Source organism: Zea mays, chromosome 5, assembly GCF_902167145.1.
Source record: "Zea mays cultivar B73 chromosome 5, Zm-B73-REFERENCE-NAM-5.0, whole genome shotgun sequence".
Lineage (NCBI taxonomy): Eukaryota > Viridiplantae > Streptophyta > Magnoliopsida > Poales > Poaceae > Zea > Zea mays.
Window position 1 is genome coordinate 204,043,263 of NC_050100.1, and position 71,937 is coordinate 204,115,199.

General features: G+C 46.3%; 2 protein-coding genes across 3 annotated transcripts; one reads left to right on the top strand and one right to left on the bottom strand.

Moving 5' to 3' along the window:
- Positions 1-49: 49 nt before the first annotated feature.
- Positions 50-2,756, bottom strand: LOC103627548 (pentatricopeptide repeat-containing protein At1g74900, mitochondrial). Of its 2 annotated transcripts, none has more exons than XM_008647833.3 (2): positions 1,037-2,756; positions 50-652 (listed from the first exon to the last, which is right to left on the bottom strand). In XM_008647833.3, the coding sequence occupies exon 1, from the start codon at positions 2,712-2,714 to the stop codon at positions 1,209-1,211; it is 1,506 nt and encodes a 501-aa protein (XP_008646055.1). In that variant the 5' UTR covers positions 2,715-2,756; the 3' UTR covers positions 50-652; positions 1,037-1,208. The 2 variants fall into 2 exon arrangements, with proteins under 2 accessions (XP_008646055.1, XP_008646056.1); XM_008647834.3 differs by having other exon boundaries at positions 50-370; positions 1,037-2,738.
- Positions 2,757-31,000: 28,244 nt separating this feature from the next.
- On the top strand, positions 31,001-34,134 carry LOC100284449 (uncharacterized). The gene is made up of 5 exons (NM_001371996.1): positions 31,001-31,558; positions 32,498-32,618; positions 32,697-32,816; positions 33,091-33,321; positions 33,414-34,134. Exons 1-5 carry the CDS (start codon positions 31,104-31,106, stop codon positions 33,939-33,941), a joined length of 1,455 nt encoding a protein of 484 aa, NP_001358925.1. The 5' UTR covers positions 31,001-31,103; the 3' UTR covers positions 33,942-34,134.
- The last annotated feature ends 37,803 nt before the right edge of the window (positions 34,135-71,937 follow it).

The window sequence follows — 71,937 nt, forward strand, 5'->3', positions numbered from 1 at the left end:
GAACATCTCGTGCTACATGCTAGTGAGCCAGCGTAGACACAAACCCTGGTTTGCTACAAAATAAAGTGAAAGACTTAGGGATTTATGATATGTGTTCTCAACTGTAATACACATCAGGCTATCTCAGTAGCTACAGAAATCTACCAACGCGCAAGACCTAGACAGCTAGACTGCACACTAGCATACGCCAAAGTTCAGCATCAAAGGGAACTATGGGGAAAACATCAAAAACAAGTGCAGGTGTCATGAGTAGAGATCCTGTCTTATTGATGTTCGTCAGCAAGCCAGCCCACACTACTCATCGGATGATCCGAATGCTTGGCAAATGGCAATCCATCTGCTACATGCCTATATATCCATCACCATAAATCTGCAGAAAAAAAAAAACAAGTGTACAAATCGAAACATACAAACTGCAGTAATCCCATCACCCACAAAAGGCAATGCTTCACACATATCCAGTAACATGAAAGGAAATCAATACACCGCGAACCTGCTGCCCAAAATAAACATATTACGTACCTATTTACTGCAAGTGTTAAATGATACATACCATTCCTTGAAGTAAAAGATGACAGAGAGAATTTACAGTGTGCTTGATATCTTAGGTAGCGTTTGATTTGGGGGTTGGACATGGAAGTACTGTAAGAGCCTGTTCAGATCACCGGACCAAAGTTAGTCCGTCACTGAATAATAGGCTAAGCATGGACTAATTATTTTTTTAATGAGTACTAATCCTCTACTAGTTTTTGTTAGACCATGATCAGTTTATGTTTAGGCCTTCTATTTGGCATCCAAAACATGGACTAAAGTAACTTTAGTCCATCCAAAAGGCTCATCTATTTCCTGACAAGCTAGTAGCATCATGCCATTCTAGAGTACTAGTAAGTCTAGATCACATGAGCAGAAGACATTACACTAAACAATCTACACATAGCACTTTGAACAATAGCAAAGCTATTGAAAGAACCTCCAAAGTTGCCTCAAACATCCGGTTAAACTATTAAGATACACAAGTCTCAGAATATATACTTACAATGATGTTTCAGCTCCATATCAGACAGATCAGTAATCACTGGACAGTAGGAGGCTAGGAGTGCTAACTGACTAGGTTATCCTGGTGCTGCATCTAGATTTTGATCTTCTGTAGGCTGTACCCAGGGCAAAAGATGTTGAATGTATATATCATCCAAAAAATCCAATGCCAATCACAATCTTATTTCTCGTCGCAAGCGCGTATATTTCTCCTGCATTCTCAAGAGCTCTCTAGAAAGCTCTTGATTTCCAGTCAACATTAATCCATTCAGTACACGATTGAACATAAACTTTCTTGGCAAGTAGCCCCTATCCACCATTTCCACCACCATTCTGGCAGCCACCGCCATGTCCTCTGCCCTCTTACGCACAAACATTGCACTTATTATAATATTATATGTATCTTGGTTGGGCAAGCATTCCTCTCCCTTGCTCATTGTCTCGAACAAATCCAAGCCTTTCTCAATCTCCCCTTCCTCAAGTGAATACCTGATAAGAACGTTGTATGTCTGAACATTAGGCTCACAACCTTCACTCTTCATCCTATCCAAAAGCTTCATAGCTCGAACAACCTTCCCAGCATGGCAGAGGCCTCGGATCAAGACAGTATAGGTAACCACATTTGGAATGTAACCCTTTCTGACCATATCATCAAACACTGCCACGGCATCCTCCAAGTTGCCCTTCTTACAGGTTACCTGAATTAATGCGTTATAAGTCGCAGTCGATGGCTTGCATCCTTCTATAGACATTTCGTCAAACACTTTGCGGGCTTTGTCCAGCTGCCCGGCAACACCGAGCCCGTGCAGTACGGTGGTGTACGATACGACGTCAGGCTTACAGTTCTCGTCATTGCTGCCTCTCCTCTTCATCTGGAGGAAGAAGTCCCATGCGTGCTGCAACTGTCCAGAACGGAAGAAACCTTTGAGGATGATGTTATAGGTTGCTTTCGTTGGGGCAATCCCTGACTCGACCATCTGCCGCAAGATGTCGAGCGCACGGGAGGTGTCCTTGACGCGGCACCATCCGTCAGCCAGGGTGTTGTACGTGACCGCGTCAGGAGGGAACCGCTGCTCGAGGGCACGGACGAGGGAGGCCGCCTTGCTCGCGCGCCGCGACTTGACGAGCGCGTCGAGGAGGGAATTGAACAACGGGAGGTCCTGCGCGATGCCGTGGGAGCGGTGGAGAGAGAGGAAGAGCCGGATGGCGAGGTCGGGGCGGCGGTGGGACATCGCAAACCGCTCGAACAGGATGGGGAACGTGCGCGGGGTGAAGGCGAGGCCGTGGCGCGGGAAGAGCGCGAGGATGGAGCTCGTGAGCTGACGTGGGTGGCGCAGGCGCGCGGCGAGGTCGAGCGCGAGGTCGACCGTGCACGGGGAGAGGTCGCGCGAGCGCTCTGGGAGGCGGAGGAGAGCGTGGAAGAAGAGGAGCGCGCGTGGGGCGTGGTGCCACAGGAGTTTGATGACGGCGTTGGCCACGGGGGTCGGGATCGGGAACGCGGACGCGGGGCCGGCGGCCAGGAGGGACGCCGAGAGGGAGCGCGCCGACGCGGCGGTGAGCGTGGAGGACGGATGGCTCAGCACTAGCGCTGCGATTTGGCGCGGGGACGGGATCGGCTTTTTTGGGGATGCCGGGATCATGGGTGCAGCGGTGATTGGTGGTGGCGGCGGCGGCGGCATCGGTGTTGTGTGTGTTTTGAAGTAGCTCGAGGAATTTCGGTGACGGGAATAGAGAAGTGGTCGAGTAACGGACTAATGGTTTCTTGGACAGCCCAATTGGTCAGTCCCCAGGTGCCGAGGAAAAAGGCCTGCTCCTTCACCAGCGAGCCCAGTTGGGCGCAGCCCATGGACTGCAAACTGATTTTCCCCCACTTGGCAATTATGGTGGCCTCGCGGCTCGCGCTATGACAAATTGTCACTTTGACATGGTGATTACACTGTTTTTTTGACACGTTGTGCTTACACCGTTACGGAACGATGATGCGTGAATTCCTTTTTCCATCATAAAATAAAAAAACTCATAGTATGTGTGGTCTCTAGAAATTGGAAGAAGTAAAAAACGTAATAATAAAACAGAAAATACTTCCAAGATACCCTCTATAAAATTGTTTTACCTTTTTAGTTGATTCATATAACAATTAATATAGTTGTTTGACATATGTGTCTATATTCATTATTATCCATTTGAACCTAGACATAAATAAAAATCAAAAGCTAAAATGACTAGTATTTTTGGAACGGAGGGGTACTAATTTCAATCTACAAAGTTTAAACAGATATGTAAAATCCAAAGAAAGCTATGAGAATATGAGATGACCTGTACTATTACACAGGTTATTCTGATCATAGATCTCACAACATTTCCTTCGGTCTTTGTACAAATTAAAGACCGTGGAATTACCATGAGACAAATTACAAGGTAAAACATATTTTATTGGTTACTTGTTAAGTTCCCTAGCACATGGCGCTGCATAAAGGCAACACTAATATATTTGTTCACAAAGCATAAAATGCAAACGCCAACGATCATAACACACATATGCAAACTCATCGATCAATGCATCACTATGTATAACGATTATTACATCCCTTCTTAAATATTTGACCGTTGGATAGTTCATTTTTAAACTAAAAATGTTAAATAAATAAAACGGAGGGAGTACTGTTAGAAGTACTGCATCGTTAAATTCTCAAATAGATTCAGTAAAATATTTGTATCATGTTAAATCGAATATTTTTTTGAAAACCCAAGTCAATATAATAGTTTAAGTGTTTTGGAGAAGACAATTGGCTCGATCTAAGCAGTCAAGACACCCATAACAGTAACCACTCAGCACGGAGTAGCCTCTTTCTTTTTGTTGGTATGAGTTGAGGATTCATGAGAGCGCGGCTGTTCTGAATTTCGATGCTGGCCGGCCAAAGAGCATATGTGCTTTATCCCATCAAGTACTCAACCAAAAGACCACAAAAGTGTCGTGCTGTCGTCCCTGGCAGAAAGGACAACGTGAATCTAGCAAGTAGCAAGTGCTCGAGTGTTTCGTCACTTCGCCATGACGACGCCCCACCTATCGTTTCACGTCAGGTCCGTGAACTTGAGCCCGTACAGGCATGCCGGAAAGGTGATCTAGTTTGCTAGTTTAGACAAAAAAAAAAACAAAAGGACACTTATCCGTATTAATTTTCTTTGAATATATCGTTTCACTTTCTTCTATGCAAATAAGGACAGTCAACTATATTACTCCCTCATTTGACTTTTTTGACATCAAGTTTGATCGACTTGTTTTATTTAAAATATTTATAAAAACATAGAAAAAATATGTTGCTAGTTAAAGTAAATTGTATGATAAACTAATCAGAATAAAAATAAATAATAATTATATACTTTTTAATAAGACATCCTTTTTTTGAGACGGAGGGAGTAATGTATATGAATGTTACACATCGAAATATAAAATATAGTTCATAAAATGACTGTTGGGACGAAGGCGAACACGTCCCCCTCGCTCGACAATTCTCACATCAACGTATCAAAGATCGAAGGCCCCGAAGATAAGCCCCGCAAGACGGGCCCGAGGACGACGCCCATGCGAAAACTCAAGCGCTCCCTTCGCTTCCGAAGCGAAGACCATCGAAGGCTTCGGGGCTCGGATGACCAAGACTTCGAAGATCCTGCGTCTTGTCCTCCCTCGATGTAAAAAGAGGTCTGTGTACAATCCGGCCCATATCGTAGGGCCCCGCCCGCAGGTCGTCGTGTGGGCTGAGCGAGTCGGGCCACGTCTGTAATAAAAGCATGTTGTAATGACACGTTGTAACCCTCGTGGGGGAATATTCTGGGGATAAACTAGGTAACTGAGGGTGAAAGGGAATTAGGCTTACACCTAGTTCCTAAATAATTTTGGTGGTTGAATTGCCCAACACAAATAATTGGACTAACTAGTTTGCTCTAGTGCATAAATTATATAAGTGCCAAAGGTTCACACTTAGCCAATAAAAAGATTAAGTATTGGGTTCAACAAAAGAGCAAAGGGACAACCGAAGGCACCTCTGGTCTGGCGCACCGGACTGTCCGGTGTGCCACCGGACATGTCCGGTGCACCAAAGGACTCCAGCGCGAACTCGTCGCCTTCGGGAAATTCCAGAGGCAACTCCGTTATAATTCACCGGACTGTCCGGTGTACACCGGACAGTGTCCGGTGCTCCAAGGAAGAGCGGCCTCCGGAACTCGCCAGCTTCGGGAATTCGCAACGGCTGCTCCGCTATAATTCACCGGACATGTTCGGTGTACACCGGACTGTCTAGTGTAACTGCGGGGCAACGGCTACTTCGCGCCAACGGTCACCTGCAACGGCAATTAATGCGCGCCAGAGCGCGCAGAAGTCAGGCACGCGCGTAGTGGCGCACCGGACACTCTACAGTACATGTCTGGTGCGCCACCGGACATCCAGGCGGGCCCAGAAGACAGAGCTCCAACGGTCGGAACCCAACGGTTTTGGTGACGTGGCTGGCGCACCGGACATGTCTGATGTGCACCGGACTGTCCGGTGCACCATGCGATAGTCAGCCCCACCAAACGGCTAGTTTGGTGGTTGGGGCTATAAATATCCCCAACCACCCACCATTCATGGCATCCAAGTTTTCCACTTCTCAACCACTTACAAGAGCTAGGCATTCAATTCTAGACACACCAAAGAGATCAAATCCTCTCCCATTCCACACAAGACTTTAATGATTAGCGAGAGAGATTTGCCGTGTTCTTTTGAGCTCTTGCGCTTGGATTGCTTCTTTTCTTTCTCACTTGTTCTTGTGATCAAAACTCCATTGTAATCAAGGCAATAGGCACCAATTGTGTGGTGGCCCTTGCGGGGAAGTTTTGTTCCCGGTTTTGATTTGAGAAGAGAAGCTCACTCGGTCCGAGGGACCGTTTGAGAGAGGGTAAGGGTTGAAAGAGACCCGACCTTTGTGGCCTCCTCAACGGGGAGTAGGTTTGCAAGAACCGAACCTCGGTAAAACAAATCTGCGTGTCACACTCTTCATTTGCTTGCAATTTGTTTTGTGCCCTCTCTCTCGGACTCGTTATTATTTCTAACGCTAACCCAGCTTGTAGTTGTGATTAATTTTGTAAATTTCAGTTTCGCCCTATTCACCCCCCCCTCTAGGTGACTATCAATTGGTATCAGAGCCCGGTGCTTCATTAGAGCCTAACCGCTCGAAGTGATGTCGGGAGATCACGCCAAGAAGGAGATGGAGACCGGTGAAAAGCCCACTACAAGCCACGAGAGCACTTCATCGGAAGAGTCCCGCACCAAGAGGAAGGAGAAGAAGAAGGATTCCTCCAAAGGGAAGGAGAAGAAATCTTCTTCACACCACAAAGAGAAGAAGGAGAAATCCTCTTCCCACAAGCCGCATCGGAGTGGGGACAAGAAAAAGAGGATGAGGAAGGTGGTCTACTACGAGACCGATTCTTCATTGGCATCCACCTCCGGCTCCGACGCGGCGTCCGTCACTTCTAAACGCCAAGAGTGTAAGAAGTATAGTAAGATTCCCCTACGCTACCCTCGCATTTCTAAACATACACCTTTACTTTCCGTCCCATTAGGCAAACCACCAACATTTGATGGTGAAGATTATGCTAGGTGGAGTGATTTAATGCGTTTTCATCTAACCTCACTCCACAAAAGTATATGAGATGTTGTTGAGTTTGGTGCACAGGTACCATCCGTAGGGGATAAAGACTATGATGTGGATGAAGTGGCCCAAATCGAGCACTTCAACTCCCAAGCCACAACCATACTCCTTGCCTCTCTAAGTAGAGAGGAATATAACAAGGTGCAAGGGTTGAAGAGTGCAAAGGAGATTTGGGACTTACTCAAGACCGCGCACGAGGGTGATGAACTCACCAAGATCACCAAGCGGGAAACGATCGAGGGGGAGCTCGGTCGCTTCCGTCTTCGCCAAGGGGAGGAGCCACAAGACATGTACAACCGGCTCAAAACCTTGGTGAACCAAGTGCGCAACCTCGGGAGCAAAAAGTGGGATGACCACGAGGTGGTTAAGGTTATTCTAAGATCTCTTATTTTCCTTAACCCTACTCAAGTTCAATTAATTCGTGGCAACCCAAGATATACACTAATGACTCCCGAGGAAGTAATCAGGAATTTTGTGAGCTTTGAGTATATGATCAAGGGCTCGAAGAAGATCAACGAGCTAGATGATCCCTCCACATCCGCGGCACAACCGGTCGCATTTAAGGCGACGGAGGAGAAGGAAGAGTCTACATCGAGTACACAACCAATCGACGCCTCAAAGCTCGACAACAAGGAGATGGCACTTGTCATCAAAAGCTTTCGGCAAATCCTCAAGCAAAGGAGGGGGAAGGATTACAAGCCCCACTCCAAGAAGGTTTGCTACAAGTATGGTAAGCCCGGTCACTTTATAGCTAAATGCCCTATTTCTAGTGACAGTGACAGGGGCGATGACAAGAAGGGAAGAAGAAAGGAGAATAAGAGATACTACAAGAAGAAGGGCGGCGATGCCCATGTTTGTCGGGAGTGGGACTCCGACGAGAGCTCCACCGACTCCTCCGACGACGAGGACGCCGCCAACATCGCCGTCACCAAGGGACTCCTCTTCCCCAACGTCGGCCACAAGTGCCTCATGGCAAAGGACGACAAAAGGAAGAAGGTTAAATCTAAATTCTCCACTAGATATGAATCCTCTAGTGATGATAATGCTAGTGATGAGGAAGATAATTTGCGTACCCTTTTTGCCAACCTTAACATGGAACAAAAAGAAAAACTAAATGAGCTAATTAGTGCCATCCATGAGAAGGATGATCTCTTGGAATCCCAAGAGGACTTCCTAATCAAGGAAAATAAAAAGAATGTTAAGGTTAAGAATGCTTATGCTCTAGAGGTAGAAAAATGTGAAAAATTAACTAGTGAGCTAAGCATATGCCATGACACTATTGCCAACCTTAGAAATGAAAATGCTAATTTGTTAGCTAAGGTTGATTCTCATATTTGTAATATTTCAACTTCCAATCCTAGAGATGATAATGTTGATTTACTTGCTAGGATTGATGAGTTGAATGTTTCTCTTGGTAGCCTTAGAATTGAGAATGAAAAATTGCTTGCTAAGGCTAAAGATTTTGATGTTTGCAATGCTACTATTTTCGACCTTAGAACTAAGAATGATATATTGCATGCTAAGGTTGTAGAATTAACATCTTGCAAAACCTCTACATCTACCATTGAGCACACTTCCATTTGTACCAGATGTAGAGATGTTGATGTTAATGCTATTCATGATCACATGGCTTTAATTAAACAACAAAATGATCATATAGCAAAATTAGATGCTAAAATTGCCGAGCATAACTTAGAAAATGAAAATTTTAAATTTGCTAGAAGTATGCTCTATAGTGGGAGACACCCTGGCATTAAGGATGGCATCGGCTTCCAAAGGGGAGACAGTGTCAAAATTAGTGCCCCTCCTAAAAGATTGTCTAATTTTGTTAAGGGCAAGGCTCCCATGCCTCAGGATAACGAGGATTACATTTTATACCCTGCCGGTTATCCCGAGGACAAAATTAGGAGAATTCATTCTAGGAAATCTCACTCCGGCCCTAACCATGCTTTCATGTATAAGGGTGAGACATCTAGCTCTAGGCAACCAACCCGTGCTAAGTTGCCTAAGAAGAAAATTCCTAATGCATCAAATGATCATGGCTTTTCATTTAAAACCTTTGATGCATCATATGTTTTGACTAACAAATCCGGCAAGATAGTTGCCAAGTTTGTTGGGGGCAAACACAAGGGCTCCAAGACTTGTGTTTGGGTACCCAAAGTTCTTGTTTCTAATGCCAAAGGACCCAAAACCGTTTGGGTACCTAAAGTCAAGAACTAAACCTGTTTTGTAGGTTTATGCATCCGGGGGCTCAAGTTGGATCATCGATAGCGGGTGCACAAACCACATGACTAGGGAGAAGAGAATGTTCTCCTCCTACGAGAAAAACCAAGATCCCCAACGAGCTATCACATTCGGGGATGGAAATCAAGGTTTGATCAAAGGATTGGGTAAAATTGCTATATCACCTGACCATTCTATTTCCAATGTTTTTCTTGTAGATTCATTAGATTACAACTTGCTTTCTGTATCTCAATTATGCAAAATGGGCTACAACTGTCTCTTTACTGATGTAGGTGTCACTGTCTTTAGAAGAAGTGATGACTCAATAGCATTTAAGGGTGTGTTAGAGGGTCAGCTATACTTAGTAGATTTTGATAGAGCTGAACTCGACACATGCTTAATTGCTAAGACTAACATGGGTTGGCTCTGGCACCATCGACTAGCCCATGTTGGGATGAAGAATCTTCATAAGCTTCTAAAGGGAGAGCACATTTTAGGACCAACCAATGTTCATTTTGAGAAAGACAAGGTTTGTAGCGCATGCCAAGCAGGAAAGCAAGTTGGTGCCCATCATCCACACAAGAACATCATGACGACCAACAGGCCGCTTGAGCTACTCCACATGGATCTATTCGGCCCGATTGCTTACATAAGCATCGGCGAGAGTAAGTATTGTCTTGTAATAGTGGATGATTATTCTCGCTTCACTTGGGTATTCTTTTTGCAGGAAAAATCTCAAACCCAAGAAACCTTAAAGGGATTCTTGAGACGAGCTCAAAATGAGTTCGGCTTGAGGATCAAGAAAATTAGAAGCGACAACGGGACGGAGTTCAAGAACTCTCAAATCGAGGGCTTCCTTGAGGAGGAGGGCATCAAGCATGAATTCTCCTCTCCCTACACGCCACAACAAAATGGTGTAGTAGAGAGGAAGAATCAAACTCTATTGGACATGGCAAGAACCATGCTTGATGAATACAAGACTTCGGATCGGTTTTGGGCCGAGGCGGTCAACACCGCCTGCTACGCCATCAACCAGTTATATCTACACCGAATCCTCAAGAAGACATCTTATGAACTCCTAACCGGTAAAAAGCCCAATGTTTCATATTTTAGAGTCTTTGGTAGCAAATGTTTTATACTAGTTAAAAGAGGTAGAAAATCTAAATTTGCTCCTAAGACTGTAGAAGGCTTTTTACTAGGATATGATTCAAACACAAGGGCATATAGAGTCTTTAACAAGTCCTCTGGACAAGTTGAAGTTTCTTGTGACATTGTGTTTGATGAGACTAACGGCTCTCAAGTAGAGCAAGTTGATCTTGATGAGATAGGTATTGAAGAGGCACCGTGCATCACGCTAAGGAACATGTCCATTGGGGATGTTTGTCCTAAGGAATCCGAAGAGCCTCCAAATGCACAAGATCAACCATCCTCCTCCATGCAAGCATCTCCACCAACTCAAAATGAGGATGAGGCTCAAAATAATGAAGAAGAAGATCAAAGAGATGAGCCACCTCAAGATGACGACAATGATCAAGGGGGAGATGCAAATGATCAAGACAAGGAGGATGAAGAACCAAAACAGCCACACCCAAGAGTCCACCAAGCAATCCAACGAGATCACCCTGTCGACACCATCCTCGGCGACATTCATAAGGGGGTAACTACTAGATCTCGTGTTGCACATTTTTGTGAGCATTACTCTTTTGTTTCCTCTATTGAGCCACAAAGGGTAGAGGAAGCACTACAAGATCCGGATTGGGTGGTGGCGATGCAAGAGGAGCTCAACAACTTCACTAGGAATAAGGTATGGCATTTAGTTCCACGTCCTAATCAAAATGTTGTAGGAACCAAATGGGTCTTCCGCAACAAGCAAGATGAGCATGGTGTGGTGACAAGGAACAAAGCTCGACTTGTGGCCAAGGGATACTCTCAAGTCGAAGGTTTGGATTTCGGTGAAACCTATGCACCCATAGCTAGGCTTGAGTCAATTCGCATATTATTGACCTATGCTACTTACCATGGCTTTAAGCTTTATCAAATGGACGTGAAAAGTGCCTTCCTCAATGGACCAATCAAGGAAGAGGTCTATGTTGAGCAACCTCCCGGCTTTGAAGATAGTGAGTACCCTAACCATGTCTATAAACTCTCTAAGGCGCTTTATGGGCTCAAGCAAGCCCCAAGAGCATGGTATGAATGCCTTAGGGATTTCCTTATCACTAATGGCTTCAAAGTTGGAAAGGTTGATCCTACTCTATTCACTAAAACTCTTGAAAATGACTTGTTTGTATACCAAATTTATGTTGATGATATTATATTTGGGTCTACTAACGAGTCTACATGTGAAGAATTTAGTAGGATCATGACACAAAAGTTCGAGATGTCTATGATGGGGGGGTTGAAGTACTTCTTGGGATTTCAAGTGAAGCAACTCCAAGAGGGCACCTTCATTAGTCAAACAAAGTATACTCAAGACATTCTAAACAAGTTTGGGATGAAGGATGCCAAGCCCATCAAGACACCCATGGGAACTAATGGGCATCTCGACCTCGACACGGGAGGTAAATCCGTCGATCAAAAGGTATACCGGTCGATGATAGGTTCATTACTCTATTTATGTGCATCTCGACCGGACATTATGCTTTCCGTTTGCATGTGTGCAAGATTCCAAGCCGACCCTGAAAGGATCACGATGCCCAAGAGGGGGGGGGTGAATTGGGCTTTTCTAAAAATCAACACTAATTAAAACCTAAGCAAGAGCTAAACAAGAGCCCAACTTCACCCCAACAAGTAGCACTAAGAATATAATACTAGAAATGTAACAAAGCTAAGATAATACTTCAAATACTTGCTAAACAAATACACAATGTAAAGTGCTTGAATTAAGTGCGGAATGTAAAGCAAAGTTTAGAAGACTCCTCCAATTTTTCCCGAGGTATTGAAGAGTCGGCACTCTCCACTAGTCCTCGTTGGAGCACCCGCGCAAGGGTATCGCTCCCCCTTGGTCCTCGCAAGAACCAAGTGCTCACTACGAGATGATCCTTTGCCACTCCGGCGCGGTGGATCCCTCGAGACCGCTTACAAACTTGAGTCGGGTCACCAACAAGATCTTCACGGTGATCACCGAGCTCCCAACGCCACCAAGCCGTCTAGGTGATGCCGATCACCAAGAGTAACAAGCCGTAGACTTTCGCTTGACCAAGAGAAGCCTAATGCAAGTGGTGTGTGCTCTAGGTGGCTCTCACTAGCGCTAATGAGGAACAAGCGCGGATTATGATTCTCTAATCTCCTCACTAGGCTTTTGGTGCTTGCAATGCTCTACCAATGTGCTGGAATAAATGTGGAGTGCAAGACATTGAATATGGTGGGTGGAGGGGGTATAAATAGCCCTCACCCACCAACTAGCCGTTACAGGCAATTTGCTGCGCGATGACGCACCGGACAGTCCGGTGCGCCACCGGTGCGCCAACGGTGCGCCACCGGTGCGCCAACGGTCACTTCCAACGGCTAGTTCTGACAGGGAGCCGTTGGACTCATGGCGCACCGGACAGTGAACAGTCCACTGTCCGGTGCACACCGGACAGTCCGGTGCGGTGTCCGGTGTGCCACTAAAATTCAACTCTGAACGCTGCGCTCTCGGGTTTCTGCGGAGGGAAAACACTCTGCCGTGGACCAGCCTGGCCCCATTTGGCAGAGGGTGCACCGGACAGTCCGGTGCACACCGGACAGTCCGGTGCCCCTAAGCCAGAAACACTCAGTCTTGTTTTTCAGCTGATTTTCAAATCGGTTTTCGCTCTAACTTGTGTGTGAGTTCTCGAGTGACACCTAGCACTGTATATGAGTGTGATTGTGCACCAACACTACACTAGAACTCTCTTGGTCAAACTACTCATCGACAACCCCTCTTTATAGTACGGCTAAAAGAGAATAAAAGACCTAACTAAATCGCGAGTGTCCACATCTCCTTGACACTCGGACTCCGTAGACCTTCACCTTTTGTTCCGTCGTTTTAGCCGTCGCTTCGAGTTCTTATTTCCGGGATTGTTTTCACCGTTGTAGTACTTCTACCTGTCATACGACCTAACTTACCATTTGTCTCTGCAAAACACACGTTAGTCACATATAATATTACGTTGTCATTAATCACTAAAACCAACCAGGGGCCTAGATGCTTTCAATCTCCCCCTTTTTGGTGATTGATGACAACCCTACAAGTTTTGTGAGAGTAGTTTGTTTTGAAGATTCTGTCAATAGAAAGAATGGTTAGATATACTCAGTAATCTTTGACAGAAAGAATGTGTACCATAGTAATAAGAGTGAGCGCATACACATCATAAGATTCTTGTTCATATAAAAGTGAAGTTAAATTAATGAAACAAGAGCTAGAAGACTGGTGATAAAATATAAGGTGAAAACATAATACACACAGTCAATCATACGCAACGAGAGTATATGACGAGTTTGTGAGCCAAAAACATCAAGCTAGTACAGAGAGTAGCAAGCACATATATTACATCAAAATGACTCTGACTCTCTACTAACTCTCTAACTCCCCCTAGCTCTCACAACTCATATCTCTCCCCCTTTGGCGTCAAACACCAAAAGGGACCTGAACCTAAACATCTGAAGCAGGAGGAGGCGGCGGGGGCGCATCCGGTCGAGGTCGAGGTAGCAGAGCGAACACCGACGGAGGGTCAGAGTCAGTCTCGGATCCAGGATCTGCGGTAGAAGCTGGAGCTGGTACTGACTCGGACTGCGGCCGCGCAGCAGGAGCTACCGGAACAAAAGCGGTCACAGATACTGCCACAGCGGTAGTGGTAACAGCAGATGCTGGTGGCACTGGCGGCTGCGGACAGACAGAGCTGAGAACCGGAGAGGTGAACGCCAAAGTGACCGGCCGGAGCGGAGAGGTACCAACAGGGGGTCCTGACAAAATCGATGGCACCACTGGAGCGTGAAGCGGAGGAGGTGGAGCAGACTGAACCGGAGGTGCTGAGATACCAGAATGCTGAAGCATGAGAGCCATGAATGCCCTATTCTCTGCCCGATCCTGAAGTAGCTGCTGCTGAAGTGCATCCTGCCTGTCCTGCATGCTCTGAAACATCGAGAGCATCGTCTCGGATAACCGGGCCTGCTCGGCTGCCAGGTTGGCCAGAATTGCCGCAAGAGCAGGGTCCATAGCCGGAGGAGGAGCAGGGGCAGCACGAGAACTCCCAGCCTCATGATCATGTGAGCGTGGAGGCATAGGAGGCGGAGGCGGAGGAGGAAGCCCAAAATCATCATCATCATCATCATCATCAGCCGCTGTACCCTGAGTGTCAAACTGTCGAAGAGCTGCATCCTCAGCCTGAGAGTCAAACACAGAAGCAGAAGCTGGCACTGGAATCTCAGGAGCAGGACGGTAAGATCCAAAAACAAGGCGTGAGGCCTCAAGGGTGCTCTGAAATCGAGGAGGCTGGATCAGCTGCGCAAAGATGTGGCACAAGTAGTGAGCATAAGGTAACTGCCGACGAGCACGAATCCCTTCCAGAACAGTGTCCTCGATCTCACAGATCAGGAAGTCCACAACGTCAAACTCAGAGTGGGATACCAGGGCACCAAGGAGCCAAAGCTGAATATGAGTGGTAGCCTCCCTGTATCCCATCCTCGGCAGGAGTGTCCGTCTGATGAGCTCATATAAGTACTTCGCTGCTGTAGTAAAGTCTGCTGGTGAACGTCGCGACCCATCTGAGAAAGGTGGGCGGAACAGAGCCGCAACGTGAGCTGTCCCTGGAGCCACACCGCCGTGAGGGCGACGAGGAGGGTCTGAAGAGCCGTAGCAGAGACTGTGAAGGCGAGTCGTCGACTCTGGGAATCCAAAGAGCTGTCGGATCTGACTGGCAGTGATCGTGACATCCTCTCGCTCAAAGCGGAACCTCATCCAGTGATGATCCGGGTCAATCCAAACAGAGGCGTAGAAGACGCGGACCCACTCCTCAACATATCTGCCGCTGATAGTCAGAAGGGTCAGGAGGCTAGGCAGATAGGTGAGATGCGCCTCAGACTCAGCACCGGCTGCAAGCAGAAAAGCTGGAAGATCCAAAAGGCGGTGCACTCGCAGCGCAATCTGAGCTCTGAAGAATGACTCCTGAATCCGTGTGCTGAAAAGAACACCTGCTGTTGGGTCTCTCTGAGCTGGTAGCCAAGACTCCACGGGTACGTACCTGAACCGACGTACCCGTGCCGCAGTAGCACGCTGAAGATCAAACAGACGAGGATCCGAAACCAGAGGACGGACCTCAGTCTCATCACGCTCCCGGAAGCGAGGTGGAGGGACAGGAGGAGCTGAAGCGGGAGCGGGAGCAGGGGAAGCAGTGGAAGCTGGCGTAGAGGAGGTAGTGGGTATGGCTGTGGAGGTGGATGGAGCAATAGGAGTGATGGGAGCAGGCAGAGTGGGTGGCGGAGTGGAAGCGGAGGTGTGAGAAGAGGAGCGAGGACGGGAGGTGAGACGACGAGCACGGAATGCAATCTGATCGGATGGAATCTGCGGCTGATCTCCAAGTGCGGCCTGCGCAGCGGCTGCGGCAGCTGCTGCCGCTGCACGGGCCTCTCTGTCCGTACGCCGCTTCTTGCGGCCTTCCTGCTGCTCCAAATAGACAGTCTTGCCCTTCACCTGCCTGAAGGGGCGACGAGGGTCCTCATCATCGCCACCCCCTGACGCCGACGCATTCTTCGTGCGCGGCATCCTGATCTGATGTCTGCATATTAGAGAGAGTGACTAAGCACAGAGCAAAAGTGACCGATAGATTTAGCAAAGAATGAGATGTCTACCTGGAAAGCTCACACGAGAGGTGACGATCCAGGTAGGACGGGAGACGCCACACGGTCAACCAAGGTCACTGAAATGACAGAAGAGATGAGCACGTATTAGTCACATAGTCATAAGCATATGAAATGTGAATAAATACATACACAGAGAGATATGGCACGAGACGGGACGATCAAGAAGTCAAATGACGTGAAAACGACGTTTGACGGATAAATAGTGTCATAGGATGTTTGGAAATCGAATTGAGGCACGAAACGATATGGAATTGAGCCGATACTTCACGAATAGGTTTATATAGATGAATATGAGTGAAGTGTGTGCTTGGTTTGAATTTAGGCGAAGAAAAAGAGATTTGGGCACTCGGCTCGGAAACGATCGCTCAAAACGGGAAATTTGGTGAAATTTAAGCCTGGGATCTCGGATTGGCGTGAAATTTGGCAAGTAGGTTACTGGAAGTGTTGTGAAGGTGCCTGAAAAATTTGGGTTCAATTGGAGCAAGTTTGGCTGGTTTGGGCATTTCACCGAGCATGTGGCGTGCGGGGAGCTAGGGTTTTGGTGAAACGCCCATTTGAGGTGGGAATACCCTCCCGAAGGAGCTAAAAGCTTGCAGGGATACACAATAGAGACATTTGAACTCATTCCACCAATTGGATTCACAGGAATTGACAAGAATTCAAAAGGGTTTGGAATTGGTGCAAAGGGTGGTGCACTGCCTAAGAGACAGAGAGAAAGAGAGACAGGGGAGAAAACAAATCTGCTCACCGAGGGGGAAGAAGAGGGGAGCCCAAAGTCATCGGAGCACCGCCGGAGATGGTGGCCGCCGGTGAGGGGAGATCGCCGGGAGGGGAGAAATCGCCAAGAACAGAGAGCAGCTGGCGGCTGGCTGGGAAATAAAAGAAGTCTCTGGCCCGGTCGGGCTGGAGGCCTTTTTTTAAAACACGATATGGGCGCACCGGACAGTCTACAGTGCCTGTCCGGTGCACACCGGACAGCGCACAGTAGCTGTCCGGTGAACCACCGGACAGCGCACAGGAAAATTAAATTTTAGCGTGCGGCTGCCGGTGCACCGGACATTGCACAGTGCAGTGTCCGGTGCACACCGGACTGTCCGGTGAGCCCAGACAGAGGGGAGTTTGGAAAATTTTGAATTTTTCTATCTAACTCCTAACCAAACCAAATCCCAACTTATAATCATACAAAATAACACTTGTTGGGACAGGTATTGACACCCTCATATACTTTTCAAAATATTTTGCCATAGGCTAGATAATGTTTAGAGGAAATTGGCAAATGGTGAAATTTGCATTTTGGTTTGCACTAGGGGTTTTCAAGAGATTGAGTTTTGAATACTCCCCCTAAGTGCAGTACCTCATGCATATTTCAAGAACCAATAATTGCATAAAAAAATAAGAATTTAAGTGCAAAAAGCTTAAAACTAAGACTTGTCAGGTTTGACCCGAGTTAAGCTTTTTCACTCGCTTTGTTGGCGGTTATCTCAACTAGGTTAGACAAGTCCTAGATGCAATACAAGGAATTTAAATATGCAATGCAAGCTTGACAACACCATTTGACATTTCACATAAAATTTCTGAGATCAAGAATATTTAGTTCATTTCTCAACATGCAAAAGCGGGTCTTATCAAGTGGCTTAGTGAAAATATCCGCTAATTGATCTTCCGACCTCACTCCTTCTAAAATGATATCTCCTTTAGCAACATGATCTCTAAGGAAGTGATGACGGATATCAATGTGCTTGGTGCGAGAGTGTTGTACAGGATTATTAGCAATTTTAACAGCACTCTCATTATCACACAACAAAGGTACTTTTTCTAGAACTACGCCATAGTCTAGAAGAGTTTGTTTCATATATAAAATCTGTGTGCAACAAGCACCTGCGGCAATGTATTCCGCTTCGGCAGTTGACAAGGCAACACTATTTTGCTTTTTGGATGTCCATGAAACTAGTGATCTACCAAGCAGATGGCATCCCCCAGAAGTACTTTTCCTATCAATTTTGCAACCGGCATAATCCGAATCGGAATAGCCAATTAAATCAAAAGTAGCTCCTTTGGGATACCACAGACCAACGCTTGTGGTGTGCCTGAGATACCTAAGAATTCTCTTAACAGCGCGAAGATGAGCTTTCTTAGGATTAGATTGAAATCTAGCACACATGCAGACACTAAACATAATATCGGGCCTAGATGCGGTAAGGTATAATAAACTACCAATCATAGAACGGTAGAGAGTTTGATTAACCGGGTTACCTCCCTCATCTAAGTCGAGATGTCCATTTGTAGGCATGGGGGTCTTGATTGGTTTGCACTTCTCCATGTTGAATCTTTTCAACAAGTCTTTGGTATACTTCTCTTGTGAGAGAAAGTTACCATCTTTCATTTGCTTGACTTGAAAGCCGAGGAAGTATGTTAGCTCACCAATCATTGACATCTCGAACTCCTTCGACATCAACTCACCAAATTCCTTGCAATGATAGTCATTTGTCGAGCCAAAGATTATATCATCAACATATACTTGACAAATGAAAATATCACTGTTATATTTCTTTGTGAAGAGAGTTGTGTCGACGGTCCCGATCTTGAAGCCCTTTTCGATGAGGAAGTCGCGAAGACGCTCATACCAGGCCCTTGGAGCTTGCTTTAGCACATAAAGCGCCTTGGACAACCTGTAAGCATGGTTAGGATATCTAGGGTCTTCAAATCCAGGTGGTTGCTCAACATATACAAGTTCATTTATGAAGCCATTTAAAAATGCACTTTTTACATCCATTTGATAAAGTTTTATATCATAGCATGATGCATATGCAAGTAGGATACGGATGGCTTCCAGTCGAGCAACCGGTGCAAAGGTCTCTCCAAAATCTAAGCCTTCAACTTGAGAGAATCCCTTTGCGACAAGTCTTGCCTTGTTTCTTACAATCACACCTTGATCATCTTGCTTGTTTCTGAACACCCACTTTGTTCCAATGATTCTTGCATCTTGTGGGGGCTTCTCCAGGGTCCAAACTTCGTTACGGGTGAAGTTGTTAAGTTCTTCATGCATGGCATTCACCCAGTCCGGATCCTGTAGCGCCTCATCTATACAAGTAGGCTCAACACAAGAAACAAAAGAGTGATGTTCAATAAAATTAGCATGTCTATGTGATCGAGTAATAACCCCTTGTGAAGGACTCCCGATGATTTGGTTTTGAGGATGAGCTTGAAGTAATGATGAGTTTCTCCTGTCAACCACTTGGGAAGAAGATCCTGGAGCATCAACTTCTTCGGCTTGTACCCTTGCTTGTTCATGAGAGACAAATGTATCTTCATTTGCATGCCTCTCATCTTTTTCATCATCTTGTGGTACATTTGATGAAGAAGGCCTGTCAATGATTTGCACCTCTTCTTCATCTTCTTTTGGTTTGATAGCTCCAATAGGCATGTTCTTCATTGCTTCCCTAAGTGGCTCATCACCTACATCATCAAGATTTTCAAGTGCTCCTTGGGAGCCATTAGTCTCATCAAATTCCACATCATATGTTTCTTCTACCACGCCGGTGGCATGGTTGAATACTCGATATGCTTTGGACTTTAATGAATAACCCAAAAGAAAACCAATATCACAACGTCTTTGAAACTTCCCTAGATGATGGCGTTTTTTGTAGATGTAGCATTTGCACCCAAACACCCGGAAGAAAGAGACGTCTGGCTTTTTCCCATTTAGCAGTTCATAAGGAGTCTTCGCAAGTAGCCGGTGAGGAAATAGCCTGTTTGATGCATAACAAGCAGTGTTGACAGCTTCGGCCCAAAACCTCTCCGGTGTGTTATACTCATCAATCATTGTTCTTGCAAGGGTGATCAAGGTCCTATTTTTCCTTTCAACAACTCCATTTTGTTGAGGTGTATATGTGGCAGATACTTCATGCTTGATCCCAATTTCATCACAGTACTCATGAATGTTGGTGTTGTCAAATTCTTTGCCATTGTCACTTCTAATCTTCTTAATCTTGCAATCAAATTCATTTTGTGCTTTCTTGGCAAACTTCTTGAATATAGATGCAACTTCAGATTTGTCATGGAGAAAGAACACCCAAGTGTATCTTGAGAAGTCATCAACAATCACTAGACAGTAGAGGTTGCCACCGGCACTGACATAATTTGTAGGTCCAAATAAATCCATATGAAGTAGTTCCAGTGGCCTTGATGTTGACATGAAAGCTTTAGTAGGATGTGTATTTGCAACTTGCTTTCCAGCTTGACATGCACTGCATGGCTTGTCTTTTTCAAACACCACATCCTTTAATCCTCTAACCATATCTTTCTTTAATACCTTGTTGAGTGTGCTCATCCCAACATGTGCAAGCCTCCTATGCCAAAGCCATCCAAGAGAAGCTTTGGTGAAGAGGCAAGTTCTTAAGTCTGCATCTTCTGAAGTGAAATCCACTAAGTAGAGGTTGTTGTATCTAAATCCCTTGAATACCATTGATTCATCATCCATTTTTGTTACAATAACCTCTGATGGAGTGAATAAGCATTGAAGTCCAAGATCACAGAGTTGTCCCACTGATAATAAATTGAAGCTCAAGGGTGCAACTAAGAGAACATTTGATATTGATAAGTCATTTGAGATTGCCACCTTGTCAAGTCCTTGCACTTTTCCTTTTGAGTTGTCTCCAAATGTGATTTTATCTTGACCATCAACATTCTCATCTAGTGAGGTGAACATCTGTGGGTTGTCTGTCATATGTTGTGTGCATCCACTGTCAATAACCCAATGGCTCCCACCGGTCTTGTAGTTCACCTACATTCACAGACAATTCAAGCTTGAGTTTTGAGGGCCCTATATTGCATAGGACCAGTGACTCTCTCAATTAAGGACTTTGCCACCCAGATTTGTCTAGGTCTATTCTTATTTGGTGGACCTAGGAATGTAACCTTAATCTTTCTATTTGCAACCTTTCTTAGAACATAGTGAGCATTGAAAGCAAATGGTCTTGAGTGCTTAGGCAAGGGAGTTGGTGGTTTAGCTTTGCAGTTGTGGGCAAAATGACCTTCATTTCCACACTCAAAGCATTTGATTGGCTTGTGAGTCTGCTTTGGCTTGTATTGAGTGTAGCTTTCTTTTGCACAAAAGCATTGTATCCAATACCACTCTTGTTATTTTTCATAACAGTGTTCATAAGCAGCTCATTTTGGAGGTATTGACCCTTGTTGAACTTTTGCACACTTGTTGCAAGATGTTCATTTTCACTTTTTAGTTTATTGACCTCATTCTTAAGCCTTTGATTATCCACTGCCAACTCATTGTTGAAATCATTGTTCTCAATAGCAACTTTTCCTCTAGTAGTTGCATCAGTCAAGTAATTCTTCAATTTTTGGTTGTCTAAAGTCAGGACTTCAACTTTTTCAGTCAATTCAGCATGTAGACTAGTTTGCTCTTCTTGAATCAAGTCATCACATGAGGTTGCTACATCAAGCTTAACAACAGGGTTAATAGCCTCATGTGTTTTGCAAGATAAAAGTTCATTTTCAACAAGAAGATTGTCATGATCAAATTTAATTTGAGTATAGTCTTCCTTGATCTTTACTAGTCTATTTTGCAACTCCCTATTAGCTTCATTTAATTTGTCATATTTTTCCTTAGCATCTTTTAGGGAGTTTGTGAGCTCATTTACAGTTGATGACATAGTTTTATTTTCTTCTTTTATTTCATCACTAGCCTTTATAACTATGTCATACTTGGCATTTAAAGATTCATTTTCATTTTTCAACCTATCACATTTAGCTTTTGACTTTCTAATGATTTGAGTATATTCTTTAAGTAAGTCAGCTAACTCATCATATGAAGGTGAAGCAAATTCTTCATCACTATCACTATCACTATCATCATCAATATTAATATCATTTTGTACCTTCCGTTCACCCCTAGCCATGAGGCATAGGTGAGAAGTGGATGATGGCGATGGTGGTGGTGAAGAGAAGTCCCCGGCGATGGCCGCAACTTTTTCATCATTCTCTTCTTCACTTGAAGAAGACCCACTTGATGATTCGATGTCGGTGAGCCAGTCGCCAACAATATAGGCCTTTCCATTCTTCTTCTTGTGGAACCTCTTTTGCTTCCCATCCTTCCTCTTGAAGAATTTCTTTTCCTTCTTTTCATCATCGCTGTCATCTTCCTTCTTGCCCTTGAACTTGTTCTTCTTGGGCTTGTTGCATTGATGAGCAAGATGACCAAACTCACCACAGTTGTAGCAGTCCATCTCAGAAATGGGCTTTCTTTTGTTGGAAAAGAACTTCTTCTTTCTTGAATCAAATTTGATGCCTTCTCTATTTAGCTTCTTCAACATCTTGGTGGTCTTTCTTACCATCAAGGCAATGTTTGCATCAAGGTCATCATCACTTGAGGATTCTTCCTCAACTTGTATTTTTGCTTTTCCTTTTCTTTCATGATTTGCTTTGAGAGCCAAATCCTTTCTTTTGGAAGATGATTCTTCTTTGTCGTTGATGTGCATGTACATTTCATGGGCATTGATCTTTCCCAAAATTTGTGTAGGTGTGGTAACTGAAAGATCCATTTGATGTAGCACAGTGACAATGTGTCCATATTTGTCTATTGGGAGGACACTGAGAATCTTCCTCACAACATCCGGTTGTGAGATTTGAGTAAGCCCCAATCCATTGACTTCCTCTACAAGAATATTCAGTCGTGAGTACATAACATTTGCATTTTCATTAGTAAGCATTTCAAAGGAATTTAACTTTCGCATGGCTATGTGATATCTTTCCTCACGTTCACTTCTAGTTCCTTCATGTAGAGCACAAATGTCCATCCACAAATCATGAGCATTTTTATGATTCCTTACTCTATTGAACACATCTTTGCAAAGGCCTCTAAAAAGGGTGTTTTTGGCCTTAGCATTCCATTTCTCATAATTGAACTCATCACCTACAAGATTTGTGGGATCTCTAGGTTCGGGAACCCGTGTGTGGCGGATTTATAGACACCAATGTCTATAGCCTCTAAGTATGCTTCCATACGAATTTTCCAATAAGGAAAATCGTCACCATCAAAAACGGGAGGAGGTCCATCCCCACCGGACATCGTAACTCTAGCGGTTAAGCTAATCTATGAGCAACAAGGCTCTGATACCAATTGAAAGGATCACGATGCCCAAGAGGGGGGGTGAATTGGGCTTTTCTAAAAATCAACACTAATTAAAACCTAAGCAAGAGCTAAACAAGAGCCCAACTTCACCCCAACAAGTAGCACTAAGAATATAATACTAGAAATGTAACAAAGCTAAGATAATACTTCAAATACTTGCTAAACAAATACACAATGTAAAGTGCTTGAATTAAGTGCGGAATGTAAAGCAAAGTTTAGAAGACTCCTCCAATTTTTCCCGAGGTATCGAAGAGTCGGCACTCTCCACTAGTCCTCGTTGGAGCACCCGCGCAAGGGTATCGCTCCCCCTTGGTCCTCGCAAGAACCAAGTGCTCACTACGAGATGATCCTTTGCCACTCCGGCGCGGTGGATCCCTCGAGACCGCTTACAAACTTGAGTCGGGTCACCAACAAGATCTTCACGGTGATCACCGAGCTCCCAACGCCACCAAGCCGTCTAGGTGATGCCGATCACCAAGAGTAACAAGCCGTAGACTTTCGCTTGACCAAGAGAAGCCTAATGCAAGTGGTGTGTGCTCTAGGTGGCTCTCACTAGCGCTAATGAGGAACAAGCGCGGATTATGATTCTCTAATCTCCTCACTAGGCTTTTGGTGCTTGCAATGCTCTACCAATGTGCTGGAATAAATGTGGAGTGCAAGACATTGAATATGGTGGGTGGAGGGGGTATAAATAGCCCTCACCCACCAACTAGCCGTTACAGGCAATTTGCTGCGCGATGGCGCACCGGACAGTCCGGTGCGCCACCGGTGCGCCAACGGTGCGCCACCGGTGCGCCAACGGTCACTTCCAACGGCTAGTTCTGACAGGGAGCCGTTGGACTCATGGCGCACCGGACAGTGAACAGTCCACTGTCCGGTGCACACCGGACAGTCCGGTGCGGTGTCCGGTGTGCCACTAAAATTCAACTCTGAACGCTGCGCTCTCGGGTTTCTGCGGAGGGAAAACACTCTGCCGTGGACCAGCCCGGCCCCATCTGGCAGAGGGTGCACCGGACAGTCCGGTGCACACCGGACAGTCCGGTGCCCCTAAGCCAGAAACACTCAGTCTTGTTTTCAGCTGATTTTCAAATCGGTTTTCGCTCTAACTTGTGTGTGAGTTCTCGAGTGACACCTAGCACTGTATATGAGTGTGATTGTGCACCAACACTACACTAGAACTCTCTTGGTCAAACTACTCATCGACAACCCCTCTTTATAGTACGGCTAAAAGAGAATAAAAGTCCTAACTAAATCGCGAGTGTCCACATCTCCTTGACACTCGGACTCCGTAGACCTTCACCTTTTGTTCCGTCGTTTTAGCCGTCGCTTCGAGTTCTTATTTCCGGGATTGTTTTCACCATTGTAGTACTTCTACCTGTCATGCGACCTAACTTACCATTTGTCTCTACAAAACACACGTTAGTCACATATAATATTACGTTGTCATTAATCACTAAAACCAACCAGGGGCCTAGATGCTTTCAGACCCTAAGGAAGCTCACCTTACGGCCGTAAAACGAATCTTGAGATATTTGGCTTATACACCTAAGTTTGGGCTTTGGTACCCTCGGGGATCCACATTTGATTTGATTGGTTATTCGGATGCCGATTGGGCGGGGTGTAAGATTAATAGAAAGAGCACATCGGGGACTTGCCAGTTCTTGGGAAGATCCTTGGTGTCTTGGGCTTCAAAGAAGCAAAATTCGGTTGCTCTTTCCACCGCCGAAGCCGAGTACATTGCCGCAGGCCATTGTTGCGCGCAATTGCTTTGGATGAGGCAAACTCTGCGGGACTACGGTTACAAATTAACCAAAGTCCCTTTGCTATGTGATAATGAGAGTGCAATCAAGATGGCGGATAATCCCGTCGAGCATAGCCACACTAAACACATAGCCATTCGGTATCATTTTCTTAGGGATCACCAACAAAAGGGAGATATCAAGATTTCTTACATTAATACTAAAGATCAATTAGCCGATATCTTTACCAAGCCACTTGATGAACAAACTTTTAACAAACTTAGGCATGAGCTAAATATTCTTGATTCTAGGAACTTCTTTTGTTAATTTGCACACATAGCTCTTTTATATACCTTTGATCATGTCTCTTTCATATGCCATGACTAATGTGTTTTCAAGTCTACTTCAAACCAAGTCATAGGTATATTGAAAGGAAATTGGAGTCTTCGGCGAAGACAAAGGCTTCCACTCTGTAACCCATCCTTCGCCGTCGCTCCGCGCCTCTCTCCATCTTTGGGGGAGAAAGCAAAAGAACTTCGTCTTTGGTACAATCTTCACTCATTTATTTATGACCAAAGGGGAAGAAAGTACTAAAAGGGCTCTAATGATTCCGTTTTTGGCGATTCATGCCAAAGGGGGAGAAAGCATGAGGCCCAAAGCAAAAGGACCGCACCACCACCTAATTTTAAAATTGGAGATTTTTAATTGATAAATTTCAATTTGGTATCTTATTGTGTTCAAAAGGGGGAGAAAGTAGTATTTCAAAAATGATATATCAAAACCCTCTTGAACACTAAGAGGAGGATCTCATTTAGGGGGAGTTTTGTTTAGTCAAAGGAAAAGCATTTGAAACAGGGGGAGAAAATTTCAAATCTTGAAAATGCTTCGTAAAATCTTATTCATTTACCTTTGACTATTTGCAAAAGAACTTTGAAAAGGATTTGCAAAAACAAAACATGTGGTGCAAGCGTGGTCCAAAATGTTAAAAATGAAAAAACAATCCATGCATATCTTGTAAGTATTTATATTGGCTCAATTCCGAGCAACCTTTGCACTTACATTATGCAAACTAGTTTAATTATGCACTTCTATATTTGCTTTGGTTTGTGTTGGCATCAATCACCAAAAAGGGGGAGATTGAAAGGGAATTAGGCTTACACCTAGTTCCTAAATAATTTTGGTGGTTGAATTGCCCAACACAAATAATTGGACTAACTAGTTTGCTCTAGTGCATAAATTATATAGGTACCAAAGGTTCACACTTAGCCAATAAAAAGATCAAGTATTGGGTTCAACAAAAGAGCAAAGGGACAACCGAAGGCACCTCTGGTCTGGCGCACCGGACTGTCCGGTGTGCCACCGGACATGTCCGGTGCACCAAAGGACTCCAGTGCGAACTCGTCGCCTTCGGGAAATTCCAGAGGCAACTCCGTTATAATTCACCGGATTGTCCGGTGTACACCGGACAGTGTCCGGTGCTCCAAGGAAGAGCGGCCTCCGGAACTCGCCAGCTTCGGGAATTCGCAACGGCTGCTCCGCTATAATTCATCGGACATGTCCGGTGTACACCGGACTGTCCGGTGTAACTGCGGGGCAACGACTACTTCGCGCCAACGGTCACCTGCAACGGCAATTAATGCGCGCCAGAGCGCGCAGAAGTCAGGCACGCGCGTAGTGGCGCACCGGACACTCTACAGTACATGTCCGGTGCGCCACCGAACATCCAGGCGGGCCCAGAAGACAGAGCTCCAACGGTCGGAACCCAACGGTTTTGGTGACGTGGCTGGCGCACCGGACATGTCCGGTGTGCACCGGACTGTCCGGTGCACCATGCGACAGTCAGCCCCACCAAACGACTAGTTTGGTGTTGGTGGTTGGGGCTATAAATATCCCCAACCACCCACCATTCATGGCATCCAAGTTTTCCACTTCTCAACCACTTACAAGAGCTAGGCATTCAATTCTAGACACACCAAAGAGATCAAATCCTCTCCAATTCCACACAAGGCTTTAGTGATTAGCGAGAGAGATTTGCCGTGTTCTTTTGAGCTCTTGCGCTTGGATTGTTTCTTTTCTTTCTCACTTGTTCTTGTGATCAAAACTCCATTGTAATCAAGGCAAGAGGCACCAATTGTGTGGTGGCCCTTGCGGGGAAGTTTTGTTCCCGGTTTTGATTTGAGAAGAGAAGCTCACTCGGTCCGAGGGACCGTTTGAGAGAGGGTAAGGGTTGAAAGAGACCCGGCCTTTGTGGCCTCCTCAACGGGGAGTAGGTTTGCAAGAACCGAACCTCGGTAAAACAAATCCGCGTGTCACACTCTTCATTTGCTTGCAATTTGTTTTGTGCCCTCTCTCTCGGACTCGTTATTATTTCTAACGCTAACCCAGCTTGTAGTTGTGATTAATTTTGTAAATTTCAGTTTCGCCCTATTCACCCCCCTCTAGGCGACTATCAGAGGGTCTAATTGTACTTGGCAGAGCCGGACGATTCCTCAGTTACCTATAAATACTCCTGCACTGTGCCGATGCGGGGGACGAAGAAAAAACATTGTTGCCCTAATGCTTTGTGTTTAGTAGCATCAAACTGTCTCCACTCTTTCATCGTTGGATTTTGTTGTCCCTGAATTAGCAAGTTCCAACATTTGGTGCCCACCGTTCGTGCTACGACAAAGCATCCCCGCGATGGCACCCAAGAGAGCAAGTTCGAAGGTCGTCGCTTCCGTCAACGACGCGGCGGCTAAGGTAAGGAGGCCGACACACGCAACTCTTGATCTGTCGTATTGTTGTTGCCTCGTCTAGCACCGTAGCATTGAGGGTGGCAGGTAGTGTGCTCCGTTGAAGGCGCTATAGGAGCTTTGTATCCTCTAAAATGTGAATAGTTATGGAGGAGAGTGAAGCGTTGAAGAAAGTCTCGGTGAGTGTTGAAGGAGGGTGTAGCCGGTTATTTTGATGCATGCGAGAATATTATGATTTGCACGTGTGTGCACCCAATTGCATGCTCTATCAGTCTGATTGGTTGCCCGTATCAACTCATCTCGGACCATCGCATGCGTTGATTTTGTTTGAGCTTATGTTTGGTTGACTGTACGTGGTAGACGCAGGTTGCATGAGTGGATGCAAAACAAGTCATTTTAAGGTTATTAACCTGCATCCGTCTGTACGCCCAAAACTACGGTATCCGGTCCAGCCGGCCAGGGCGCGCCCAGCCTGTCCATACGCGCGCAGCTATCCAATCAAGCCCTATATAAACGAGAATTGCAATGACATGATTTCTACTAGTTGAATAATAATGTTAGTTTTAAGAGCATGTTTGGAACAACTCCAGCTCTAACAAATTTGATGAATTTAGTGGAGCAGGTTATTAGCTGCTCCAGAAAATCGTGGAGCTTGGGTTGTAAGTCTTTATAATAAATTTAAATAAATCATTTTTATTATTTAGATTCAAAATATTTTTAAATTTTTAAAAATTAATATCATAAACTACATCTATATAATGTAGTTGGAACCTGGAACCATCCCAAACAACTTATTAGTACCATGACATATGTGTACTGAATTGCATATTTCAGATACATCCAAAATTGTAAAGTTAAATAGTAATGTTAGCTTTTAGTACGGTAAGTGTTGTAATGATATTAACGTTGTTAACCGAACAAAAGCAAAGGAGTACTGAAAGACCGAGAAAGCTCATCCAAACTGCTATAGGCTCCTTTTAAACTACGAGAGAGTACACAGCAGGCACCTATGCTGATATATTGTTAGGAGTTAGGTCGTTCCTAACCAGAAGTTAGACGGTTCCTAGTGTGCCAACTAAGCAAAATGCTGATGTGTTGCTGTCGATATAGAAAAATATATATATCGAAACGAGAAACAAAACGCAAAGAGAAAAGTTAGATGATTAAATGAATATTTCATCTCTAGAAAGTATCTATTAAAAATATAGTTTTTAGATAGTATTTAGATTAATTAGGAAGCACAGAAACTATTGTACCACTATTGTACGCCTTTTATAGCACAGTGGAAGTCAGCAGGTCTACGTGCTCGTCCTGTCCTCCCTGACTACTGTACTATCGTCTATGGCAACCCAACTTGTAGCAGGTAGGTCATCATGGCATCATGAATATCGAATTTGTACTGGTCATGCTCCATGTGTTTTTTAAATTATAATTTATTGATAAAGTATTTCAAATCCGACCACAAATAGAATAAAATAATAATATTTAAATATCAAACGAGTACCGTTTTTATAGTATGCCTATTCGATTATATTTTTGTATTTTTATTTAATAATTTGGTTCAATTTAAAAGTCTTCAAGCAAATTAAAACAAGCTTTAGAACTGTCGGAGTACAATGTAACTGTCCCGGAGGGGTCTCGACCGTTTTGGCCTCTCACTCTAGCTACCATCAGCGCACGTCCAATTCCATTCCAGCAACACCTTTTTTTTTCTTCGGTGACCACAGGTCATAACGATGAGTCATAATATAGTACTACGCAGTATCAATGTCAGCGCGTACGTGTAGTACGGAATACAGTACTAAACCACAGCTATCCATGGGGCGTACGATGGATTGGGGGCATTATTGTTGCTGCCAATCCTACCGCACAAGAGCCATGCATGGGCTCCACAGTAGTAGTACATACTACTGACCATATGTATTTCAGTATTTGTATTGTTAAGGGGTGTTTGGTTCTGTGGACTAAAGTTTAGCCCGGGTCACATCAAGCGTTTGACTTTTAAGTAGGAGTATGAAATATAGACCCAACCAACTGTACTAGATTCGTCTCACTTTTTAATCTTCGGCTGAGAAATTAGTTTTATAATCCGACTACATTTAATACCCGAACGGAAGTTCAAACATTCGATGTGGTAGAGGCTAAATTTTAGCAGGGGCAAACCAAACACCCCCTTAGTTTAGGCTATCCGCAACCGTTACCTCTAAATTTTTCCCCCTATATCACTTTCCCCCCCTATTTCCCCCCCCTATTTTTTCATCTCCCGCAGCGGTTCCCCCTAAATACTCCCTCTATACCCCACTACCACTATAAAATATCATTTTCTATACCAACTATCAATTTTTTATCTACTAACAATTACTCGTGGACCCACAGCACAGTGTTTAGGGTGATGAACAGTGACACGCTAGATCTGGGGGGAGAGAGAAGGAGACCGACACGTAGGGGGCGCTGTAGGGGGCACCGCTGCGACCATAGGGTGCCCCCTACAGCCGACATGCGAGGGGAGGGGGCGCGGTAGCGTTCACCGTTGCGCTCAGTCTTACCATGAGATGCGATGGTGCGTGAGCCACGAGGTGAACGACCCTAGAACTAGCCCATGCTTTAATCCGTATCAACTTCTGTTGTTTTTATAATGTTTATTTGTCTCTATAGATTATAGTTTAAATAGTTAATTTTAATTCAGTGCCGGCTCCACGACACATGAATCGTAGCGTCGTAGGGCAATAAGAGCCGTTTGTAGGACGCTAGAACTGTAGAAGATAGTAAGCTAAAAAAAAACTAATGATTTGGAGAAATCTAACCATCTGTGTTTCTTTATATATAGCCAAATCTTCTAGTGCCTTTACAAGTCTGTTTAGAAAGATGATTTTTGGACCTGCAATGTTACTATATATATACAATATAAACCTTTCTAGACAAATCTTTCTGTTCCAAGTACGCAGTTAACTAAAATTTCTCTCTTCTGGTTCACTCGTTTCCTAGGCACCCAACACTGGCCCAGCTGCTGGAAGCAACAAGCAAGGCAGCCGCCTCTTTTCAACGTCACCAGCATCATTAAAGATTATAAGATATCATAATCCCAGTGCTGACTGACTGGCCCTCTCTTTTAGACCTGTTTAGATTTATTATTATCGGCTAATAATTAACTAGCTAATAACTCATATTTAATGATATAGTTAGCTAACTATTAACTGAAGTGTGTTTAGAACTGATAACAGATGCTACTAGGATAACTATTAGCTACTATAATCGGATTTTTTTAACTAGTGAGATAGTTATTACCTAGAGGTTCAGTTAACAATTACCTATTTTTATTACTTGTACATGTTGAGATAACAAAGGTAATTATTAACAATTAGTTATTTTATTAGCTATATATTTTAGATCTAAAAGCGATAACTACTAGCATATTACTATTATATATAGGCATCTGAACAGGGTCTTAATCCATCTATTTTATTTGAGGCTAGGATGCAGTCAAAAGCACCATCCGGACGGAAACAAGCAAGCGGCTGATCCAACGACCAGCCGCAAGGAATGAACTGGTTGCCTTTGCCTGTTGTATAAACTAGCAGTAACCACTATGGCACTATCCATTAACCAGACACAGCGTCCAGCCAGGCTTTTGCCTACAAAACAACGCACCACGCCGCCGCCGCTCGCCGCCCACTTCTCTCCCACCTTCCCTCCACTCTTTTGCCTGTCGCGGGGTTAGAATCCCATGGCGCTGTCGTCCGAGATCCGCTTCGGCCACCAGATCCCCCTATCCCACTGCGACACTGACTCCTACGAGGAGGAGGAAGAGGAGGAAGGAGAGGAAGAGGAAGACGAGGAGGAGGAGTTCGAGGGGGAGGAGGAGGAGGAGGAGATGGATGAGGTGACGGTTTCGTCTCCGCTGATGCTTCCGGCAACGGAGGCCAGGGGAGGGGTGTCCGTGGTCGAGATGGTGACGGGGGCGCTCCGGAGGTCGCTCATGCTGTGCAGCAGCAGCGCCGGCGCCGGCGTGCGCGAGCCGGAGCAGGAGGAGGACGGGGCGACTCCCCCGGGTGGTATGCAGATAGGGGGACCAACGGATGTGCGGCACGTCTCGCACGTCACCTTCGACCGCTTCGTTGGCTTCCTCGGCCTCCCCGCTGACCTCGAGCCCGACGTGCCTCGCCCCGTGCCGAGCGCCAGGTCAGTGTTCCAACACCTTTTACTCCCCATTTGTTTGATCTGTCTATGCGCATCGTTTCCTGCCCGGGATTCCCAGGCAATTTTGTGGGTGAACTCTGCGACTGGGATCCGCCCCTAGAAATTTGGAATTTGGTGTCTGGTTGAACTGAATTTTGCGTTGTTCTGACGTTAAAGTTAAGTTGTCCAACAGCGCTGCCTATACATGTCACTCTACGTTAAGCTCACTTGGGTGAATCAGGAGTTCTGGACATGTTAGATACGTATATGAATCTGGAGTTCTCGACATAGATACGTATGTTAGGTAGGTGTTGGGCTGGTGAGCGGCACGCCACTGTATTGCCTGCCGTGCCTCCGACAAGCCGAGCTAGCAGCTCGTAGTCTGCCACGGCGAGGTCGGCGTGCCCTGTCTGGCCCGATCAAAATACTGCCGTGCCTGACCCTGCCCGTGTAGGCACGGGGCGCCTATTCGCCACCTAACTGAACAAAGATGCCACAGTACGATAGATGTTTAGCTTTCGGGATTACATAGGATGAGCCGATGATGCTGTTGCTTTGTGATCGTGACCTCATTTACAGGACAACTGCTGTTTCCAAGGCTGACATGACCAAGTTCAACTACTGGGGAATATTCTAAAGTGCTTTTCCTGTGGGAAATTGGTCTGTTTGTACTTGCGATGGAGTGGGATATTGTGTTGCTCCGTCCTTTTTAGTTTTCTATATTCATTTCCTGGCAGGGAAAGGTACTTGAGTTTATTAGCGGTTTTGTTTAGTTAGTGTTTATCTGTTGCAGTGTCCTGGTATCCATAGCCTTTGAGTTGCACTTGTGTTTACGACAAATAGTTGTTTGTTTTTCCTCGACGCACGTTGAATCCTGAACGTCCATATTTCCTGAAGCCTAGCTGTATTTAGGTTTACTGAATGGTTTATTTCTGCATACAGTGTGAGCGTATTTGGAGTTTCACCAACTTCCATGCAGTGCTCGTATGATAGAAGAGGAAACAGTGTGCCAACTATACTCTTGACTATGCAAAAGAAGTTATATTCACTTGGGGGTCTTCAGGTAACAGATCCCAAAATTCTGAAATCAGAGTGGCAGCATTGGTACTGGTTGTTCTGATTTTTTTTCTTGTTCTAACAGGCTGAAGGGATATTCAGGATAAATGCAGACAATAGCCAGGAACTATATGTGAGGGATCAACTAAACAGGGGGATTGTTCCAGATGGTGTTGATTTGCACTGCCTTGCCGGACTGATGAAGGTTTGTTCGAGTGTTTACCTTTGAATTTTTTTTCTTCCTTTTGCATCGCCTTTGTTTTATTAACGTAACAAACTTTTGCATATACGCATTAGCAGTGTCATTGTCTAAAATTTAAAGATTCCTTAAGTCTTTAAATATGTTCATTGAGACACACCCAATAATCAGTACACCGATCAGTACGAAGCACAAACTATAGCTCGGCAGATTAAGATTCCTTTTCATTTAGCTTCTCGTCTACATTAGTCATCATTAATGTATGTGTTGCTGATTATAGGCATGGTTCCGGGAACTTCCAAGTGGAGTACTGGACTCGTTGACTCCAGAACAAGTGATGCACTGCAACACTGAAGAAGAGTGTAGCCATCTTGCAAGCACCCTACCTCCTGTCGAAGCAGCATTGCTTGAATGGGCCATCAGTCTCATGGCAGATGTCGTGGAAAACGAAAGCTACAACAAGATGAACGCTCGCAACATCGCTATGGTTTTCGCACCGAATATGACCAAGGTTACTGACAAGCATATTTGTTTCTCTCAGCGTACCTTTTTTCTCTCTCTTCAAAATCCGTAGTCTAACCACGGAGCATTCATCCCTTTCAGATGGCGGACCCCTTGACTGCTTTGATACATGCCGTTCAAGTGATGAATTTCCTCAAGACATTGATCTTGAGAACTGTAAAAGAAAGGGAGGAGGCTGCTAAAGTAGCCAGGGCGTTCCCATCGAGCTCTGGTTCCCCGAGCGACAAAGATGAGCCTCAAACTGTAGAACAGTTGGACATGCTCTTCGTCTGTTCAAGTCAGCAAAATGTAGAGTATCCTATGGTTGATGAGGCTAAGTTTGACCAGTTCCTTTTTAGAGTGGAAGAAGCTCTTCACCATGAGACGCAAGGCAGCACAGATGGACCCAAGAATCATGACAGCGGTAGAGGTGACCAGAGAAGTAACAGTGAGATCACTCCATTGGACACCGGTTTGACCGGCCAAAATGAGTTCAGTAACAACAGCGAGGAAGGTCTCTTTGACAAGTTTAAATTTAGGAAAGGGGTAGGGAGGCTCTGCAGGCACCCTGTGTTTCAGCTGAGTAGGTCCATGAAGAAGTCAGATGAAGCGGAGCAAGCATGTGTATAGGGCATGCCTGTGCAGTGGATAATATTGACACACCTGTATTTCTCTGCAGCTTGTTTACTGTGTAGGTCTTCGGCTATTCTCCTAGATTGTGTGCCTAGAAGGCATTGGCCCCATTATTAGTACTGATTTGGGTGTATATGTGACTATGTCAGCTGTTCACTTATTGCTGTCCTAATTGTTAAGAAGCTATCATGCACTAGTGATTTTTCTTAGTTTGTCAGATAGAATCTCGTGTGTGATTTTCATTTGGAGGGTGACTCCGAATTGCTTTGTGCTTAATCTACCCTTAGACTATCTCTATCAACTTACTCATCTACGTTCTTATATTTAAACTTCACTATACAAGAATGTATTCAAAGCTCACTATACAAACAATATAATCTACCATGCAAAATATATGAGTTAATGGGTAAGCTGTTGGAGGCGGGTCTTAGTAGTGGAAAAGTTTTCGACATTTAGATGTCATTTGGTTTTACATATTTTATAACGTAATGGATAATTGATAATGTTAAATTATATTTGTTTAAGTCTAACTATAATCAGATACCACTAAAGATGGCCAAACGGGCCGCGCTGGTCCGGCCCGGTGAAGCCCGGCTCGTTTTGGGCTCGGCCCACCAGGCACGGTTAGAAAATCGTATCGGACCGTCTAAGCCCGCGGGCTCGATTTTCTGTCTGAGCCCGGCCCGTTGAGCACGAAAAAACGGGTTAAGCGGGCCGGTAAGCACGTTTTAGTGCAAAAAATGGGTTTAACGGGCTTTGAGGTAAACGGGCCGTGCCGACTAGCTCATCGTACCTAGTTTTCTGTCCGAGCCTGGCCCGCTTATTCGTGCCGGGCCGGCCCGGGCCGTACCGGACTCGCAGGCCTCGTGCTTATTGGTCATCTATAGATACCACACTGTGAATTGGTATCGATCTATTCAAACCTATTGCCGTTGGTACTTAAAATCGAATCATTATCATTATTATTATATTTCGTGAATAAACAACAACTTAGCTTGTGATTGTCTACACACCCTTTGAACAGCAAGGACAAGGAGTAAGCACCGCAGGGCCAGAAAGGCAAGCAACTCTGCCGCAGTTCTTGATCCTACGACTACGAGAGCAACTCTAGACTCATTGGGAAGTACATGAACCGAATCCATCCACTTAATCTTGAAAATGTTGTCATTGTCCTGGGACCTTTCTCGCTGGCGTTTTCCTATCCATCCCCATCAAGCCGGCGTCGACGTCAAGTTGAAAGAAGCATGGAGACGCAAACGTTTTATCCCGTCAAAGTAGATAGATACGTACGTGTGCTTTGACTTGAGCCGGTCCGCTGCCACAGTTCCCTATCAGATGCAGCCGGATCAAATGCAGCGTGGTGGGGTTTCAGAATGTAAGGCGCTACGAATTTCTAGCCCTTTCGCCAGCGGAATGAATATTCCGGTATTGGTTCAAGTGCAGCATGGTAGGGTTTCATGAAAGCGATGCTGTGGATGGTGCCCGCGGGGCTCGTCTCGTCCTCCTCGGTCGGCACCCCGCTCGTCGCGTGGCTCTCCGTCCTCGCCTAGGGGGCTAGGAGCGTGTCGCAGCTTTTCTATTTCTCAATCATCCGTCCTCGGCACGCGCATGTTCTTGGTCCTGGGCTTAATTATGTATGGGCTAGCCAAGGCCTCATGCTGTGAGAGATGCTTCTCAACCCTAGGGCCCAGTTGGGTGCAGTGCTGGGCCTTTTTTAGGCTTGGGCCCAAAGACTCAGCGGCGGCGGCACTGCAAAGCGCCTGGCCGCCTGGGACTTCTTTTTTTCCATTTCTTCCCGTCTCTCGCGGTGTGTACGGATCCGCAGAGGTCATGTTGAGGCGAGCTCTCACGATCAATACAGTCTTTCAGGGGCAGAAACCAGCTGTCCTGTATAATTGCCCGCCCAGAAGCAAGGGCCACAGGGACGGGACGGGGAAGGCTTCGTCCCTGTCCCTGTCCACCAAAGCATTGCATTTGCATGTTCCTGTCCTGCCTCCTGGTCATCCTGACCTGAGGGGACCTTGGTTGGTGGTCGAATGGAGAACGGAGCGTATGGCTCCAGAATGCGTACTTTTCACCGCTTTTCGTTTTTCTTACAGTCCCTGACTGACATCTAACGGATCGGTCCCATCCCCCGCTAGAGCTGGTGATTATGCAGTTGATGAGTACGATGAGTATGCAGCGACACATGCACGCGTTGACATAGGTAAAAAGCAACGGTACACAACACAGTAATGCTAGTATACCTAAAAACCAACAAAACCGAGAACTATCACGTATCCGCATCGCAAACCATCTGATGTGGCCAGGCATGTGCTTTTTTTGTGCGGACGTGATTCAGACCTCTCCCCGGTAGCGACAACATTAGACCTGGCATTTTTTTCCAGCTAACTTCGTGTCATGTTGCAGTGGCGAAGCTAGAGCAAAATTGAGAGTGATGCATTTGCCTTGTGGATGCATAAGAATTTATTTTAACCAATTCTATAAATTTTATGTTTTTGGGGTGCATTTGCATCCGCTACCTATAGTGTAGCTTCGCCTAGGGGTGGGCATTCGGGTTACCCGAAAAATTCGGGTCGGGTAATTCAGGTTTTTTTAATTTCGGGTTTTAAAAACTGCTACCCGAAGTATACCCGAAATAAACGGGTACCCGAAAATTCGGGTATCTAAAAAAATCGGGTTCGGGTAATCCCGATTTACCCGATTACTACACTAGGTAGAAAAATACCCATCTATACTGTATGGCTCCTGTATATAATATTACATCCACAAATGAATATTCAAGTAGGAGAGGCACACGTAAACACCGACACATGCAATGACGAAATTAAGCCGCCCTAACCGTCTAACCGTGATCGGCTACCGATAAAAAAAGATTGTTAAAACAAGCTAGTGTGATGTGAAATAGAACAAGCCTCCAGTTTGTTATTACTCAATCAAAGTAATGAACGTCATCACAGCTAGCACTTGGTGAATAAATATATAATATTCGCAAGCATCCTAGTACGTACTGCCTGAGTATACCATTTGGCACTGCTTGGGGTAATCACATGGATTGAGGTGCCAAGCTACATTTCATCGTCAGTCGTTAGCTTCTTGCATTACAGTACAGTACTCTCCAGTGTGCAGTTACATGGCATACAGAGCCAGTGAACATCTCATAAACATCAATAGCACAAATAACATATACTGTAATAATTTCGGGTAGTTCGGGTACCGAGACATGTTACCCGATTTACCCGAAAAAATTTCGGGTTTTCATACTTAGGATCCGAACTAATGTTTGGGTAATTCGGGTTCGGGTAGATCGGGTGTGGGTTCGGGTAGTTCGGGTTTGGGTAATGAGTATCGGGTTTTTTGCCCACCTCGCCCCTGTCATGTTGGGTTTATGTGTTGTCTAACGAGTCATCTAGGTTGTAACGGTTCACGTCACTTAACAACGTCCGACAACGGTGGCCATAGGTTAGATCAGGGGAAAAAAATAAGAGCTTGTTTTTTTGTAAAAGGAGCGACAGTGAAAACCGAAGAAATTGGTGCTCTATATGAATAGCGATTAGCACCAGTATGACAAATAGAGTTATTCTTTTTTACCAAATGTAAAAAATAGCGAAAAAAAATCCACATACACCACTCCATGACCGACAAGAGATGAAAATAAATGTTAATGTCATACAGAGAATTAGTCCTTTTTTGTACCGTTTAACTGTCAATTGTCCAACTATTAAACCAGGGTAGCGGCTAAGGTACTCCTATTACCAGTTCCGTATCAGGAGATAATATCAAGTAAATCTGACTTATTATTTTTCGGATTTTACAAATTAACGAAATCAAGTATATGGGATCTGAAAGGGAAATGTGCCCTTAGGCCATTTCTAAGTATTTTGGTGATTGAGTGCCAACACAAGTGCTTAAATGTGAATCTATGCCCATGGATGAACAAAGTGCAAATCAAGAGCAAAGGTATGTTTCTAAGTCTTAGTACATTGGTTTTGTGTACTAATATACTTGTCTAAGTATCAGAAACAGAATGAAGAAGAAAAGAGAAGAGTTGGCTGTGTACAGCCAAGAGGCTGTTTCGGTCTGGGGCACCGGACTGTCCGGTGGTGCACCGGACAGTGTCCGGTGCGCCAGGCTGCCTCGGGCGAAGTGGCCGCTCTCGGGAATTCGCCGACGACGTACGGCTAAAATTCACCGGACTGTCCGGTGTGCACCGGACTGTCCGGTGAGCCAACGGTCGGCCGGGCCAACGGTCGGCCGCGCGATCTGCGCGGGACACGTGGCCAAGCCAACGGCTAGAAGGGGCACCGGACTGTCCGGTGTGCACCGGACATGTCCGGTGCGCCAACGGCTCCCAGATCTGCAACGGTCGACTGCGCCGTTTAAGGAAGGAAATCGGGCACCGGACAGTGTCCGGTGTGCACCGGACTGTCCGGTGCACCCGACGACAGAAGGCAGGATTGGCCTTCCAGAATTGTTCTCAACGGCTCCTAGCTGCCTTGGGGCTATAAAAGGGACCCCTAGGCGCATGGAGAAGAATACCAAGCATTCCTACAACATTCCTAAGCACCAAGACATCGATTCCGCGCATTTGGTTCATTGTGATAGCATCAAGAGCTCTTGTTGAGTTGTGAACTCATTGAGTTGTGTTGCGAGCTCTTGTTGCAACTTGTGTGCGTGTTGTTGCTCTGATCTTTTGAAGTCTTGTGTGCGTTGCTCATTTCCCCCCTTACTCCGTATTTCTTTGTGAATCTCAAGTGTAAGGGCAAGAGACTCCAAGTTGTGGAGATTCCTCGCAAACGGGATATTGAAAGGCAAAGCAAAACACCGTGGTATTCAAGTTGGTCTTTGGACCGCTTGAGAGGGGTTGATTGCAACCCTCGTCCGTTGGGACGCCACAACGTGGAGTAGGCAAGCGTTGGTCTTGGCCAAACCACGGGATAAACCACTGTGTCATCTCTGTGTCTGATCTCTTGTGGTATTGTGTTTTGTTGAGACTCCTCTCTAGCCACTTGGCAATTGTTGTGCTAACACTTAACAAGTTTTTGTGGCTATAAGTTTAAGTTTCACAGGATCACCTATTCACCCCCCCTCTGAAAGGGAAATGTGCCCTTGGGCCATTTCTAAGTATTTTGGTGATTGAGTGCAAACACAAGTGCTCAAATGTGAATCTATGCCCATGGGTGAACAAAGTGCAAATCACAATTAAAGGTATGTTTCTAAGCCTTAGTACATTGGTTTTGTGTACTAATATACTTGTCTAAGTATTAGAAACAGAGAGAAGAAGAAAAGAGAAGAGATGGAGAAAGACTTGGCTGTGTACAGCCAAGACTCAGCTCGGTCTGGCACACCGGACTGTCCGGTGGTGCACCGGACAGTGTCCGGTGCGCCAGGCTGACTCAGCGTGAAAAGGCCGCTCTCGGGAATTCGCCGACGGTGTACGACTAAAATTCACCGGACTGTCCGGTGTGCACCGGACTGTCCGGTGAGCCAACGGTCGGCCGAGCCAACGGTCGGCCGCGGGATCTATGCGCGACACGTGGCCGGGCCAACGGTCGGAAGGGGGCACCGGACTGTCCGGTGTGCACCAGACTGTCCGGTGCGCCAACGGCTCCCAGATCTACAACGGTCGGCTGTGCCGTTTATGGAAAGAAATCGGGCACCGGACAGTGTCCGGTGTGCACCGGACTGTCCGGTGCACCCGACGACAGAAGGCAGGGATGGCCTTCCAGATTTGTTCTCAACGGCTCCTAGCTGCCTTGGGGCTATAAAAGGGACCCCTAGGCGCATGGAGGAGGACACCAAGCATTCCTACAACATTCCTAAGCACCAAGACATCGATTCCGCGCATTTGATTCATTGTGATAGCATCTAGAGCTCTTGTTGAGTTGTGAACTCATTAAGTTGTGTTGCGAGCTCTTGTTGCGATTTGTGTGCGTGTTGTTGCTCTGATTTTGAGTCTTGTGTGCGTTGTTAGTCCCTTCCTTACTCCGTATTTCTTTGTGAATCTCAAGTGTAAGGGCGAGAGGCTCCAAAGTGTGGAGATTCCTCGAAAACGGGATATTAAGAAGAAAAGCATAACACTGTGGTATTCAAGTTGATCATTGGATCACTTGAGAGGAGTTGAGTGCAACTCTCGTCCGTTGGGACGCCACAACGTGGAGTAGGCAAGTTTTGTACTTGGCCGAACCACATGATAAATCACTGTGTCTTCTCTGTGTTGAACTTATCGTGATTATCATATTGTGCAAGATCTTCGCTCTAGCCACTTGGCATTAACTGTGCTAACGCTTAACAAGTTTTTGTGGCTGTAAGTTTAAGTTTTTACAGGATCACCTATTCACCCCCCCTCTAGGTGCTCTCAATTGGTATCGGAGCAGTTCTCTTCAAGAAAGGGACTAACCGCCCAAAGAGATGGATCCTAAGGGGAAGGGAATCGTGATCAACGACAAGGAAAAGGAGTCCTTCGTCAACGAGCCAAAAGATGACAAATCCAACGACTCTGGCTCGGGCCACAGACGTAAAGATGGGAAGAAGAAGAAGACAAGACGTATCAAGGAGATCGTCTACTACGACAGCGACGAGTCTACTTCTTCTCACAAGGACGACGACTACGACAAACAAAAGACGGTTAACTCAAACTTTTCTTTTGATTATTCGCGCATTCCGCACAGCTCAAATGCTCATTTGCTCCCCATTCCACTTGGCAAGCCTCCTCACTTTGATGGAGAGGACTACGGATTTTGGAGTCACAAAATGCATACACACCTATTTTCTCTCCATCCAAGCATTTGGGAGATTGTGGAAAGTGGAATGAAATTTGATAGCTCGGATAGTCCTTCGTTTATTAATGAACAGATCCATAAAAATGCACAAGCTACTACTGTGTTGCTAGCCTCTTTGTGCAGGGACGAGTATCACAAGGTGAGCGGCTTGGACAATGCCAAGCAGATTTGGGACACCCTCAAGATCTCTCATGAGGGGAATGATGTCACATTACTCACCAAGATGGAGTTGGTGGAGGGCGAGCTCGGACGATTCGCGATGATAAGGGGTGAGGAGCCGACGCAAACATACAACCGGCTCAAGATCCTTATCAACAAAATAAGGAGCTACGGAAGCACGCGATGGACGGATCATGACGTCGTCCGCCTAATGCTAAGGTCATTTACCGTTCTTGATCCTCATCTCGTGAACAATATTCGTGAGAATCCCAGGTACACGAAGATGACGCCCGAGGAGGTACTCGGAAAATTCGTTAGCGGGCGAATGATGATCAAGGAGGCAAGATACGTGGACGACGCCTTGAATGGTCCGATCAACGAGCCGCAACCCCTTGCTCTCAAGGCAACGAGGAGCAAGGAGGCGCTACCGAGCAAGGTGGCGCAAGTTGAGGCGGCCGGGCTCAATAATGAGGAGATGGCCCTCATCATTAAGCGCTTCAAGACGGCGCTTAAAGGTCGCAAGGGACAGCCAAGCAAGACCAAGACAAAGGAGAAGCGCTCGTGCTTCAAATGTGGTAAGATTGGTCATTTCATTGCTAACTGTCCCGATAATGAAAGTGACCAGGAAAAGGGGAACAAAAGGGAGAAGAAGAAGCATTACAAGAAGGCCAAGGGCGAGGCACATATAGGAAAGGAGTGGGATTCGGATTGCTCCTCCACCGACTCCGACAATGAAGGACTCGCCGCCACCGCCTTCAACAAGTCATCTCTCTTCCCCAACGAGCGTCACACATGCCTTATGGCAAGGGAGAAGAAGGTGAGTACTCGAGACTCCACTTATGCTTCCTCTAGTGATAATGAGTCTAGTGATGATGATGACATAGACTATTCATGCTTATTCAATGGCTTAGATAGATCTAAGATAGATAAAATCAATGAATTGATTGATGCCTTGAATGAAAAGGATAGGCTTTTAGAAAAGCAAGAGGATTTGTTGTATGATGAACATGATAAGTTTGTAGAGGCACAAAAATCCTATGCTTTAGAAGTTAAAAGAAATGAAGTGCTTTCTAGTGAATTATCTTCTTGTCATAAAACCATTTCTACTTTAGAAGGTGTCAACAATGATTTAAATGCTAAACTAAAAGTAGCAAATAAATCTAATTCTTGTGTAGAACATGTTGTAATTTGTACTAGGTGTAAAGATTTTGACATTGATGCTTGTAGTGAACACCTAGTCTCAATTTCTAATTTGAATGATGAAGTGGCTAGTCTTAATGCCCAACTTAAGACTAGCAAAAGCGAATTTGATAAATTAAAATTTGCAAGGGATGCCTATACGATTGGTAGACATCCCTCAATTAAGGATGGACTTAGCTACAAAAGGGAAGCCAAGAACTTGACAAGCCATAAGGCTTCCATCTCCGCCAAGGAGAAAGGGAAGGCCCCTATGGCTACTAGTGCTAAAAAGAATCATGCCTTTTTGTATCATGATAGGAGACAAACTAGAAATGCTTATAGGAGTTATAATGCTGACGATGATTTTTCTCATGCTATGTTTGCTTCTAGTTCTTCATATGTGCATGTTGGTAGAAGGAATGTTGTTCATAATATGCCTAGGATAAATGTTGTTAATATTCCTAGGAAAGTTAATGAGCCTTCTACAATATATCATGCTTTGAATGCTTCCTTTGCAATTTGTAGAAAGGATAGAAAGGTGATTGCTAGGAAGTTAGGGGCAAAATGCAAGGGTGATAAAACTTGCATTTGGGTCCCTAAGACAATTGTGACTAACCTTGTAGGACCCAACAAGAGTTGGGTACCTAAGTCCCAAGCCTAAATTTGCCTTGCAGGTTTATGCATCCGGGGGTTCAAGCTGGATTATCGACAGCGGATGCACAAACCATATGACGGGGGAGAAGAAGATGTTCACCTCCTACGTCAAGAATAAGGATTCCCAAGATTCAATTATATTCGGTGACGGGAATCAAGGCAAGGTAAAAGGGCTAGGTAAAATTGCAATCTCCAATGAGCATTCTATCTCTAATGTGTTTCTAGTGGAGAGTCTTGGATATAACTTGCTATCTGTTAGTCAATTATGTCATATGGGGTATAACTGTCTGTTTACAAATATAGATGTGTCTGTCTTTAGAAGATGTGATGGTTCACTAGCTTTTAAGGGTGTATTAGACGACAAGCTTTACCTAGTTGATTTTGCAAAAGAAGAGGCCGATCTAGATGCATGCTTAATGGCTAAGACTTGCATGGGCTGGCTGTGGCATCGCCGCTTAGCACATGTGGGGATGAAGAACCTCCACAAACTTCTAAAGGGAGAACATGTGATAGGTCTAACCAATGTTCAATTCGAAAAAGATAGACCTTGTGCAGCTTGTCAAGCAGGTAAACAAGTGGGAGGAGCACATCGCAACAAGAATGTGATGACCACATCAAGGCCCCTGGAGCTGCTGCATATGGACCTCTTCGGACCCGTCGCCTATCTAAGTATAGGAGGAAGTAAGTATGGTCTAGTTATTGTTGATGACTTTTCCCGCTTCACTTGGGTGTTCTTTTTGCAGGATAAGTCTGAAACCCAAGGGACCCTCAAGCGCTTCCTCAGGAGAGCTCAAAATGAGTTTGAGCTCAAAGTGAAAAAGATAAGGAGCGACAACGGGTCCGAGTTCAAGAACCTTCAAGTGGAGGAGTTCCTTGAAGAGGAAGGGATCAAGCACGAGTTCTCCGCTCCCTACACACCACAGCAAAATGGTGTGGTAGAGAGGAAGAACAGGACGCTCATCGATATGGCGAGGACGATGCTAGGAGAGTTCAAGACCCCCGAGTGCTTTTGGACAGAAGCCGTGAACACGGCTTGCCACGCCATCAACAGGGTCTACCTTCATCGCCTCCTCAAGAAGACGTCGTATGAGCTACTAATCGGTAACAAACCCAATGTATCTTACTTTCGTGTTTTTGGGAGCAAGTGCTACATTCTAGTAAAGAAGGGTAGAAATTCTAAGTTTGCTCCCAAAGCTGTAGAAGGGTTTTTGTTAGGTTATGACTCAAATACAAAGGCGTATAGAGTCTTCAACAAATCATCGGGTTTGGTTGAAGTCTCTAGCGACGTTGTATTTGATGAGACTAATGGCTCTCCAAGAGAGCAAGTTTTTGATTGTGATGATGTAGATGAAGAAGATGTTCCGACGGCCGCTATACGAACCATGGCGATTGGAGAAGTGCGGCCACAGGAACAAGATGAACGAGATCAACCTTCTTCCTCAACAATGGTGCAACCCCCAACTCAAGACGATGAACAGGAGGCATGTGATCAAGGGGGAGCACAAGATGATCATGTGATGGAGGAAGAAGCGCAACCGGCACCTCCAACCCAAGTTCGAGCGGTGATTCAAAGGGATCATCCCGTCGACCAAATTCTGGGTGATATTAGCAAGGGAGTGACTACTCGGTCTCGATTAGTTAATTTTTGTGAACATTACTCTTTTGTCTCTTCTATTGAGCCTTTCAGGGTAGAAGAGGCCTTGCTAGATCCGGATTGGGTGTTGGCCATGCAGGAGGAACTTAACAACTTCAAGCGTAATGAAGTTTGGACGCTGGTGCCTCGTCCCAAGCAAAATGTTGTGGGAACCAAGTGGGTGTTTCGCAACAAACAAGACGAGCACGGAGTGGTGACAAGGAACAAGGCTCGACTTGTGGCAAAAGGTTATGCCCAAGTCGCAGGTTTGGACTTTGAGGAGACTTTTGCTCCTGTGGCTAGGCTAGAGTCCATTCGTATCTTGCTAGCATATGCCGCTCACCATTCTTTCAGGTTGTTCCAAATGGATGTGAAGAGCGCTTTCCTCAACGGGCCAATAAAGGAGGAGGTATACGTGGAGCAACCCCCTGGCTTCGAGGATGAACGGTACCCCGACCACGTGTGTAAGCTCTCTAAGGCGCTCTATGGACTTAAGCAAGCCCCAAGAGCATGGTATGAATGCCTTAGAGATTTCTTAATTGCTAATGCTTTCAAGGTTGGGAAAGCCGATCCAACTCTTTTCACTAAGACATGTGATGGTGATTTGTTTGTGTGCCAAATTTATGTCGATGACATAATATTTGGTTCTACTAATAAAAAGTCTTGTGAAGAGTTTAGCAGGGTGATGACGCAGAAATTCGAGATGTCAATGATGGGCGAGTTGAACTACTTCCTTGGGTTCCAAGTGAAGCAACTCAAGGACGGCACCTTCATCTCTCAAACGAAGTACACGCAAGATCTGCTGAAGCGGTTTGGGATGAAGGACGCCAAGCCCGCAAAGACTCCGATGGGAACCTACGGACACACCGACCTCAACTGTAACGCCCCGAATTTTGCAGTTGAATTTTTTTTCTTTTCTTTACTCGCCAAATTCGGGCGTTACCTTTTCTTTTTCTTTTGCCCTCGCTAAACCTTGACCTTTTCCAAAGTTCTAGCGGGATTCGGTTTGGATTTCCCGTGTAAGAAAACCCTAAGTACTTTGTGTTGTCTGATGCACCATGCCGAACCTTGCATTTCTTTTGATTTGCTTTGAAGGTGCAAATGCATTCATGTAGAAAGATCGGATTTCGAAAATGAGGAGAAGATCTTTTCTTTCTCTCTTCTCTCTCTCTTTCTCTCTCCTCTTTTTCTCTCTCTCCCGCGCCGTGGGCCGACCCCGGCCGGCCCAGCCGCCCCTGGCGCCCCCCCTTGGGCCCAATTGGCCCATGCCGCCCCCCACCTCCCCTTTTTCCCAAAATTCTTTCTCCCTCCCTCTCATTTTCTCTCATTTTCTCTCCCTCACCCTAAGCCGCCGCCGCCCCCTACCCCCTGCCCTAGCGCCGCCCTCCCCGTCGCCGATCAGCCGCCCCGCTCGGCCGCCCCGCTCGGCCGCCCCGCCCCGTCCCCGTCGCCGATCGGCCGCCCCGCTCGGCCGCCCCGCCCCGTCCCCGTCGCCGGTGAGCCCCCTCCCCCTCCCCCCTCTCCTCCCTCCCCATCCCCCCTCCCCTTTCCCCCGCCGCTCGGCGCCATGGCCGCCGCTATGGCCGGCTCGGCCGGCCCCTGCGCGCCCCGCCCCCCGCCTTGGCCGCGCCCCCGGCTGCCCGCCCGGCCACCCGCCTGGCCGCGCCCGCCTGGCCGCGCGCCCTCGGCCGCCCGCCCGGTCACCCGCCTGGCCGCGCCCCCTGGCCGCGCGCCCTCGGCCGCCCGCCTGGCCGCGCCCTGGCCGCGCCCCCTGGCCGCTCGGCCGGCTCAGCCGCCCCGGCTCGGCCGCCCCTGCTCGCCCTGCCCCCGGCCGGTTCAACCGCCCCTAGGGCCGGTTCAACCGCCCCCCCTCTGTTTTTTTTATTTTTTTTATTATTTTATTTTATTTACTTTCTGTGATCCTAGTTATTTTATTTTAGGTAGGCTAATCATCGTTAATGTTATTGAAGTATGAAGTTTAATTTGAAGTTCCGTTATGCTAATTGATTCATGTAGTTAATTGTTATCTCGTTCAATGTTGATCAACTTAAAATAAATAGGTTTCCATTAGTGCATATAACAGAATTCTTTTGTTAAGAACCAATTGTAATTAATCGTTAGTGCATAGGATTTAACCCCCTGCGAGACCCTTTCCCGTTTCTTTCTAACCATAGCAAATGCAATGTCAAATGTCATACTTGATGCATATTCGCTTTACTTGATCCCTTGTATGGTGTACTGTTCTTTTGTATTAAATATGTGGATGTATGTATGTTTGCGCTCGCATAGAGAACGATCCGGTTGAAGAACCCGAGGAACCCGCAGGAGAAGCCCCTGAGCAGCAGTCGTTTGGTGGAGGCAAGTGTCCCTTGACCTATCTATGTCCTATTCATTATTTAATTCACCTCCCGCTTTACACATTTATGCCTAAGGATTGACTAGTTTTGTTATCCCTGTCCTTGTTTACCTATCTGGGTTGGATTATTACTGTTTAGCTTTATGCTATTGCTCAAACTCTAATCAATGAACATGATGTGGTTATCTATGATACGCTGTTTTCCCTTCTCTTATTACGATGTGATACTTGTGGTCTTCAAGGGGGCTCGAGCGGTTTCTCGAGTGCCTCTCCGTAAGGACCTGTTCTATGGATGACCGCCCGGGAAAACAGTGCAACCATAAGGGTGGAATGGGGTGCCCTTAGCTGAATAATTAGAGGATCCGGGATGTAGTTCACTTAGCCGTCGTGCCGTCAATGGGGCTCGGTGTATGCGGCTCGCTCTGCCAAGTTTGGGTTCACCCCTTGGGGAGGAGTGCGGTGCATTTAGGAAACCTAACGGGTGGCTACAGCCCCGGGGAATCTTTGTAAAGGCTTCGTAGTGAATCCCTGGCCATTCACCTTGGGAGTGAATAAGGGTCTTGCAAGCCCGGGCCAGAGAGGGAATCACGGCTTGTGGGTAAAGTGCACAACCTCTGCAGAGTGTTATGAAACTGATATATCAGCCGTGCTCACGGTTATGAGCGGCCAAGGGAGCTCCAGAGATTAGTGGTACTTGATCAGAGATACTTTGGTACAGGTGGATATGAGATCGATGATTCTGGTTATGATTATGATGCTGGTAAGTGGTACTCTTTCCGTTTGGAAAGGAGTACGTTTGGGTTAATAACTTGGGTTAATGCTAAAACTTGGCTTTCTACTAGTAAGTAATAATCTGACCAACTAAAAGCAACTGCTTGACTTATCCCCACATAAAGCTAGTCCACTACAGCCAAACAGGATACTTGCTGAGTATGTTGATGTGTACTCACCCTTGCTCTACACACCAAACCCCCCCAGGTTGTCAGCATTGCAACCACTGCTCAGGCGAAGATGAAGCTGTGGAAGGAGACTTCCAGGAGTTCCAAGATTACGACGAGTTCTAGGTGTGGGTTAGCGGCAACCCCCAGTCGGCTGCCTGTGAAGGCCGCGTTATCTACGTTTCTTTTCCGCACTTTGATTTATTGTAAGGACTATATGGACGTCTCAGACGTATGATGTAATCGACTATTTCCCTTATTAATACTATTTTGAGCACTGTGTGATGATGTCCATATTATGTAACTGCTGTGTACGTGAATAACTGATCCTGGCACGTACATGGTTCGCATTCGGTTTGCCTTCTAAAACCGGGTGTGACATAAGTGGTATCAAAGCCAGGCTGACTGTAGGACCGCTAACCTAGAGTAGAATGGTCGTTCTAAGGACTATAGACCTCTGTCTCCGCCTTGACTTTGATATCTCTTCAAAAGTTGGTCCTACCGACCAAACCTATGTTCTACTATATACTATACCTTGCTGAAAATCATGTTTTATTCTAATCCTTCATTTACTTATGATTCATTATTTGCTGGTCATATTAATTCTGTTCTCACCCTTTTGCTTGCGATGTCTTTTGTAGATGGCTCGACTTAGACACACTGCACGAAAGTCAGTCATCCCCTTCTTACCCTCTCGCCTTGCTGAGCGTCCGCTTCGCCGTCCCGTGGCCGGACAGTCCAGCCACTTGGAGAGACTACACCACCGCCTGCGTGAGGAGCAGGAGCGTCGACGACAGGAGCAGCAGAGCTCTTCCTTCTCGCTCCACCAGGAGATCGAGTCTGTGAGGAGCTGCTCCCCTGTGCTTCCTCTGGAGCCGCCCCCTGCACCACCACTGGGCGCCCCAGCTTCTGGAGTAGCTGCTGGAGGAGACCCAGACGACGGAGATGGCGACGACAGCTCGAGCCACGACACCGACTTCTCTGCTAACCCTGAGCCGGAAGGATGGGTTGCTCGACCCATCACTCGCGACGCTGCTCGCGGGTGTCACTTCCATGATGCGCTCGACACCCTGCTACGTCGGGCATTTGACCGGCATACTTGGTCCGTCGAGTATCGCTGTGTGGTCTACCAGCACAGTCGCGGGGTCTACCCGGACCGCTGGGAGGCTACTTGCTTGGTGCGCTGCCCGGAGAACAGTCTCCAGGGTGCGGAGGCCTGCTCAGAGCACTATTCTATCTCTGAACGGGACTCAGCTGAGGCAGCCATGCAAGATGCTGCACGGCGTGCGCTTTCGCACTACTGCTCGGTTTTCGGTGGGGCAGCTGACGGTCTTGACCTGAAGTATTACCCCCGCCGTCCATCTGGCAGCACAGGAGGCGTGATTGTCTCACCTGTCGGTGAGGGCAATCCTAGGTTGAGCAGCACAGTCAACCTAGCCGCCGTGCTAAACACGGAGCTGGACCATGCATTAGACGAGCTGAGTAGGGCTCGTGCTGAGATCGCCCTGCTGCGGGCTGAGCGCGCGGAACGTCGTCATCTGGATGGTGGTTCCCCCGCTCCCGTCGGGACTCAGCACCCGTACCGCTCACCTCAGCGTGGACACCAGTCTTATGGCAATCCCGCCTGCAAGACCAAGATAACTCTAGAACCATAGATCGTTAGAGTTGGATCTTGTAATTAATACGAAATATATATACATAGAAGCTTCAGTCTTAGCGTTAGTCTCAGTCTTAGTTAGTCTTAGTTAGACAGGGTAGTTTGCTATATCCTGTGCATTTATGCTTGTCATGATGAACTATGTTTGGTTTGGATCTTTGTAATGATTGTCACCAGAGTGTGGGTATCCCCTGCATTTTGGTTTACCTATTATGTTAATGAAGTTAGTTATATAGTTGGGAAACCCCTTTTATTCCACTTTCCTTTCTATCTGAGAAGCTGTGTGGTCTGTGTTGGAGATCAGTGAAGATGCTCATCTGTTCAGTGCTGTTGAAGAATCCTCTACTCTTTTCTTATGCTGCAAGATTTGCTAGATCAGTTCTGATGTGTGGTTGCGTTCTGCAGATGTCAGAGAACAGGCGCAGAGGAGGAAGGCGTGCTCAGCAGGAGCGAGCCGCTCAACAGGAAGAGGTGCCTCAGCAGCAGCACCTGCCGCCCCCGCCCCCGATGTCCATCGAGCAGATGTTTCTGATGCAGACTCAGGCAGTTCAAGCCATCGGTCAGACTTTGGCCGCCATTCAGCAGCAACAGCAGCAACAGCAGCAGGCCCCACCTCAACCTCAGATGCCTCAGATGCCCAGAGACAAGCGTGCTGAATTCATGAGAGGTCATCCACCAACGTTCGCTCATTCTTCTGACCCTATGGATGCTGAAGATTGGCTGCGCACTGTGGAGCGGGAGTTGCACACCGCTCAGTGTGATGACAGGGAGAAAGTTCTGTATGGTCCCCGTCTGTTGAGAGGAGCAGCCCAGTCATGGTGGGAGTCTTACCTCGCCACCCATGCCCACCCTGACGCCATCACTTGGGAAGAGTTCAGAGGTAGCTTTCGTCAGTACCATGTCCCTGCAGGTCTGATGACAGTGAAGAAGGAGGAGTTCCTGGCCCTCAAGCAAGGGCCATCGTCTGTCAGTGAGTACCGGGACAGATTTCTGCAATTGTCTCGCTATGCTCCTGAAGATGTCAACACTGACGCCAAGCGACAATACCGTTTTCTGAGAGGCTTGGTCGACCCCCTGCAGTATCAACTGATGAATCACACCTTCCCAACATTCCAGCACCTGATTGACAGAGCAATCATGACGGAGAGAAAGCGCAAGGAGATGGAAGACCGTAAGCGCAAGATCAGTGGACCCCAGCCTGGAAGCAGCAGTCGTCCTCGTTTCTCAGGCAATCAACCCCAGCAGTTTAGGCAGAACCAGCGTCCACCTCAGCAGCATCAGCAGTTTCAAAGGCAGTACCCTCAGAATCAGTACCAGAACCGTCAGAGCAATCAGTCAGGAGGTCAGTTTCAAAGGCAGAATCAGCAGGCACCTCATCTTCCTGCCCCAGCAAATCAGCAGAACAGTCAGGCAGCACCAGCTCAGGTTGGAAACAGGGCATGTTTCCACTGTGGAGAGCAAGGCCACTGGGTGATGCAATGTCCGAAGAAGGCAGCCCAGCAGCAGTCAGGCCCCAATGCCCCAGCAAAGCAGAATGTGCCTCAGCCCGGAGCAGGCAATCGCTCTCAGCAGCGCTATAATCATGGAAGATTGAACCACTTGGAGACTGAAGCAGTTCAGGAGACCTCCGGCATGATAGTAGGTATGTTCCCAGTCGACTCCCATATTGCAGAAGTGTTATTTGATACTGGAGCAACGCATTCTTTCATTACTGCATCATGGGTAGAAGCACATAATCTTCCAATTACTACCATGTCAACCCCCATTCAAATTGATTCAGCCGGTGGTAGAATTCGAGCCGATAGCATTTGTTTGAATATAAGTGTGAAAATAAGGGGGATAGCGTTTCCCGCCAACCTTATAGTAATGGGTACTCAGGGAATAGATGTCATCCTAGAGATGAATTGGCTAGATAAGTATCAGGCAGTTATCAGTTGTGATAAAAGGACCATCAAGTTGGTGTCCCCACTAGGAGAGGAAGTGGTGACCGAGTTAGTCCCGCCTGAGCCAAAGAAAGGAAGTTGTTATCAGATGGCTGTCGATAGCAGTGAAGCAGACCCAATTGAGAGGATCAAGGTTGTGTCCGAGTTCCCAGATGTGTTTCCAAAGGACTTACCGGGTATGCCACCAGAGCGGAAAGTTGAGTTCGCCATAGAGCTTCTTCCTGGAACCGCCCCTATCTTTAAGAGAGCCTACAGAATATCTGGACCAGAGTTGGATGAACTTAAGAAGCAAATTGATGAGCTGTCAGAGAAAGGTTACATTCGGCCAAGCACCTCGCCTTGGGCCGCCCCTGTCCTATTTGTGGAGAAGAAAGATGGCACTAAGAGGATGTGCATCGATTATCGAGCTTTGAATGAGGTCACGATCAAGAACAAGTATCCCTTGCCCAGAATAGAAGATCTGTTCGACCAGTTGAGAGGAGCCAGCGTGTTCTCCAAGATTGATCTGAGGTCAGGTTATCATCAGCTCAGGATCCGACCTTCGGACATTCCGAAGACGACATTCATTTCCAAGTATGGGTTGTATGAGTTCACAGTGATGTCTTTTGGTTTGACCAATGCGCCAGCGTTCTTCATGAACTTGATGAACAGTGTGTTCATGGATTACCTTGATAAGTTTGTGGTGGTATTCATTGATGACATTCTGGTTTATTCTCAAAGCGAAGAAGAGCATGCAGATCATTTGAGGATGGTATTGCAGAGATTGCGAGAGCACCAGTTGTATGCAAAGTTGAGCAAGTGTGAGTTCTGGATCAGTGAAGTCCTGTTCTTGGGTCATATAATCAACAAGGAAGGATTGGCTGTGGATCCAAAGAAAGTGGCAGACATTTTGAACTGGAAAGCGCCAACAGATGCTAGAGGAATCAAGAGCTTCATTGGAATGGCCGGATATTATCGGCGATTCATTGAAGGGTTTTCGAAGATTGCGAAGCCAATGACAGCGTTGCTAGGCAACAAAGTTGAGTTCAAGTGGACCCAGAAATGCCAAGAGGCCTTTGAAGCGCTGAAAGAGAAGTTGACTACAGCGCCTGTCCTAGTCTTGCCTGATGTGCACAAGCCCTTCTCGGTGTATTGCGATGCTTGTTACACAGGTTTGGGATGTGTGTTGATGCAAGAGGGAAGAGTTGTGGCTTACTCGTCCCGACAGTTGAAGGTTCATGAGAAGAATTACCCAATCCATGATCTAGAGTTGGCAGCAGTGGTTCACGCACTGAAGACATGGAGGCACTATCTGTATGGGCAGAAATGTGATGTTTACACAGACCACAAGAGTCTGAAGTACATATTCACTCAGACAGCGCTGAACATGAGGCAACGAAGATGGTTAGAGCTGATCAAAGACTATGAGTTGGAGATTCATTACCATCCAGGCAAAGCAAACGTAGTGGCAGATGCTTTGAGCAGAAAGAGTCAAGTCAATCTGATGGTCGCTCGCCCGATGCCTTATGAGTTGGCCAAGGAGTTTGACAGGTTGAGTCTCGGATTTCTGAACAATTCGCGAGGAGTTACAGTTGAGTTGGAACCTACCTTGGAGCGCGAAATCAAAGAAGCGCAAAAGAATGATGAGAAAATCAGTGAGATCCGGCGACTGATTCTAGAAGGCAAAGGCAAAGATTTTCGAGAAGATGCTGAAGGCGTGATATGGTTCAAAGACCGCTTATGTGTCCCCAATGTCCAGTCCATTCGGGAGTTGATTCTTAAGGAAGCTCATGAGACCGCTTATTCGATTCACCCTGGCAGTGAGAAGATGTATCAGGATGTGAAGAAGAAATTCTGGTGGTACGGAATGAAGAGAGAAATCGCAGAGCATGTGGCTATGTGCGATAGTTGCCGAAGAATTAAGGCAGAACACCAGAGACCTGCTGGATTGTTGCAACCGTTGCAGATCCCTCAGTGGAAATGGGATGAAATCGGTATGGATTTCATAGTCGGATTGCCTCGCACTCGAGCCGGCTACGATTCCATTTGGGTAGTGGTGGACCGTTTGACCAAGTCAGCCCACTTCATACCTGTCATGACCAATTACAACAGTGCAGTATTGGCAGAGTTGTATATGTCTCGGATCGTTTGTCTTCATGGTGTGCCAAAGAAGATAGTGTCAGACAGAGGAACGCAGTTCACCTCTCATTTCTGGCAGCAGTTGCATGAAGCCTTGGGCACACATCTGAATTTCAGTTCAGCTTATCACCCGCAGACAGATGGCCAGACTGAAAGGACCAATCAAATTCTCGAAGATATGTTGAGAGCCTGTGCGTTGCAAGATCAGTCCGGATGGGATAAGCGATTGCCTTATGCAGAGTTTTCCTATAACAACAGTTACCAGGCCAGTTTGAAGATGTCACCGTTTCAAGCGCTTTATGGAAGGAGTTGTAGAACTCCGTTGCAATGGGATCAGCCTGGAGAGAAGCAAGTGTTTGGGCCAGACATTTTGCTTGAAGCCGAAGAGAACATCAAGATGGTTCGAGAGAATCTGAAGATAGCGCAATCGAGGCAGCGAAGCTATGCAGACACAAGAAGAAGAGAGCTGAGTTTCGAAGTCGGAGACTTTGTCTATCTGAAAGTGTCACCGATCAGAGGAGTCAGAAGGTTCGGAGTGAAAGGCAAGCTAGCACCCCGCTACATTGGTCCGTATCAGATTCTTGCCAGACGAGGAGAAGTGGCCTATCAGCTCAGTTTGCCAGAGAATTTGTCTGCTGTGCATAATGTCTTTCATGTGTCTCAGTTGAAGAAGTGCTTGCGTGTGCCGGAAGAGCAGTTGCCAGTGGAAGGTCTGGAAGTCCAGGAGGACTTGACCTACGTTGAGAAGCCAGCTCAGATCCTTGAGGTTGCAGACAGAGTCACCCGAAGGAAGACCATCAGAATGTGCAAAGTCAGATGGAATCACCACTCTGAGGAAGAAGCAACCTGGGAGCGTGAAGATGATCTAGTGGCCAAGTACCCAGAGCTCTTTGCTAGCCAGCCTTGAATCTCGAGGGCGAGATTCTTTTAAGGGGGATAGGTTTGTAACGCCCCGAATTTTGCAGTTGATTTTTTTTTTCTTTTCTTTACTCGCCAAATTCGGGCGTTACCTTTTCTTTTTCTTTTGCCCTCGCTAAACCTTGACCTTTTCCAAAGTTCTAGCGGGATTCGGTTTGGATTTCCCGTGTAAGAAAACCCTAAGTACTTTGTGTTGTCTGATGCACCATGCCGAACCTTGCATTTCTTTTGATTTGCTTTGAAGGTGCAAATGCATTCATGTAGAAAGATCGGATTTCGAAAATAAGGAGAAGATCTTTTCTTTCTCTCTTCTCTCTCTCTTTCTCTCTCCTCTTTTTCTCTCTCTCCCGCGCCGTGGGTCGACCCCGGCCGGCCCAGCCGCCCCTGGCGCCCCCCCCTTGGGCCCAATTGGCCCATGCCGCCCCCCCACCTCCCCTTTTTCCCAAAATTCTTTCTCCCTCCCTCTCATTTTCTCTCATTTTCTCTCCCTCACCCTAAGCCGCCGCCGCCCCCTACCCCCTGCCCTAGCGCCGCCCCTCCCCGTCGCCGATCGGCCGCCCCGCTCGGCCGCCCCGCTCGGCCGCCCGCCCCGTCCCCGTCGCCGATCGGCCGCCCCGCTCGGCCGCCCCGCCCCGTCCCCGTCGCCGGTGAGCCCCCTCCCCCTCCCCCCCTCTCCTCCCTCCCCATCCCCCCTCCCCTTTCCCCCGCCGCTCGGCGCCATGGCCGCCGCCATGGCCGGCTCGGCCGGCCCCTGCGCGCCCCGCCCCCCGCCTTGGCCGCGCCCCCAGCTGCCCGCCCGGCCACCCGCCTGGCCGCGCCCGCCTGGCCGCGCGCCCTCGGCCGCCCGCCCGGTCACCCGCCTGGCCGCGCGCCCTCGGCCGCCCGCCTGGCCGTGCCCTGGCCGCGCCCCCTGGCCGCTCGGCCGGCTCAGCCGCCCCGGCTCGGCCGCCCCTGCTCGCCCTGCCCCCGGCCGGTTCAACCGCCCCTAGGGCCGGTTCAACCGCCCCCCCCCTCTGTTTTTTTTTATTTTTTTTTATTATTTTATTTTATTTACTTTCTGTGATCCTAGTTATTTTATTTTAGGTAGGCTAATCATCGTTAATGTTATTGAAGTATGAAGTTTAATTTGAAGTTCCGTTATGCTAATTGATTCATGTAGTTAATTGTTATCTCGTTCAATGTTGATCAACTTAAAATAAATAGGTTTCCATTAGTGCATATAACAGAATTCTTTTGTTAAGAACCAATTGTAATTAATCGTTAGTGCATAGGATTTAACCCCCTGCGAGACCCTTTCCCGTTTCTTTCTAACCATAGCAAATGCAATGTCAAATGTCATACTTGATGCATATTCGCTTTACTTGATCCCTTGTATGGTGTACTGTTCTTTTGTATTAAATATGTGGATGTATGTATGTTTGCGCTCGCATAGAGAACGATCCGGTTGAAGAACCCGAGGAACCCGCAGGAGAAGCCCCTGAGCAGCAGTCGTTTGGTGGAGGCAAGTGTCCCTTGACCTATCTATGTCCTATTCATTATTTAATTCACCTCCCGCTTTACACATTTATGCCTAAGGATTGACTAGTTTTGTTATCCCTGTCCTTGTTTACCTATCTGGGTTGGATTATTACTGTTTAGCTTTATGCTATTGCTCAAACTCTAATCAATGAACATGATGTGGTTATCTATGATACGCTGTTTTCCCTTCTCTTATTACGATGTGATACTTGTGGTCTTCAAGGGGGCTCGAGCGGTTTCTCGAGTGCCTCTCCGTAAGGACCTGTTCTATGGATGACCGCCCGGGAAAACAGTGCAACCATAAGGGTGGAATGGGGTGCCCTTAGCTGAATAATTAGAGGATCCGGGATGTAGTTCACTTAGCCGTCGTGCCGTCAATGGGGCTCGGTGTATGCGGCTCGCTCTGCCAAGTTTGGGTTCGCCCCTTGGGGAGGAGTGCGGTGCATTTAGGAAACCTAACGGGTGGCTACAGCCCCGGGGAATCTTTGTAAAGGCTTCGTAGTGAATCCCTGGCCATTCACCTTGGGAGTGAATAAGGGTCTTGCAAGCCCGGGCCAGAGAGGGAATCACGGCTTGTGGGTAAAGTGCACAACCTCTGCAGAGTGTTATGAAACTGATATATCAGCCGTGCTCACGGTTATGAGCGGCCAAGGGAGCTCCAGAGATTAGTGGTACTTGATCAGAGATACTTTGGTACAGGTGGATATGAGATCGATGATTCTGGTTATGATTATGATGCTGGTAAGTGGTACTCTTTCCGTTTGGAAAGGAGTACGTTTGGGTTAATAACTTGGGTTAATGCTAAAACTTGGCTTTCTACTAGTAAGTAATAATCTGACCAACTAAAAGCAACTGCTTGACTTATCCCCACATAAAGCTAGTCCACTACAGCCAAACAGGATACTTGCTGAGTATGTTGATGTGTACTCACCCTTGCTCTACACACCAACCCCCCCCAGGTTGTCAGCATTGCAACCACTGCTTAGGCGAAGATGAAGCTGTGGAAGGAGACTTCCAGGAGTTCCAAGATTACGACGAGTTCTAGGTGTGGGTTAGCGGCAACCCCCAGTCGGCTGCCTGTGAAGGCCGCGTTATCTACGTTTCTTTTCCGCACTTTGATTTATTGTAAGAACTATATGGACGTCTCAGACGTATGATGTAATCGACTATTTCCCTTATTAATACTATTTTGAGCACTGTGTGATGATGTCCATATTATGTAACTGCTGTGTACGTGAATAACTGATCCTGGCACGTACATGGTTCGCATTCGGTTTGCCTTCTAAAACCGGGTGTGACATCAACAAAGGAGGTAAGTCCGTTGATCAAAAAGCATACCGGTCAATGATAGGGTCATTACTTTACTTATGTGCTAGTAGACCGGATATTATGCTCAGCGTATGCATGTGTGCTAGATTTCAATCCGATCCTAGGGAGTGTCACTTAGTGGCGGTGAAGCGAATTCTTAGATATTTAGTTGCTACGCCATGCTTCGGGCTCTGGTATCCAAAGGGGTCTACCTTTGACTTGATTGGATATTCAGACTCCGATTATGCTGGATGTAAGGTCGATAGGAAGAGTACATCGGGGACGTGCCAATTCTTAGGAAGGTCCCTGGTGTCATGGCATTCTAAGAAACAAACCTCCGTTGCTCTATCCACCGCTGAGGCCGAGTATGTTGCCGCAGGACAGTGTTGCGTGCAACTACTTTGGATGAGGCAAACCCTCAGGGACTTTGGCTACAATCTGAGCAAAGTCCCACTCCTATGTGATAATGAGAGTGCTATCCGCATGGCGGAGAATCCTGTTGAGCACAGCCGCACAAAGCACATAGACATCCGGCATCACTTTCTGAGAGACCACCAGCAAAAGGGGGATATCGAAGTGTTTCATGTTAGCACCGAGAACCAGCTAGCCGATATCTTTACCAAGCCTCTAGATGAGAAGACCTTTTGCAGGCTGCGTAGTGAGCTAAATGTCTTAGATTCGCGGAACCTGGATTGAACTGTAGCATACATGTGTTTATGCCTTTGATCATGTTCATTCTGCATTTTGTTGCTTATTGTGGTGCTCAAGTTGTACAAACACTCCCTGGACCTCACAAGTCCGTTGCAAAGTGATGCACATGTTTAGGGGGAGATGTGTTACAACTTGACCCTTTGAGACTAACCATATGCTTGAGTTTGCTTGATTTAGGCTCGAAGGAGAATTGAAAGGGAAAAGGTGGACTTGGACCATGAAAGACTTCCACTGCACTCCGATGAGAGGGTAACTTATTCCAAGTTCATCTCATGAACTCTTATTGCCATTTGCTCTTAATTGATGACTTTGGTGAGGCAATGGGGTTAAAGGGCCAAAATTGATCCCGTTTTGGTGCTTGATGCCAAAGGGGGAGAAAATAAAGGCCAAAGCAATAAATGGATCAGCTACCACTTGAGAGATTTGAAAATAGGAGAGTAAAGCTTTTGGTTTGTCAAAACTCTTTCATATCTTTTGTGTCAAAAGTTGGCTTCTTGTGGGGAGAAGTAGTGATTATGGGAAAGAGGGGGAGTTTTTGAAATCTTTGATCAATCTCTTATGGAATGACTCTCTTTATGCTTCAACATGTGTGTTTGACTTAGAGATAGAGATTTGAGTTTGATTTGCAAAAACAAACCAAGTGGTGGCAAAGGATGATCCATATATGCCAAAAAACGAATCAAAATAAATTTGAGGTTTATTTGAAGTGATTTTGCACTTGTTCTAGTTGCTTTATGTTGTGTTGGCATAAATCACCAAAAAGGGGGAGATTGAAAGGGAAATGTGCCCTTGGGCCATTTCTAAGTATTTTGGTGATTGAGTGCAAACACAAGTGCTCAAATGTGAATCTATGCCCATGGGTGAACAAAGTGCAAATCACAATTAAAGGTATGTTTCTAAGCCTTAGTACATTGGTTTTGTGTACTAATATACTTGTCTAAGTATTAGAAACAGAGAGAAGAAGAAAAGAGAAGAGATGGAGAAAGACTTGACTGTGTACAGCCAAGACTCAGCTCGGTCTGGCACACCGGACTGTCCGGTGGTGCACCGGACAGTGTCCGGTGCGCCAGGCTGACTCAGCGTGAAAAGGCCGCTCTCGGGAATTCGCCGACGGCGTACGGCTAAAATTCACCGGACTGTCCGGTGTGCACCGGACTGTCCGGTGAGCCAACGGTCGGCCGAGCCAACGGTCGGCCGCGGGATCTACGCGCGACACGTGGCCGGGCCAACGGTCGGAAGGGGGCACCGGACTGTCCGGTGTGCACCGGACTGTCCGGTGCGCCAACGGCTCCCAGATCTGCAACGGTCAGCAACGGTCGGCTGTGCCGTTTATGGAAAGAAATCGGGCACCGGACAGTGTCCGGTGTGCACCGGACTGTCCGGTGCACCCGACGACAGAAGGCAGGGATGGCCTTCCAGATTTGTTCTCAACGGCTCCTAGCTGCCTTGGGGCTATAAAAGGGACCCCTAGGCGCATGGAGGAGGACACCAAGCATTCCTACAACATTCCTAAGCACCAAGACATCGATTCCGCGCATTTGATTCATTGTGATAGCATCTAGAGCTCTTGTTGAGTTGTGAACTCATTAAGTTGTGTTGCGAGCTCTTGTTGCGATTTGTGTGCGTGTTGTTGCTCTGATTTTGAGTCTTGTGTGCGTTGTTAGTGAGAGCACCTAGAGGGGGGGTGAATAGGTGATCCTGTATAACTTAAACTTATAGCCACAAAAACTTGTTAAGTGTTAGCACAATAAATGCCAAGTGGCTAGAAAGGAGTCTCAACAAAACACAGTACCACAAGAGATCAATCACAGAGTTGACACAGTGGTTTATCCCGTGGTTCGGCCAAGACCAACGCTTGCCTACTCCACGTTGTGGCGTCCCAACGGACGAGGGTTGCAATCAACCCCTCTCAAGTGGTCCAAAGACCCACTTGAATACCACGGTGTTTTGCTTGCTTTTTCTCAATCCCGTTTGCGAGGAATCTCCACAACTTGGAGCCTCTCGCCCTTACAATTGAAGTTCACAAAGAACACAGAGCAAAGGGGGAATGAGCAACGCACACAAGACTTCAAAAGATCAGAGCAACAACGCGCACACAAGTCGCAACAAGAGCTCGCAACACAACTCAAAGAGTTCGCAACTCAACAAGAGCTCTAGATGCTATCACAATGAAACGAATGCGCGAGAGCGATGTCTTGGTGCTTAAGAATGTTGTAGGAATGCTTGTTGTTTTCCTCCATGCTCCTAGGGGTCCCTTTTATAGCCCCAAGGCAGCTAGGAGCCGTTGAGAACAAATCAGGAAGGCCATCCTTGCCTTCTGTCATCGGGCGCACCGGACAGTCCGGTGCACACCGGACAGTGTCCGGTGCCCGATTCCTTTCCTTAAATGGCGAAGCCGACCGTTGCGGATCTGGGAGCCGTTGGCGCACCGGACATGTCCGGTGCACACCGGACAGTCCGGTGCCCCCTTCCGACCGTTGGCTTGGCCACGTGTCGCGCGCAGAATCCGCGGCCGACCGTTGGCCCTGGCGACCGTTGACTCACCGGACAGTCCGGTGCACACCGGACAGTCCGATGAATTTTAGCCGTACGCCGTCAGCAAAATTCCCGAGAGCGGCCTCTTCGGCCGAGGCAGCCTGGCGCACCGGACACTGTACGGTGCTCCACCGGACAGTCCGGTGCCCTAGACCGAAACAGCCCCTTGGCTGTACACAGCCAACTCTTCTCTTTTCTTTTTCTTCCTGTTTCCAATACTTAGACAAGTATATTAGTACACAAAACCAATGTACTAAGACATAGAAACATACCTTTGCTCTTGATTTGCACTTTGTCCATCCACAAGCATGATTTCACATTTAAGCACTTGTGTTGGCACTCAATCACCAAAATACTTAGAAATGGCCCAAGGGCACATTTCCCTTTCAATCTCCCCCTTTTTGGTGATTTATGCCAACACAACATAAAGCAACTAGAACAAGTGCAAAATCACTTCAAATAAAAATAAATTTGAGTTTTATTCAATTTTGGCATATATGGATCATCCTTTGCCACCACTTGGTCTGTTTTTGCAAATCAAACTCAAATCTCTATCTCTAGGTCAAACACACATGTTGAAGCATATAGAGAGTTATTCCAAAAGAGATTGATCACAGATTTCAAAAACTCCCCCTTTTTCCCATAATCAACATTTCTCCCCACAAGAAGCCAACTTTTGATAAGAGAGACAATAAAAGAGTTTTGCCAAAACGAAAAGCTCTATTCTACTATTTTCAAAATCTCAAGTGGTAGCTGATCCATTTATCGCTTTGGCCTTTATTTTCTCCCCCTTTGGCATCAAGCACCAAAACGGGATCAATCTTGGCCCTTTAACACCATTGCCTCACCAAAATCTTCAATTAAGAGTACAAAGGCAATAAGATCATAGAGATGAACTTGGAATAAGTTACCCTCTCATCGGAGTGCAGTGGAAGTCTTGCATGGTCCAAGTCCACCTTTCCCTTTCAATTCTCCTTCGAGACTAAATCAAGCAAACTCAAACAAATGGTTAGTCTCAAAGGGTCAAGTTGTAGCACATCTCCCCCTAAATGTGTGCATCACTTGCAAAAGGACTTGTGAGGTCCGGGGAGTGCTTGTACAACTTGAGCACCATCAATAAGCAAAAAAATGCATAAGGAACATGATCAATGGCATAAACACATGTATGCTATAAGTCAATCCAAGTTCCGCGAATCTAAGACATTTAGCTCACTACGCAGCCTGCAAAAGGTCTTCTCATCTAGAGGCTTGGTAAAGATATCGGCTAGCTGGTTCTCGGTGCTAACATGAAACACTTCGATATCTCCCTTTTGCTGGTGGTCTCTCAAAAAGTGATGCCGGATGTCTATGTGCTTTGTGCGGCTGTGTTCAACAGGATTTTCCGCCATGCGGATAGCACTCTCATTATCACATAGGAGTGGGACTTTGCTCAGATTGTAGCCAAAGTCCCGGAGGGTTTGCCTCATCCAAAGTAGTTGCGCGCAACACTGTCCTGCGGCAACATACTCGGCCTCAGCGGTGGATAGGGCAACGGAAGTTTGTTTCTTAGAATTCCATGACACCAGGGACCTTCCTAAGAATTGGCACGTCCCCGATGTACTCTTCCTATCGACCTTACATCCAGCATAGTCGGAGTCTGAGTATCCAACTAAGTCAAAGGTAGACCCCTTTGGATACCAGAGCCCGAAGCAAGGCGTAGCAACTAAATATCTAAGAATTCGCTTTACCGCCACTAAGTGACACTCCTTAGGATTGGATTGAAATCTAGCACACATGCATACGCTAAGCATAATATCCGGTCTACTAGCACATAAATAAAGCAAAGAACCTATCATGGACCGGTATGCTTTTTGATCAACGGACTTACCTCCTTTGTTGAGGTCTGTGTGTCCGTCGGTTCCCATCGGCGTCTTTGCGGGCTTGGCGTCCTTCATCCCAAACCTCTTTAGCAAGTCTTGCATGTACTTCGTTTGGGAGATGAAAGTGCCGTCCTTGAGTTGCTTCACTTGGAACCCAAGGAAGTAGTTCAACTCGCCCATCATCGACATCTCGAATTTCTGCGTCATCACCCTGCTAAACTCTTCACAAGACTTTTGGTTAGTAGAACCAAATATTATGTCATCGACATAAATTTGGCACACAAACAAATCACCATTGCAAGTCTTAGTAAAAAGAGTTGGATCGGCTTTCCCAACCTTGAAAGCATTAACAATTAGAAAGTCTCTAAGGCATTCATACCATGCTCTTGGGGCTTGCTTAAGTCCATAGAGCGCCTTAGAGAGCTTACACACATGGTCGGGGTACCGTTCATCCTCGAAGCCAGGGGGTTGCTCCACGTACACCTCCTCCTTGATTTGCCTGTTGAGGAAAGCGCTCTTCACATCCATTTGGTACAACCTGAAAGAATGGTGAGCGGCATATGCTAGCAAGATACGAATTGATTCTAGCCTAGCCACAGGAGCAAAAGTCTCCTCGAAATCCAAACCTGCGACTTGGGCATAACCTTTTGCCACAAGTCGAGCCTTGTTTCTCGTCACCACCCCGTGCTCGTCCTGTTTGTTGCGGAACACCCACTTGGTTCCCACAACATTTTGCTTGGGACGAGGCACTAGTGTCCAAACTTCATTGCGCTTGAAGTTGTTGAGCTCCTCCTGCATGGCCAACACCCAGTCCGGATCTAGCAAGGCCTCCTCTACCCTGAAAGGCTCAATAGAAGAGACAAAGGAGTAATGCTCACAAAAATTAACTAATCTAGATTGAGTAGTTACTCCCTTGCTAATGTCACCCAGAATTTGGTCGACGGGATGATCCCTTTGAATCATCGCTCGAACTTGGGTTGGAGGTGCCGGTTGCGCATCTTCCTCCATCACATGATCATCTTGTGCTCCCCCTTGATCACACGCCTCCTGTTGATGAACCTGTTCATCGTCTTGAGTTGGGGGTAGCACCATAGTTGAGGAAGATGGTTGATCTCGTTCATCTTGTTCCTGTGGCCGCACTTCTCCAATCGCCATAGTTCGTATAGCGGCCGTCGGAACATCTTCTTCATCTACATCATCACAATCAACAACTTGCTCTCTTGGAGAGCCATTAGTCTCATCAAATACAACGTCGCTAGAAACTTCAACCAAACCCGATGATTTGTTGAAGACTCTATACGCCTTTGTATTTGAGTCATAACCTAACAAAAACCCTTCTACTGCTTTGGGAGCAAATTTGGAATTTCTACCCTTCTTTACTAGAATGTAGCACTTGCTCCCAAATACACGAAAGTACGATACATTGGGTTTGTTACCGGTTAGTAGCTCATACGACGTCTTCTTGAGGAGGCGGTGAAGGTAGACCCTGTTGATGGCGTGGCAAGCCGTGTTTAGGGCTTCCGACCAAAATCGCTCGGGGGTCTTGAACTCTCCAAGCATAGTCCTCGCCATATCAATTAGCGTCCTGTTCTTCCTCTCTACCACACCATTTTGTTGTGGTGTGTAGGGAGCGGAGAACTCATGCTTGATCCCTTCCTCCTCAAGGAACTCCTCCACTTGAAGGTTCTTGAACTCGGACCCGTTGTCGCTTCTTATCTTCTTCACCTTGAGCTCAAACTCATTTTGAGCTCTCCTGAGGAAGCGCTTGAGGGTCCCTTGGGTTTCAGACTTATCCTGCAAAAAGAGCACCCAAGTGAAGCGGGAAAAGTCATCAACAATAACTAGACCATACTTACTCCCTCCTATGCTCAGATAGGCGACAGGTCCGAAGAGGTCCATATGCAGCAGCTCCAGGGGTCTTGAAGTGGTCATCACATTCTTGCTGTGATGTGCTCCTCCCACTTGTTTACCTGCTTGACAAGCTGCACAAGGTCTATCTTTTTCGAATTGCACGTTAGTCAAACCTATCACGTGTTCTCCCTTTAGAAGCTTGTGAAGGTTCTTCATCCCCACATGTGCTAAGCGGCGATGCCACAGCCAGCCCATGCTAGTCTTAGCTATTAAGCATGCATCTAGACCGGCTTCCTCTTTTGCAAAATCAACTAAATAAAGTTTGTCGTCTAATATACCCTTAAAAGCTAGTGAACCATCACTTCTTCTAAAGACAGACACATCTACATTTGTAAATAGACAGTTATACCCCATGTTGCATAATTGACTAACAGATAGCAAATTATATCCCAAGGACTCAACTAAAAACACATTAGAAATTGAGTGCTCATTTGAGATTGCAATTTTACCTAATCCTTTTACCTTGCCTTGATTCCCATCACCGAATATAATTGAATCTTGGGAATCATTATTCTTGACGTAGGAGGTGAACATCTTCTTCTCCCCCGTCATATGGTTTGTGCATCCGCTATCAATAATCCAGCTTGAACCCCCGGATGCATAAACCTGCAAGGCAAATTTAGGCTTGGGACTTAGGTACCCAACTCTTGTTGGGTCCTACAAGGTTAGTGCAAATATCCTTAGGGACCCAAATGCAAGTTTTATCACCCTTGCATTTTGCCCCTAACTTTCTAGCAATTACCTTTCTATCTTTTCTATAAATTGCAAAGGAAGCATTCAAAGCATGATATATTGTAGAAGGCTCATTAACTTTCCTAGGAATATTAACAACATTCCTTCTACCAACATTTCTATCATGCACAACATGAGAACTAGAAGCAGTCATAGCATAAGCATCATAAGCATGTGAATCATAAGCATCATAACTTCTAAAAGCATTTCTAGAATTTTTCCTATCATGATACAAAAAGGCATGGTTCTTTTTAACACTAGTAGCCATAGGGGCCTTCCCTTTCTCCTTAGCGGGAATGGGAGTCTTATGGCTTGTTAAGTTCTTGGCTTCCCTCTTGAAGCCAAGTCCATCCTTAATTGAGGGGTGTCTACCGATCGTATAGGCATCCCTTGCAAATTTTAGTTTATCAAATTCATTCTTGCTAGTCTTAAGTTGGGCATAAAGACTAGCCAATTCCTCAGTTAGTTTGGAAATTGAAACTAAATGATCACTACAGGCATCAACATCGAAATCTTTACACCTAGTGCAAATCTCAACATGTTCTACACAAGATGTTGATTTACTAGATTTTTCTAGTTTAGCATTTAAATCATCATTTTTGCTCTTTAAACTAGCAATTGAATCATGACATGTAGACAACTCACAAGAAAGCATTTCATTTCTCTTAATCTCTAATGCAAGTGATTTTTGTGCTTCTACAAATTTGTCATGTTCCTCATACAACAAATCCTCTTGCTTTTCTTAAAGCACATTCTTATCATTCAAGGCATCAATCAATTCATTAATTTTGTCTATCTTAGATCTATCTAAACCCTTGAATAAGCATGAATAGTCTATGTCATCATCATCACTAGACTCATTATCACTAGAAGAAGCATAAGTGGAGTCTCGAGTACTCACCTTCTTCTCCCTTGCCATAAGGCATGTGTGACGCTCGTTGGGGAAGAGGGATGACTTGTTGAAGGCGGTGGCGGCGAGTCCTTCATTGTCGGAGTCGGAGGAGCAATCCGAATCCCACTCCTTTCCGATGTGTGCCTCGCCCTTGGCCTTCTTGTAATTCTTCTTCTTTTCCCTCTTGTTCCCCTGTTCCTGGTCACTATCGTTATCGGGGCAGTTAGCGATAAAATGACCAATCTTACCGCACTTGAAGCATGAGCGCTTCCCCTTTGTCTTGGTCTTGCTTGGCTGCCCCTTGTGACCTTTTAGCACCGTCTTGAAGCGTTTGATGATGAGAGCCATCTCTTCATCATTAAGTCCAGCCGCCTCAATTTGTGCCACCTTGCTAGGTAGCGCCTCCTTGCTTCTTGTTGCCTTGAGAGCAAGGGGTTGATGCTCGTTGATCGGTCCATTCAAGGCGTCGTCCACGTATCTTGCCTCCTTGATCATCATCCGCCCGCTTACGAATTTTCCGAGTACCTCCTCGGGCGTCATCTTCGTGTACCTGGGATTCTCACGAATATTGTTCACGAGATGAGGATCAAGAACGGTAAATGACCTTAGCATTAGGCGGACGACGTCGTGATCCGTCCATCGCGTGCTTCCATAACTCCTTATTTTGTTGATAAGGGTCTTGAGCCGGTTGTATGTTTGGGTTGGCTCCTCGCCCCTTATCATTGCAAACCTTCCAAGCTCGCCCTCCACCAACTCCATTTTAGTGAGCATGGTGATGTCGTTCCCCTCGTGAGAAATCTTGAGGGTGTCCCATATCTGCTTGGCATTGTCCAAGCCGCTCACCTTATTGTACTCGTCCCTGCACAAAGAGGCTAGCAATACAGTAGTAGCTTGTGCATTTTTATGAATTTGTTCATTAATAAACATAGGGCTATCCGAGCTATCAAATTTCATTCCATTCTCTACAATCTCCCATATGCTTGGATGGAGAGAGAATAAATGACTACGCATTTTGTGACTCCAAAATCCGTAGTCCTCCCCATCAAAGTGTGGAGGTTTGCCAAGAGGAATGGAAAGCAAATGCGAATTCGAACTATGTGGAATACGAGAATAATCAAATGAAAAGTTCGAATTGACCGTCTTCCTGTAGTCGTTGTCGTCGTCCTTTTGGGAAGAAGAGGATTCGTCGCTGTCGTAGTAGACGATCTCCTTGATGCGTCTTGTTTTCTTCTTCTTCCCATCTTTACGTCTGTGGCCCGAGCCAGAGTCGTTGGATTTGTCATCTTTTGGCTCGTTGACGAAGGACTCCTTTTCCTTGTCGTTGATCACGATTCCCTTCCCCTTAGGATCCATCTCTTCGGGCGGTTAGTCCCTTTCTTGAAGAAAACGGCTTTGATACCAATTGAGAGCACCTAGAGGGGGGGGGGGTGAATAGGTGATCCTGTATAACTTAAACTTATAGCCACAAAAACTTGTTAAGTGTTAGCACAATAAATGCCAAGTGGCTAGAAAGGAGTCTCAACAAAACACAGTACCACAAGAGATCAATCACAGAGTTGACACAGTGGTTTATCCCGTGGTTCGGCCAAGACCAACGCTGGCCTACTCCACGTTGTGGCGTCCCAACGGACGAGGGTTGCAATCAACCCCTCTCAAGTGGTCCAAAGACCCACTTGAATACCACGGTGTTTTGCTTGCTTTTTCTCAATCCCGTTTGCGAGGAATCTCCACAACTTGGAGCCTCTCGCCCTTACAATTGAAGTTCACAAAGAACACAGAGCAAAGGGGGAATGAGCAACGCACACAAGACTTCAAAAGATCAGAGCAACAACGCGCACACAAGTCGCAACAAGAGCTCGCAACACAACTCAAAGAGTTCGCAACTCAACAAGAGCTCTAGATGCTATCACAATGAAACGAATGCGCGAGAGCGATGTCTTGGTGCTTAAGAATGTTGTAGGAATGCTTGTTGTTTTCCTCCATGCTCCTAGGGGTCCCTTTTATAGCCCCAAGGCAGCTAGGAGCCGTTGAGAACAAATCAGGAAGGCCATCCTTGCCTTCTGTCATCGGGCGCACCGGACAGTCCGGTGCACACCGGACAGTGTCCGGTGCCCGATTCCTTTCCTTAAATGGCGAAGCCGACCGTTGCGGATCTGGGAGCCGTTGGCGCACCGGACATGTCCGGTGCACACCGGACAGTCCGGTGCCCCCTTCCGACCGTTGGCTTGGCCACGTGTCGCGCGCAGAATCCGCGGCCGACCGTTGGCCCTGGCGACCGTTGACTCACCGGACAGTCCGGTGCACACCGGACAGTCCGGTGAATTTTAGCCGTACGCCGTCAGCAAAATTCTCGAGAGCGGCCTCTTCGGCCGAGGCAGCCTGGCGCACCGGACACTGTCCGGTGCTCCACCGGACAGTCCGGTGCCCTAGACCGAAACAGCCCCTTGGCTGTACACAGCCAACTCTTCTCTTTTCTTTTTCTTCCTGTTTCCAATACTTAGACAAGTATATTAGTACACAAAACCAATGTACTAAGACATAGAAACATACCTTTGCTCTTGATTTGCACTTTGTCCATCCACAAGCATGATTTCACATTTAAGCACTTGTGTTGGCACTCAATCACCAAAAAACTTAGAAATGGCCCAAGGGCACATTTCCCTTTCAGTTAGTCCCTTCCTTACTCCGTATTTCTTTGTGAATCTCAAGTGTAAGGGCGAGAGGCTCCAAAGTGTGGAGATTCCTCGAAAACGGGATATTAAGAAGAAAAGCATAACACTGTGGTATTCAAGTTGATCATTGGATCACTTGAGAGGAGTTGAGTGCAACTCTCGTCCGTTGGGACGCCACAACGTGGAGTAGGCAAGTTTTGTACTTGGCCGAACCACGGGATAAATCACTGTGTCTTCTCTGTGTTGAACTTCTCGTGATTATCATATTGTGCAAGATCTTCGCTCTAGCCACTTGGCATTAACTGTGCTAACGCTTAACAAGTTTTTGTGGCTGTAAGTTTAAGTTTTTACAGGATCACCTATTCACCCCCCCTCTAGGTGCTCTCACCCTCTAGGTGCTCTCAATTGGTATCGGAGCCGTTCTCTTCAAGAAAGGGACTAACCGCCCGGAGAGATGGATCCTAAGGGGAAGGGAATCGTGATCAACGATAAAGAGAAGGAGTCCTTCGTCAACGAGCCCAAAGATGACAAGCCTACCGACTCCGGCTCGGGCCATAGACGGAAGGAAGGGAAGAAGAAGAAGACAAGGCGCATCAAGGAGATCGTCTACTACGACAACAGCGACGAATCTTCCTCTTCCCAAAAGGACAACAACGACAACGACTATGACAAACAAAAGACGGTTAACTCAAACATTTCTTTTGATTATTCGCGCATTCCGCATAGCTCAAATGCTCATTTGCTCCCCATTCCACTTGGCAAGCCTCCTCACTTTGATGGAGAGGACTATGGATTTTGGAGTCACAAAATGCGTACTCACCTATTTTCTCTCCATCCAAGCATTTGGGAGATTGTGGAAAGTGGAATGAAATTTGATTGCTCGGATAGCCCTTTGTTTATTAATGAACAGATCCATAAAAATGCACAAGCTACTACTGTGTTGCTAGCCTCTTTGTGCAGGGATGAGTATCACAAGGTGAGCGGCTTGGACAATGCCAAGCAGATTTGGGACACCCTCAAGATCTCTCATGAGGGGAATGATGTCACCTTACTCACCAAGATGGAGTTGGTGGAGGGCGAGCTCGGACGATTCGCGATGATAAGGGGCGAGGAGCCGACACAAACATACAACCGGCTCAAGATCCTTATCAACAAAATAAGGAGCTACGGAAGCACGCGATGGACGGATCACGACGTCGTCCGCCTAATGTTAAGGTCATTTACCATTCTTGATCCTCACTTGGTGAACAATATTCGTGAAAATCCTAGGTACATCAAGATGTCGCCCGAAGAAATTCTTGGAAAATTTGTAAGCGGGCGAATGATGATCAAGGAGGCAAGGTACGTGGACGACGCGTTGAATGGCCCAATCCATGAGCCTCAACCCATTGCTCTCAAGGCAACAAGGAGCAAGGAGGCGCTACCCAGCAAGGTGGCACAAATTGAGGCGGCCGGTCTTAATGATGAAGAGATGGCCCTCATCATCAAAAGATTCAAGACGGCACTAAAGGGTCGCAAGGGACAGCCAAGCAAGACTAAGACCAAGGGAAAGCGATCATGCTTCAAATGCGGTAAGCTTGGTCATTTTATTGCTAACTGTCCCGACAATGATAGTGACCAGGAACACGGGAGCAAGAGGGAAAAGAAGAAGCATTACAAGAAGGCCAAGGGCGAGGCACATATCGGAAAGGAGTGGGATTCGGATTGCTCCTCCTCCGATTCCGACAATGAAGGACTCGCCGCCACTGCCTTCAACAAGTCATCCCTCTTCCCCAACGAGCGTCACACATGCCTTATGGCAAGGGAGAAGAAGGTATGTAATCAAAACAATGTCACTTATGATTCTTCCAGTGATGATGAGTCTAGTGATGATGAAATAGATTACTCTAGTTTGTTCAAGGGATTGGATAGAACTAAAGTAGATAAAATTAATGAATTGATAGATGCCTTGAATGAAAAAGATAGACTCTTAGAAAAACAAGAGGACCTTTTGTATGAAGAGCATGAAAAATTTGTAGAGGCACAAAAGTCTTATGCTTTAGAAGTTAAAAGAAATGAAGTGCTTTCTAGTGAACTATCTTCTTGTCATGAAACCATTGCTACTTTAAAGAGTGTTAATGATGACTTAAATGCTAAACTAGAAGTAGCTGGTAAATCTAATTCTTGTGTAGAACATGTTGAGATCTGCACTAGGTGTAAAGATTTCGATGTTGATGCTTGTAGTGATCATTTAGTTTCAATTTCTAAATTAACTGAGGAATTGGCTAGTCTTAATGCCCAACTTAAGACTAGCACGAATGAATTTGATAAACTAAAATTTGCAAGGGATGCCTACACGATCGGTAGACACCCCTCAATTAAGGATGGACTTGGCTTCAAGAGGGAAGCCAAGAACTTAACAAGCCATAAGGCTCCCATTCCCGCTAAGGAGAAAGGGAAGGCTCCTATGGCAACTAGTGCTAAAAAGAACCATGCCTTTTTGTATCATGATAGGAGACAAACTAGAAATGCTTATAGGAGTTATAATACGTACGATGATTTTTCTCATGCTATGTTTGCTTCTAGTTCTTCATATGTGCATGATAGAAATGTTGGTAGAAGGGATGTTGTTCATAATATGCCTAGGAGAAATGTTGTTAATATTCCTAGGAAAGTTAATGAGCCTTCTACAATATATCATGCTTTGAATGCTTCCTTTGCAATTTGTCGAAAGGATAAAAAGGTAATTGCTAGGAAGTTAGGGGCAAGATGCAAGGGAGACAAAACTTGCATTTGGGTCCCTAAGAATATTTGTGCTAACCTTGTAGGACCCAACATGAGTTGGGTACCTAAAACCCAAGCCTAAATTTGCCTTGCAGGTTTATGCATCCGGGGGTTCAAGCTGGATTATTGACAGCGGATGCACAAACCATATGACGGGGGAGAAGAAGATGTTCACCTCCTACGTCAAGAATAAGGATTCCCAAGATTCAATCATATTCGGTGATGGGAATCAAGGCAAGGTAAAAGGGTTAGGTAAAATTGCAATTTGTAATGAGCACTCTATCTCTAATGTGTTTTTAGTAGAGTCTCTAGGATATAATTTGCTATCGGTTAGTCAATTATGCAATATGGGATATAACTGTCTATTTACAAATGTAGATGTGTCTGTCTTTAGAAGAAGTGATGGTTCACTAGCTTTTAAGGGTGTATTAGACGGCAAACTTTATTTAGTTGATTTTGCAAAAGAAGAGGCCGGTCTAGATGCATGCTTAATAGCTAAGACTAGCATGGGCTGGCTGTGGCATCGCCGCTTAGCACATGTGGGGATGAAGAACCTTCACAAGCTTCTAAAGGGAGAACACGTAATAGGTTTGACTAACGTGCAATTCGAAAAAGATAGACCTTGTGCAGCTTGTCAAGCAGGTAAACAAGTGGGAGGAACACATCACAGCAAGAATGTGATGACCACCTCAAGACCACTGGAGCTGCTGCATATGGACCTCTTCGGACCCGTCGCCTATCTGAGCATAGGAGGA

What these genes read in the sequence shown, in the direction of transcription:
- LOC103627548 (XM_008647833.3), bottom strand. Translation starts at nt 2,714, where the DNA reads ATGCCGCCGCCGCCGCCACCACCAATCACCGCTGCACCCATGATCCCG.
- LOC100284449 (NM_001371996.1), top strand. Translation starts at nt 31,104, where the DNA reads ATGGCGCTGTCGTCCGAGATCCGCTTCGGCCACCAGATCCCCCTATCC. An exon ending in CGCCCCGTGCCGAGCGCCAG is followed by an intron (nt 31,559 to 32,497) that starts GTCAGTGTTCCA and finishes TTCTGCATACAG; the next exon opens with TGTGAGCGTATTTGGAGTTT. An exon ending in TCGCACCGAATATGACCAAG is followed by an intron (nt 33,322 to 33,413) that starts GTTACTGACAAG and finishes CATCCCTTTCAG; the next exon opens with ATGGCGGACCCCTTGACTGC.